Below are 63,515 nucleotides of genomic sequence, written 5' to 3'. Positions count from 1 at the left end.
ACACCGGGGAATCCACCAGCTCCCTGGGGAGGTTATTCCAATGGCTGGTTGTTCTCAATGTGAAAATCTTCCCTCTTGTGTCCAGTTGGAATCTCCCCAGGTGTAACTTGTGCCCATCACCCCTTGTCTTTTCCATGTGACTCCTTGTCAAAAGGGAGTCTCTGTCTTTTTTCTAGCCACCCTTTAAATACTGGAACATGGTGTTGAGGTCTCCCTTGAGCCTTCTTTTCTCTAGGCTTGACAAACCCAGCTCTCAGCCTTTCCTCATGCAGCTTCCCAAGCCTTGGATTTTATCTGTGGCCCTTCTCTGGACCCTCTCCAGCCTGTCCACATCTTTGTATCAAGGACCAAAACTGAACACAGTATTCAAGGTTTGGCCTGACCAGCATTGAGCATAGTGGGACAATGACATCTTAATCTCTGCTCCTGATGCCCTTGTTGGTGTCACCAGCACCCTGTTTGCTTTCTTTGTCACAGGTGCACACTGGTCACTTCTCAAGCTGGGTGTAAAAACACTCTAGGCAAGCGCTATGTAGTTACCTGCAGTGGATTTTACCCTGAGGCATCAAGTAGATGAGTCTGGCCAGCTCTGAACTAACCCAGTTCAGAACAAGACACATACCTGGTGATGCTGGCATGTGCTCACCAAACCATGCACTGCCACTGGAAATTATTTGTGCTTTGGTACAGGAGCCGCTTCCTTCAGCTGGAGAGATCTGAAATGATACAGCTGTAACAGTAATTGCTCAGTCTGTGCTATTTCCCAGCTGCTGCTGTTCTCCTGGCACCAAATCCTTTTTGTCCTATTTTAATTTTATCCTCACTCCGGGATAAAATGAAATGGAGTTCTGGTCATTTGCCTCTTTCTGAAGGGAGGTGTTGACTAAAGCTATGCCTGAGGACGTGAGCAAACACGTGTGTGGTTTAGTTAGGTACTCGTGTTCTGCAGGGTGCTTGCTACCTTGGGTGTCTAGAAGAGAAGCAAAGTTCCTGCTAATCTCTTCTATAGGTTCCTCTTTATCATCTTCCTCTTTGTAGATTCTTAACCAGGGTTTTTCTGTCCCTGTTCATTCCATGGTGCTGTCTGACAGCTCTGTCAAAGTCCCTGTGATTTCCCATCTCAGAGCAGCAGGTGTATTTCAGCCCCTTCTACCTGAGGGCTGTTTTATCAGCACAAGCAATAATTTGCCTTTGGAAAGCCTGTTCAGAGCCCTGAGGTATTTTCTCCTCCCGTCATTTTCTGCAAGAGCCGAGTCTGTGACACATAAGAGCAATTAACTGGCTGGTAACAAGTGAAGAGGCAGAAGGTCAGCTGGGTTAGGTAGTATTTAAGATTACTTCTCTAATGAGATGTTTCATTTCTGCTGCTTTCTCTTCTGCACTCCCTTTCTCTCTTGTCATCTGTGAATTCCTCAGGTCACAATAATAATCTTCTCGGAGCCAAATGTTTATTAATATGAACTAGAGCTTAATGCTAATAAGAGACACTGTTGATTTCAATCCCTGAAATGTGCAATTTTGACTGGGTGCTAATTGAGAGGAAAACTGTTGCACATTCGGAATTGTTCCTTATGCAGAAGCCAAATTGATTTCACAGTTTGATGCTTCAAAGAAAAAGAGGAATGTATTTTTCTCCAGTAAACAATGAAGTTGGATTCTGACATTTTCAACCAAATTCCCTTTTGCTAGTGCTGGATGCGAGAATCCACGTTCGGAGAAGTGGGGGGGGAAGCCTCCATAGACAGGAGCTGTCAAAAATCTCTGGGAAGTAATGGGCAAGTAAATTAATGGCAGTTGCCCAAATGTCAGCTCCTGTGAACCTTCGCAGCCCAAGGTGTAAGTGCGTCTCTGGTTTTTAACGGTGTGTATTACTTCAACTGTCAGTTGCCTTCAAAACTGTTTTGGAAATAGGATTTCAAACTTTTCCCCAGCCCACAGCAGCTCATGGGCAAAACGGAATGATTTATGACAGGCGTTTTACCAGAAAACTCATGCTGAGAGACTTTCTTCCGCAAGTGTCCGTGGTACCTTTTGCTTTCCGTAAGTGCTCATTTTCAGGTCAAGTCATTAAAACTTGCCATTGACTTCTGATAAATCAAGTTATAGAAGCAATTTTTTACACCTCATTTTTCAAAGCATAAATCAAATCTGAGTCAAATACTTTAACATCATGGTTTGAATGGAGTTTTGTAAATGTCTTCTATGCTAAGAAAACAGTGGAATTGTGTCAAGTATCCTTGCCATGGGTATCCTTGCCCATTGGTGTCAACCATGGCCCCACTCCCCAAAGCCAAGCAAGAGAAGCCAGCACCAGTGCCCATGGCCCAAAGGAAGAACACGTATTTTCAGAGCTCAGAGAAATTGGCTCTTGGTCTTCTGCTTCAATCCATCTACAAGAAAATATTTATTCACATCCTGATGTTCAGAAAATGGTGCTTCTAAATGCAGGCAGCAGAGAAAATGCACTGTTCTTCCAGACTCTCTATGTTTGGTGCCTGGATAGTACGTGCACAGGCCTGGATGCTCCCATAGCTCTGGAGGGTGTGAACTGGAACCTGCACTTGAATACTCTGTATTGGATCTGCACCACAGATATATTTCTTACCTGGAGAAGTTTCTTCCCAAGGCAGGTGGTTCCAGTTCACATGCCACACACCAGCAAGCTAAATCCTGCCGTGCATGTCCCAGTCAAGTATCCCCATCATTGCTACAGGTGGAGCTGCCAGCTGCTGTTGTCTTCTCTGCACCATCTTTATTCGGCTGAAAAGTTTCAACCAAAACATTTCTTGTTACAGGGCTTCCATGGAATATTGAGGACTGGGACTTCATAGAATCCCAGACTGGTTTGGGTTGGAAGAGACCTTGCAAGCTCACACAGTTCCAAACCACTGCCATGGGCAGGGACACTTTCCACTAGACCAGTTTGCTCCAAGCCCCATCCAACCTGGCCTTGAACACTGCCAGGGATGGGGCAGCCACAGCTTCTCTGGGCACCCTGTGCCAGCGCCTCAGCATCCTCACAGGGAATAATTATTTCCTAATGTCTAATGTAAATCTCCCTTCAGCTTAAAGCCATTTCCCCCTTGTCCTGTCACTACCCGCATTTGTCAAAATTCCTTTTCCAGCTACCTTGTATCCCCATTTAGATATTGAAGACTCTCATAAGTCTCCCTTGAGACTTCTGGAGGATTTCTTGCTCCATCTGGAATTGTACAAGGGTTCACTTCAAGTAAAGTAAATCCTACAGCTGTTGCAGGAATTCAGTGAGAGGCTGGTTTAGGACTGGTCTCTGCATTCAAACATGTTCTCTTAAGATAACTGGACAAACATTCTCAATAAATCTGTTTTAAAGCCACTAGCAGTTTGCTGAGTAGATTAAAGGAACAATTCGATGGCTTTGTTGGTTTAGGGACACCGCAGTGTGACACATCAGTGTCCAGGAGTATTGCTCAATCCACTAGCAGTAATTTAGATGCAGTACATTAAATTACAGCCTATTTATGGATTTGAGGGTGCCCATGTGATTAAATAGTAACTCTGACACAATGAACTTTGAGATCTGAACCCTGCAGTGAGTTAAAAACAACAGAGTTCCCACATTGCTTTGGCCAATTCAGATGAGTTCTGCTATGACACGTCTTGCACCGAGTGTTTTCTCAACAGACTGCGGTGTCTGAGAAGAAAAAATACTTCCCTAGCACAAGGCTGAAGGTGTAAAATCTAGTGGATAGCTATGTTGCATAGAATTACATGGAAAATTGTGGTTGGGAATGATGTACTTGGCTGTTGTAGGTTGTAAAGCCACTGTCTGTATAAGGCCAAGGACCTTCTGGCCGTGCCCTCAGCCTCCTTCCAGCTCTTTGGTCTCTGGGAGCTGCTGGGCAGAAAGCGGTGGGACAGAATACAGATCAGCACACACCTGAGCTGGGTGTGTAAATAACACTATGATGACTCACTGGCATTCCATAGATGTAAAATCACCCAGGGCTTGTCCCGTTTGACAGTCTCTGGGGACTTCTTTCTCATTCACAGTGGTGGTGTGTAGTCTAGTTTTGAATCGTTAAGTGGTGGTGGGCTTGTTCCTGTGCATTGCCGTGCCACTGTGAAACCAGGAATTATAACCAGTTACACTGTGATAAAGCCAGAACAGTGGGACTGGAGGGTTTAGGTGCTTTGTGTGAAATTTAGCCCCTAAATTTCCCCCACAAAAAGGAAGAGAGTACAAAATGGTAGGAAGAAAATGCTCTAAATATCCAACATTTATGTGAGCCTCTTTCAAAAGTTTCTGTTCAGTTACTGACAGCCCCATCAGAGTAAGTTTGGGGAAGTGAATTAGGCAGCAACAGTTTGGCAGCTCCTATATCACCAAGTATTTCAACATCATACCTCAATGAAACATGTTGGCAGCTGTGTGAACGTGACCTCTGGTTTTCCTTCAGCCAGAAAAGCTGGTGGCAGCCTGAATCATTGTTCTTTTTATTTAAAAAAATTCTTTCAACTGGAAGCCAAAAACATCCTTTTTGGGAAAGCTTTGAAAAATCATAAAAGAAGTCCAGCAGCTCACAAGAATTTTCCTTTGCCTGGCTCTTCACAAAGCAGAATAGTGATTTTTCTGTGTGTTTTGGGTAATCCGTAGCTCCTGAACATCGCACCTTGTCCTGTCAAATGGTTGTACAATTAATAATTCATTTTTATTGGTGATTTAAGACATTTATAGCCTTGGAGCCTCCTGGTTATTCTTTTTTTGTACAATATTCATACACCTCCAACCCCTCTTCATAAGGTACATCATTCTTGGTCTTTATTATTTCTACTGTCCATCATTCTTTCAAAAGTTTTTCAAATAACTTGAAACGTGGTACATGTTGTACAAACTCTTTTTGCCACATTGACATCAGGAATATGTATGTGCCTTCAGAAACCTCTCACCAGTTCAATCACATTTCTACCTTTTAATACAATGAAGTATTCAGAACCAGCGGTGTGGCTCCAGCTGTGGTCTGGCAATTTGATTGTGTCTGATTTGGGGATTGTCAGATGAGCAACTTCTCCTGGTATTGGCTAGCAAAGAGAAGGGCACTTTGATCCATACTGTCTTGGCATCTTTGTGGCATAGTATATTCTGAGCAGGACATAAGAGTAAACTCAGGTTGGAGAGAGCTTTGAGCAACCTGGTCTACTGGAAGGTGTCCCTCTCCCTGGCAGGGGACTGGAACTGGGTGAGCTTTAAGGTCGTTTCCAACCCAAACTATTGCATGATTCTATGACAAGGTAGGCTGAAACTAACTGTTATTTAATTAGCCAAAGATAGTAGTTTGGTGAGATCTTACAAGGATTTAGAAAAAATTCTCACTCATTTTTTGATCATTTCATTCATTCATTCTGTACCATCACACAGACCTGTATCATGAGATGGATCCTCAGGTCTGGACTGGACTCAGACATGTAGGTTCTTTGAAGATCAGGAGCACACTGTCTTGTATTTTTAAACCATGCAGTTGCAAAAGAATCTGGCCAACTGCTAATATCCCATATTTTTTTTTCTGTTGCCTCTCTGAAAGACAACTTTTTGACATCTTTTTTTTGCTTCTACAGATCTTTCCCAGCTTAAAATTTAGCTTAATTTTCCAGAAGTTCCTAAATTTCTTCATTAGTTCTTTTGAAATGCCCAGCTGGATCTCCCCTTAAGTTGAGGACACATATATATTTAGTTTGTTCAGATGTCTTCCCATCATCTTTTCATTCAGTCCTCGTTCTTCCAGCTGAGTCTAGTAATTTTCCTGAATTTTCCTCTAAAAGGTTCGTTGACGTCCTCATTTTCATTACTCATTTTATTGCACACTGAGCCAAACCTGTATTTAAAATCTTGGTATTTTGTGTAAGTGTGATGTAGTGTATTTTGTCTTAATGGAAATAGAGCTTCCAAAACTAATTCACATTTTTTGCTATGGTCTTGAATATTAATGAGACTTCTTTTACTCACAAACTAGAGCTGTTTGACAGTCTGGTATTATTTTTATCCATATTTTTCCAGGAAGTTGGCAACAGTCTATGCTGGGAGGCAGTTCTTCAGTATCTCTTTCACTGAAATTGGTGCCTCATCCACACCGTCTGTAATTTCTGTTTCACTTGCGCAGCAACAGAGTTCAGGATGAATTGCAAATAAAAGGAATCTCAACATTATGCAGTTTTTTGGCACATTGAGCTCAGTTAACTCTGCTCGGTTTTACAATGTTTTCCTGTGTTGTAGAGAACTATAAAGACTTTAGCCCCTTACCTAAGACTGACCACAAATTGTCTAGAGTTCCCTGTTCCAGTGTATTCAAACAAGAAGCCAACATAGCATTAAAACACTGTTACCAAAAGTGGTGTTTTTCAAGACAGGATTAAAATTATGCAGAATTACTGTATATTCCAAGATGGAAAGCATCTGAGATCATGCTCTGCCCCAGGTGAAGGCTGTAGGTCTGGTAAAAGGGGCAATATGGGTGGCTTCAAAATATGTGATTTGTCTATTCATGTTCCTCTCAATGGACCTGCATGGCTTAGAGGTAAGAAAGAAAGAGCTCAAACTTCTCATTTCAGGAGTCCCAAGGGCTGTTTCTATAGCCAAGAATAACTAGAGCATAGATAAGCTCTTTATGCCAGGAGCTATGACATGGCTAAAGGCCCCTGTTATTCTTGTTCTGTGCAATCTAGAGAATTTCTTTTGGCTGATTGTATTATCAAGGGAATAATTCCACTTATTATCCCTCCGTACATCACAGAATTCAAAGTATCTTACTTAATTCACAGTGCTGCACCAGAGTCACTGCGGCACATAATTTAACTATGCAAAACCAACCTGTATATTTTAGAATATGCTTAGAGTACCGTATTTTGTAATATAGTTGAGTTACAATATACCTAAATCCTAAAATTGTTGTCTTACTTGAAACCTTGGTGTTAAAAATACACGCTGTTGGCAATGGGCCTAATTATATTAAGCAGCTCGTTGCAGGTTTTAGTTCTAAGAAATTCATGGGTGGTTACTTGGTTTTATTTCCTTAATTGTGTGACTGGCTTAAGTGTGTCTGCTTTGCTGTAACCTGGCATATCTTTGGAGGGTATTTTCAGAGTGTCTTTGCAGTTCTTCAAGGTGCAAATTTAAACGTTCTTCAAACTCTCTTGTGTGTTTCTCTTCCTCTTGAAGGAACTTTTCTGCTGTTGCAAGGAAGGACATCTCTGGGGAGGACTGAGCAATGAATAGAAAATGATGGTTAGTAAAAAGCAAGTACTATGTGTTTGCATTATCAAATTTATACATTTGGAAACCATTTCAACCTAGAGCAGCTAATAATTCTAAAACACTTTATAGCTCTGCAAGAGAGCACGAATTTAGATGTATATTTTTAAAGGCATAATGCGAACACGATGTTTGAATACCTGTGATATCCACAGCATTAGGATGTAGACTTGACATTAAAAACTTAAAAATCCCATTAGGCAGAATTTAGCTGCTTCAGAATCTCTAGAATCTTTGAATCAGCTATAGGTTATGTTAGTCGCTTGTGTAATTTAGACCAGGACAGAGGACAATAATCTGTTTCTTGGAATTACAGCATTGGATATGGCTGATTGCCTCCTGTAATGTTAGCTCTCTCCTCCCGTGGTGTGCTGCTTTCTGAGGAAAGGAAGAAAACCTATGTTCATTTCAGTGCCATCAACTTCAGACCCTGACATTCTGGAGAGTGTGCTAAATTTTATTCTCTGCAAGTAGTTCACTGAAAAATCTTCTTTCCATTTAATGAGCATTTAGTAGACTGAGACATAAACCATACCGAAATTGGTCTTAAAATGGTTGTCACACGATGCAGAGTTGTATAAAGCAAAGGACATGAGTGAGTTTTTGATGGAACAAGTTCTAAATTTTTAAGCAGCAATTTTTCTTAGTTCTTTTGCTAATGCTTAAGATGCATTCATTGGAATGTGTTTATCAAAAGAAATGTGAAGCAATTTTTCTTTGCCTAAAGATATTATGCTTGTTTAAATAAACTCAGTGTTTGTTTGTATAGAGAAGTAGTTTTATGACATGAATTTTTAAGTTGATTGAGAAAAGAACTCAGTATAGGAGCTGTAATACTGAGTGAGAGAGATAATTTTCTATCTTTATATGACCACATATTGAGAAAGGTGTTTGACATTAATTAAACCATACGTAAAACAGTTTTAATAACTGACTGACTTATAAGTCTAGAATCTCTAGTTTCGTTTCTCCTAGAATTAAAAAAGGAGAGTTTCTCTGTTAGCACATCAAATAGGAAGGGCTTCAAATGGTTTATATATTCAAATGTTTTGCGGAAAGGCCAATTCTATGACATCTGTACATTTTTATTCTAAGCTGCAGTCCATCAGAATGGGCTATTCCCTATTTCCACAGCAACTAGAGGCAGATTTGATCTTTGCTTTCAGCCAGGTTTAAAACTGCCCTTTAGCAGTTTTTGCAGGCCGAAAGATACTAACTAGATAAATGCTTTAAAGCAATATTCTCTCCACACTCTTTGCAGCAGACCTTGAGATAAAATGTAGAGATTTCCTATAAGAAACCCCTTTTCTTTTCCAAGTAGAGCAAGTAAGTGATAGGTGGAAATAAATTCTGAATGAAGTACCATCCTTCTAGAGTGAAGCAGACTTTCTGATGTATAGGGCTCCTAAAATGAAATTCACAGATAAAGCAGAATCTTCCTTTTCTCAGTCCTTCCAAATATGTAACAGGACAGGGAAGAAAAAGTTATATAATCTGCCATGTATAAAGAACCCAAAGCTATTGGATCACTCTGTGCCTCAACACTCTTGTATCAATCCCTGAACTAGCAGTGATTAGAAAGAATGTTAATCTTCTAATGCTTGACAAACTCCAGAGGGTGATCATCTGCTTTCTGGTTTTCCTTATAGACACACGCATGATGTCCCAGCCATAAATCATTGATGTTTTCACATGAAGAATTGTTGCTGACAATTTGAATGCCATGGCTACATGAACATAGATTTTTTCATGGGCTAGATCACAAACTTATCCTTGCAACATTTGGATTCAAAGATAGAGGTGGCACTACTACTATGAAGTATTGAAGAAGGCTTTTGTATTATGAAGAAGACACTGGATTTGGAGGTTTTACTTAGAGAATCACCATGTGTTTCATTTACTGAATACCAGGTCTGAAATCACTGATTCAGCACTGTGCAAATAAAATACTTTCAGTGAGACAGGTGAGAAACTGGGAAAATGTAAATCTGAAATGCAAATTTAATAGGTACCATCTAGAGAAAAAAAAAGTTAAGTTGGGCTTTTCCATATGGACAGCAAATTTACATGAGTGTGAGTCTTCAGAAATGTTGCATCAAGTTATGAGAGATTCTCGGAGATTCATTATAACAGTGTTTACAATTGCTGACTTGTCATTAGAAACACATTGACCTGATAGCCAGCCTATCTTCCTAAAAAGCTGGTGTCCTTTGCTTTAACTGGCTCTTACTTTGATGTGTTTTTAGTTCAAATACACTGTAAACAACAAACCAGACATTTCTGAATTTCCTCAGAGATCAGAGAAGAATGTTCATCACTTAGAATAAGCAGATCATCATTCCCTACAGCTCCTTACCCAAGGGTCAGACATCACTGATTACCATTTCAGATAGGTCCCTAATGCACTGGGTTTTATGCATTTTGAGAGTAGGTTGTATCTAAACAGGTCTAAAAGGCAACATTTCTTGTTAGCAATTAAACTTTGCTTTCCAAGCCTCTGGTCTGTTCCTTCACTGTGTTCTTTATTGTCCTTACTTTTGATGCCTGAGGAATTAAAACTAAAGAAACTACTTTAATCCATGTCTCAGCTGAGATTTATGGTCCCTAGGTTTGAATTTCTTTTCCTCAGATAACACTTCTTTATGTCTTTTGGTTTTCTAACTGGAGCTGAATAGAAATGGGTTCATTGGTAAGCATTCACCCTAAATTGTTTGGGTAGTTAGGCAACAAGGACTCTATGTCTTCATTTCTACAGTCTCAGCTGATCCCATATTTCTTTGCTGTACACCAAGAATAGTAATCACCTTTTTGCCTCATGATTTGCTGGAAATGAAGGAGTGCACTTGACAGAGATGTGTATTTCCACATATGAAATATATGCTAAATATGTCTTCTCCTTAAGCAAGAACTACCCAGAGTGCCTATGAATTAACTCTGGATTGCTGGTGAGAGGCACTGCAGGAAGCTAGGTCTATTCTCTCTCACAGACTGCCTAATTAATTTGCTTAATCTCTTTCCCCATGAGTTGCTTCAGCATTCTTGGATGCACCTTCAGCAGGGGAGCAACAGAGCTTTAACATTTGGGATATTACAGAATTTAGTGGTCAAATCATGAGTGGTCAATCCCAGAGTGTTAAAGTCTCCTGATGTTTAGCCCCTTCTGCTTTCCAGGAAAGTTCTTGCAACACCAAGAGTAGAAATTGGTCTGGCTAATTTTAGTCTTGCTGTGACTACATTTGAGGGCTCTGGGGAGTAGTTTTCTCCAACCCTACACTGCAATACATCTTAGGTAGTAGGTACAGATGCCTGTCTTCAACATGTTCCTGCTCATATATGAAAATAAAAATTGAGATGCCTAGGAAATTGTCAAGAAACACAGGAAGGCTTTCAGAGGGCCTAGCAACCTCATCAGCTAAGTAATCACAATAGCTAAGAGTGGGGACACGGACCACAGCATGCCTCAGGGTAGGATCAAGACTGTCAAGATCAGTCCTAATAGTGTCCAGTGGCAGAATTTCCACAGCTTTCCATTGAAATCTATTTATTAAGCAGTTTTCCATACTTAATATTAGAAAGTTTCCTAATGTCTCATTTAATTTTTCCTTGCTACAGCTTAAGTCTTTCTTGTCTATCCGTGCCTCGGAAGCAAGAACGGACAATGTCTGTCCACCATATGAAGAGAAACATGAGAAAGTGCTTGTGACTAAAAGTTAAAGCTCTAGATTAAGAAACACAATGTATACAACTGCTTGCTGAAATTGAGAAATTGTGTAGAAACAGTATTCTGAAGCTGCAAATAATCTTTTTGGGTATCTATCTATCTCTCTCTCTATCTATCTATTTTCTGAAGCAGGACACTGGACTGTTCTATGAAATAGTCTTCCCAGAAACTGGGAATAGATCAGGCAACCATTTTCTCAAGTTGCTAATTTCAGATAGAGCATAGCCGAAAGTACTGTTCAGAGAAAAAGTATTTCCCTAGATTTGGAAAGCCTATAACCAAGAAGTATGGGGATTATGTGAATTCCCACTGAATCCCAGCTCAGCTTTCTAGTTTACTTTAAGGTAAGAGTGACTTTCTGTTACATATGTGACCTCTAAGTAAGAATGTGAAAGGACAGAGATTCCAGTGGAACATTCACTAAGGCTGTCTGAAGATTCCTTACTGGGAGGAGAGATGTTAGTCTCTGCGTAAAGCCCTAGAGACTATTTTCTCTCTTCCCTAGATACCAACAGAGTAATTTTGGTAGGTATCAGAACATCACCTGCAATGCTGATGTTTTCAGTTGGTGCTACAAATATTCTCCAGAAAAATGATCCCTTATAACATCTTTAGACATTTTGAACATACTGGAGATTTCACTTAGGTGAAACACCAGTCCTAAAAATTCCGTCAGAAAACTCTGTTTATAACATATTGTATGTTTTTTTTACTCTTTCTGCTTGATGCAATGGCTTTCCATTTGAACACAGAACTCCAGAGCAATAGACTTGAGTACTCTCTGCACTAGTGCTGTGGTATCCAGTGTCAGTCTGAGTAACGATTTCATTCTAAAGATCTTCTGGGCTTGTACCTGCTTCAATGTCACTGATTTGGACTTAGTACAAGAAATACACCTTGCTTAATAATTTCATTTTGTACTTTGCCCACACAGGAGCTGGAAAGTGTTTTCCTTTAAATCTAGTCTTGGCATCAACCCTGTCCTGAGTGCCAGATGGGAAATAGTTTCCCTGCAAGTTGCAGAAGTGTCTCGGAATGGATGTTTTACCTGGGCTGGCTGGAAATAGAAGCTCTGGGGTCTGTGGTCTGGAATCTCTGTCTGACACTTCTGACAGAAGAGAGAAGGAGACCTGGTATTTATCGAATTCTGCTGGAAAAGTCCAAATAATTATTATAATGATTAATAATTTAAAGAGAAAAACTCTCAAGCCATAAGGCTCAGCCACACACCTGCAGTTCAGGATCTACTGGGTACAAAGAGGCACCTATCACAGCTGGACAGAGAGATGGCTATGGTCTATTCCTACTAATCTGTTAGTTCCTTTATTTAATGATGGTGTGGTTGTATGGTTTGCCGTCTGGAAAATAAGGGCTAAATTTTCAAGTGGAAAACCACAGTGGAGGCCTCAAGAAGAATAGAAGATACTAAGGAAGAGGATAAAGCTCAAATTTAAAGATAGATCTAAAGTCAAAGAATTATGGAAAGTTTTTCCTAAGAAGTTGCCCCAGGTAAAGGGAGATTTATCCCACTTTTCATGGAATTTGGTAACCTTCAGCCTTTGAAGACTGAAAGGCAGAATGCTGCACTATTACTCTTTCATTTCAAAAAAAAGAAAGATTGCAGCAGTTATCATTTCTGTTCCTTTTCAAATACAATAGCTAACACATAGAAAATAGTTGCTGCAATTCCGCTAATTTCATCCATCAGTGGAATGCTGTAGAAACTTGATTTGTCAAACAGCACTTAAGACAGTAAGTTTGCAGGCATTATGGAAATGCACTTAGAGCAGAGTGCCCTTACAAAAGTCAGTATGAAGGAGTGCCCCAATATAGAAGACAATAATCTAGAATGTAGAAATCTCTTTCACAGTCACATAATGGCAGGTAATTATCACTATCATTATTAGAACAAAGGTATGGCCCAGCAGGGGATATTTAACTTCCAGAAAAAACTGTTTTATGTGTTAAGGTATTTCCATTTTTGCTGGGTTGGCATTGTATAAATACTAATGACAACAGGGGTGATCTAGTTTTTGGCTCCTCCAGGGCTGTGGTTGGTCCACAGACGGATTTGTGATACAGGAAAATAGTTACTTACCGATAATTTGATTTCTTCTGCATTGTAAGCAGGGCTCAGTAAACTGCCTCTTCTGCCCTCTTCAGGAAACGTCCCACTGAAGCCCAAAGGATACTTATCACTTTTTGAACCAGTGATACTGCCTTGGCCATATAAAGCAGGACTGTGGTTTCTGTGGTATCCTGTGAACGCAGCAGTCTGTTGACCTTCCATTTCCCATGCAACTTGCTTTTGGGAAGTTCTAAAAGAGAAAAACAAATCAAAGTGTGAAAACCAGTTGCAACTGAGCTATCACAGCAAAGCCAAGGATGATTTTACTTTTGTTTGCGCAGTTTTGATTACTTACCTGTGCAAACTGCTTCATGCAGATCAAAACCTACCAAGCTGCAGCAGTTTTGCAGCTTCCCAACTAAGGTGCTTTAAACATCTGAGTGTGCGTTTTCTGTCTGCCTCGGCTATGTCTTAAATCACACAAACTTAAACCTATTTGCTGGAGCTTAAATTGAATAACCTTGCCATATAATTATGGCAGGACAAGAGCTAAACCACAAACCTGCTTCAGATATTGAAAATACCAATATTCCTTAAGCGTTGTTGGCCATCCTTTGCCAAAAGATATCATGCTGTTAGTTTGTCAGTGGGAGAAGCTAAGTAAGCAGTCTTCAGCCAGGTCTTCACAACTTATAGTCTGATAGGAACTAGAGTGGATTTAGCCGACAAATAGAGGAAATTAAATATGAATGTGAGATGAGAAACAAAACCTGTTATTAGTGGTTAAATAATTGGTCAATTTTGATCTAATATAACTTCAAATGTTATGTTCAAATAGCTAGGATTTTGCTGAATAAAAAAATAATACAGGTATCTTTGATCCTGCATTTTTACTGCAATATTAATTTTGCCACTGATTTAATGATAACATACAGAACAAAAGAAAGCTATTTTCTTCCCATTCAAAATATCTCCTTTTCCTGATAGTTAACTGAACAATTCTGAAACCATATTGACAAGACTAGCTTGCCCACATGCTTGCTCAATTAGACTCATTTTCAGTTGCATCTTTACTTGTACTTATTATTAGGTATTTAGTTCAGCTGGGAGAAGAGAAGGCTGCATGAAGACCTCATAGCAGCCTTCCAGTATCTGAAGGGGGCCTGTAAGGGTGCTGGAGAGGGTGCATCAAGGACTCTAGCGATAGGACAAGAGGTAATGGGTTAAAACTTAAACAGCAAAGTTTAAATTAGATCTAAGGAAGAACTGTGAGGTGGGGAGGCACTGGAATGGGTTGCCCAAAGAAGTTGTGAATGCTCCATCCCTGGTGGTGTTCAAGGCCAGGCTGGACAGAGCTTTGGGTGATATGGTTTAGTGTGAGGTGTTAGGGCAGAGGTGTCCCTGCCCATGGCAGGGGGTTGGGACTAGATGATCTTAAGGTCCTTTCCAACTCTAACTATTCTATAATCCTATGATTATATAGCAAAACATGCAAAAAAATAGTTTTACATTTCTGTTACAATATTTCTGACTGAGGTAAAAATTTCCATTGTACTGAGGTCTGTGCTTATAATAAAATCGGAATTGTAGTCTTGGGAGGTAACAACTATACTTAAACATGATAGCTGTTTGAAAAGATTCTGTCAGTGCAATATCCTAAACCACTTCACTAATTTGAAATGCAGTTATAAAAGCTTTCAAAGACAAGTTCTCTGACACAAAAGTATAATTATTATAAATATTCAAGAGTATGCAGTGCTGCTCAGATCCAAGGAAAACAACTCTTTTTTTTAATAAAGGAGAATAATTTTCCAAGCACAGGGAAAGGAAAGCATTTCCTGCAGAAAGAGCACACCCTCATTTTCTAATCTTCATTTCAATATTTGGTGTCGGGAGAGGGTGGCTGTGCAGTCTTAATAAACCCTGCTTGTACTTAATCTCCTTGTGCTGGGTTTGGCTGGGGTAGAGTTAATTTTCTTCACAGTAGCAGGTATGGGAATGGTTTGGATTTGTGCTGGAAACAGTGTTGATAACACACAACTATTCTATGATTCTGTTTTAGTTACTGCTGAGGAGCTGAGGTCTTTTCTGCGCCTCACACCATCCCAACAGCGAGTGGGCTGGGGATGCTAACCCCAGCTGACCCAATGGATATTCCAGACTATATGGTGTCATCCTCAGTCTATAAACTAGGGGGAAAGCTGGCTGGAGGCCACTGCCTGGGAACTGGCTGGTTGGTGGGTGGTGAACAACTGCACTGTGCATCACCTGGTTTGTATATTCTGATTCTATTATTATTGTTGTTACTGTTGTTACTGTTGTTACTGTTATTATCACCATCATTATCATTGTCATCAGCCCTTCCTTTTCTGTACCATTAAACTCTATCTCCACCCACAAATTTTATTTTTTTTTTCCCCAGTTCTCTCCCCATCCCACTGCAGGAAGGGAAGGAGAGTAAGGAGAGGCTGTCTGGTGTTCAGCTGCCTGCCAGGTTAAACCCTGACAGCCATGAACATGAAACTGAGCACTCCAACGACAGATTGCAGAACAACTCAGAGAACTAATGAATCATAGAATAGTTAGGGTTGGGAAGGACCTTAAGATCATCTAGTTCCAACGCCCCTGACATGGCCAGGGACACCTCACACTAAACCATATCACCCAAGACTTCATCCAAACTTGTCTTGAACACTGCCAGGGATGGAGCATTCACAACCTCCCTGGGCAACCCATTCCAGTACCTCACCACCCTAACAGTAAAGAATTTCTTCCTTATATCCAGTCTAAACCTCTGCTGTTTAAGTTTCAACCCATTACCCCTTGTCCTATCACTACAGTCCCTAATGAAGAACGTATTTTTCTCTGGCTATAAAAGAGGTAGTGATTAAGATACTCTGAATGCCAGGGGAAAGCAAATTATAAGCATGATTCTGTAATATTATTATTATTGTATTATTATTATACATTCTAAAATAAAACTCTCTGAGAACATTCACCCAGCCTTCCAGTTTTCTAATCAGTTAAAATGTTTACTTTCATGGGGCAGTTTCCTCCTTTCATTCATTTTTTCTTTAAATAAACACACTCTGCTCTTTGGCCACAGATGTTTTTTTTCTGCCCCCCTCCCCCCCTTTGAAGTCAATTCCATCCATTGTTTGGATGAAGGGCACAGAAGATAGATGGTATGAATAATAAAATCACAAATATTTTTTTTCATCTTGTGTTCTGACCTTTTAGAAGTAATTTTCTCTATAAACCCACAGTAAAGTCTGTGATCTGTGTTCTTTTTTATTTCCCCCCATAACTGCTTCTCTGTGTACTTAATAACAGTTATTACTGTTATGCTATAGCTTGCTTCGCTAAAACCAGAATTTTCAGACTCAGGTGCCTACAGTTCTGGTGGCTTTTAGATAGCAAAATCAGATACCTCCCAAAAAAGGACTGACTTTTAAAGGAACTTCATTCCTACTGTAATCCATAGCATTGCTGGGGCTGTTTGCTATCTTGGAAAAACGTGACACCTACATTTACGTGCATTGATATGGATACTATGCCTTTACTTCAGACGGACTTCACAGTTGGGCTTTAAATATCTGCCAGTTTAGTGCAATATAATATGTAGGAACAGAGTTCTTCTTTGAATGCAAATGTAAAGGTAGGTAAATACCTGTAATTTTTCCAAACCTTCCATTTGTTAATACTGGCAATGCAAATACACTATAACTGCAGTTGAAAAACTTATGCTTTCAGTAGGTTTATTGTCAGAGAGTATTGAACATATCCACATACTTCACAAAAATAATATCACTGTGGACATGGTGACATATGGGACAAGAAGTGAAAGGATGATGTCTTCACAAAAGGAATTTATATAGACAGGATCGATTTTTCCAGACTCAGATATAAAATCAGCCTGGTCTTTATGTGATCAATGACTTCAGTGGTGCAAAACAAATTATTTACACAGCTTGTGCTGGTTGTCATACCTGGTCTTGAGAAAGAAAACAACAGATCTTTAGTGACCAGAATGTCTTCAGAATTTGTTGCTTTTACCTGGTGAGTGTAACTGTTGGCTTGGTTTGTAAAAATGGTTAAAAAGTATTTTCCTAAGAGGTTGTTTTCACTGATACCAGTATATCTACTGCAACACCTGATCCAGTGGTGAGCATGACAAAGAGTCCGTGAACTCCAAAAGGTGGTGAAAACCTCCTTGAGACACAGAGTTCACTGTCAAGACAGATCCTTTAAGTGATCCCCAGCTACCTTACTAGGCATTCAGTCCTAGCCTTTACCCCTCACTTTTGCCAAATGACGGAGGAGCACTTTGGCTTATCCTGTTACCTGTTTGGTGTGTATTTTTGTGGTGAATAAGTAGCCTTTCATTGGGAACTCACATGCATGTTTTAATTTTGGAACAAAGAGGCTAAATAAATCAGCTTCATCAGAGAAAACACTCTTCAACCATGCCAAACTTCAAGTCAACTGTATGTGGCTAAGGTCTAAATAAAGGGTTGGAATCTTGAGGGTGGGGAAAGCTTCTGTGAATGGCAATTAGAAGTAAGTCAACTACCATACATGAGAACAGTAGTTACTTAAAGTGGTTGTAGGTAGGCTGTGACTAAAGGCTTTTTTAGGTAATAGATGCCACTCCTGCATATCTTACTCTGTAATATTTAGAAATTCCTTGCATACTGAATAAAAGCAGAAATCGAGGCTCTTTCTAAACTGCCAATAGAACTTCCTGCAATTTCCTGCGTTTTCTCTAGAGGTCTCCTATCTAGCTAATGCCGGTGCCCATGCCTTGGATTCTAGTACTGGTTGGGAGACATGACTGAAAAACATTATAGAATACAGCTGGTTGAAGACTTTACTTATTGTAGTTGTGCAAACCTTTCTATGTTTCTGAATGGAAATAGGAGAATGAAAGTAAAGCTTCTGAAAATGGCTCTGTAAAGCACAAGCACCCCTCTTGCACAAAGACCGTGTTTTCTACTCCTTTTACTCTATAAAAAACAGTGGTTTTGTCCTTTCTTCAGTGCCATAATTACCATGGAAACAGAACTGCAAATTAAAACAGAAATAACATGGTTTATGCTCACAATAAAATAAAATATACCCTAGAGTTTGAGTCAATGAACATAAATTGCCTGAATTATCTGCACACATTTGATTCTTGAAAATTCAATTTTAGTTTTCTGAGAAAATCTTGAGGTAGTTCCTGTTTGGGAACAGAGAACTGACAGTACAGAGAGGGCTGAGTCTTAAAGAGACTGGCTGGCTGATGTGTATGTACACTACATGTGGAATTTGTGTATGTATTTATTTAGCTAAATAACTTTTCATTTAGCAAATCAATCACATGTTTCAGATACTGAAAACCAGGTTCAATAGATCTGTTTCACCAGATTCATTGGAATCATCATTCAAATTGTGTTCAGTTATGTGGTTGAGGTTTCTGTTGTTAGAAAGGTTCTTTCTCCCAGGTTTCTCTCTCCCAGTTTTGGTTTAATATTGATTTTCAATAGCTAAGTAATCAGAATCCTGCAAGTTACCTGCATAGTTCTATTGCCTCATGCACTTACATTCTCATGAATGAAATTTCACAGTTCCTCATGTACAGCAAGTTTAGTTCCTGCGAAAATCTGACTTTCTCTCTATTAAAGAGAGTGGAAGCATGAGCAAAAAACGCACTCACCGATTTTTGTTGAAATTATGAGACCTACAGGTGCAGAATACTCTGTAGCTTGGTTTGTAAATATTTGTTTCAGCAAAACCTTCAACATCAGGCTTCTCAGGGAGGTGGTGGAATCACCATTCCTGGGTGTGTTCAAGGTCCTCAGTGACATGATTTAGTGGTGGACTTTGCAGTCCTGGGGTAAAGGTTGAATTTGGTGATCTTAAAGGTCCTGTTGAACCTAGTTGATTCTATAATTCTATAATTTGAAACTTAGGAAAACAAACATATCTGCCATTTCCATATATATGTATATATATTATGTATATGCCTATATATGTACATGCACACATACAATATATATATATGTATTTGTATACACCTGAATACCACCTACAACACTAAATTATATATTTAACAAAATATTCCAAAGGAAGTTTTAACCAAGAATGTAGCTACATATAATGAGATGCCTTTCTATTTTGCAGCAAGAAAATGACTTCAAATTTTGCCAGTGACTGAATGTATGAGCTTGAAATAACCTGTGTAATTTTGGCTTCAACTGATCCACATTAGTGTTACCATGTAAGTTCTTTTTACAAATGATCAAAATATTTGGCTTCCTATTAATTTTACTCTCGTGTACTATGAAATATTGTTTAGCATGGGGTTTAATTTTCTTTTTATTACTGCAATGCCATGATTATAACATGTTTGAAGGTAATTCATTGCTTCACTGAATACAGGGAAATAAGAAGGAAGCCATCACTACAATGTTTTCTATAGCCTGAGTACTTTTGTCTCATTATTCTTCCCTAACAAGGAGTTTATTTAGTAATTATTTATTCAGGGCACCTGAAATTATGTTTCATTTAAAAATCAGGTCACCCAAGAACATCAAAACTAGACAAGGCATTAAAATACATCTTATGAAACTTCCAACAAATGAAACTGGTGGGACAGAGAGGTTTTCTGCAGGGGCTGTAGTTCAAACTGCTTATTAAGATAACCTCCTGTGGAGCAGTTTACCTCTCGTGTTGGTTTTTATATTCTTTCCTTGTCTTGTTTTTATTTGGCAGTAAAAATACATCCTGTCCTGTTTTGCAAAACCTGAAACTAAGAATAACTTATGCAGCACATTAAAAGTTTTTAAAGTCATTTCATGTGAAAAACATTTTAAAAATGATCAAACATATCTAGGACTTCATGTATTGCAAATTCAGTCAGCCACCTAGAAAAATGTAGGGAATTCTTACAAATGTACTAACTAGGTCTTATATTTATGTTGGTGGGAGTTCTGAATGAGCAGAAACAGCAGAAAAGCTTAATGGTTCAGCCCAGTTAGATGCTTTCAAAAAACTTACAGAGAGATTCATATATATGTACAATTTAAATATTACCTCTCTTCCTTTTCTTTCATCTTTGAGTGGGTTTGGTAGCTGTGCTCTGTTTCTCCATATGTACCCATGCGACCCAGCAGTGATGTTTCTGTATCATTTTGAAGTTTAACAAGACTACTTTGTAATCTTACATTCTCATGTTCCGGTTTGTGAATGGAAGATGTGAAATTTCCATGTTGTTTGTTACATAAATCTACACTCTGTGCAAGGAGATAAAGCCATCATTACATAGTTATCTTTTCCACAACAAATGGATGTTAGTATTTTTAACAAGCAAACACAAAACAATGTTCTATGCTAAAGAAAAACCTAGCTACTATATATAATCATGTAGCACTTAGAGCAAACCAAGAGAATTGCCTCCAGAAAAAAATCCACTGTAGATAAATGGAAAAGAATGGATAACAGCCTCTATAACACAATAAAACAAATTAAAGTTTCTCAACAAACATGAGTCTAAAATATTATTATTGTAAATTCATCACTTGCTTTGTAAAACTTATGACATAAAAGAAACCATAACAGCTATAGCTGCAGACCGTTCTGCTCCCTCCAGTAGCAATCCCACCAGAAATAATAAGAAAAAAATATAGAAGTTCATTACTTTACTAAACACAGGGTATGTCTACAGGCACAATTTAATATCTGTGTCAAGATACAGTCACCTTCAACTTCAGAAGCAGTAAAGTAAAGCCACATTAGCACAGTACTCTCTGTGTTACTAAACCCTGCTTCTCAGTCGGGTTAGTCCACATGGTATACAAGTCATAATACTAAAAGTGCAAGCAACATGTGCTCTGCAACTAGGGCTTAAAGAGGCCCATCCACTAAGGTATAAAGGGAAGACAGAGATTAGCTCTGGAAGTTGACTAGCCAGGATACTGCATTCCCGCCTAGACAAGTTCCTATGTGATGTACTCTAGGTTACCCTGCTCTTGCAGGGGGGTTGGACTAGATGATCTTTTGAGGTCTCTTCCAACCCTCGGGATTCTGTGATTCTGTGATTCATTTTTTGTCCTGTCACTTTTTCTATAAAGCCTATGGTGCACAAGAGAGCTAGCTAATTTGGAACTACTTCTCTGCAGAAGACTGCATTGCATTGTGTAAGTATATCTGCAATAGCAGTATAGTGTCATTAACAGAAAAGTCTCTAATGATTTCATAGAACCATAGAACAGTGTGGGTTGGAAAGGACCTTAAAGATCATCTATTCCAACATGTCTGCCACAGGCAGCAGGGACAACCTTCCACTAGACCAGGTTGCTCCAAGCCCCGTCCACCCTGGCCTTGAACACTGCCAGGGATGGGGCAGCCACAGCTTCTCTGGGCACCCTGTGCCAGTGTCTCACCATCTTCATAAAAAAAATCAACCAACCAAAACCCTTTCTTATGAACAATCTAAACCTCCCCTCTTTCAGTTTAATACCCTTGCCCCTTCTCCTGTTACAGAATCACAGAATCCCAGAATCCCGAGGGTTGGAAGTGACCTCAAAAGATCATCTAGTCCAACCCCCCTGCAAGAGCAGGGTAACCTAGAGTACATCACACAGGAACTTGTCCAGGCGGGCCTTGAATATCTCCAACGTAGGAGACTCCACAACCTCCCTGGGCAACAATAAGTGCTGTTACTACAAGCCCTGGTAAGAAGTCTTTCTCCATCTTTCTTATAAGCCCTGATTAAGTACTGAAAGGTTGCTCTCCATAGTAGAGGTGGTCGAGTCCTCTGATTATTCTCGTGGCCTCCTCTGGACTTGCTCCAACAGGTCCATGTCCAGATTATACACAAAATACTAAAACCCAAAACATTCTATTAAGTTTTGCGTTCATGTATTTCTAGATTTACCTTATTCTTTTGGAAGTTGGTAACTCCTGAGTATTAAGAATTCGGATCTAAGTGTACAGTCAGCACAACTGAAAGCTTGTCTATTCCTTGCACTATCTCGTCTAAGGTTCTCTCTTCCTGTAACCCTTGCCTCACTTAGCTAATTTTAGGGGAAATTTATGAGCCAAGCTGGCATGGAAGTGCCAGAAAGTAAAAGGAAATCTAGTATTTATTGCAAGGATGGCAGGCAGGGGCTCAGCTGTGTCTCTGAAGTGAAGCAGCAGAACAGAGGAAGGACAGCACTAAGTCACACTACCACTACTAGCTCTCAAGTCAGCAGTACAGTTATAATGGCATGAACCCCCAAGCTGAGCTGGCACAGCTACATTGCTTTTGAAATCTAAACAAGTAACCCTGCCTGGTGATGCATTACACTACACTGACTTAAGCTAGCATTAGTTTGAGGAGTCTGTGTAGTGCTCTGCTGTACTATGCAAACATATCTGTAAAAATCTCTCCAGTTCCTGCAATCTTAGCATGAAATACCTCACAGTCTTTAATGTTTAGATTTTCACAATACATTAGTAAAGTAGGAAAGACTTGTTAAGTCCATAAATGCATGGATATACGTAGTGACCTTGGTATATCTACTGACTGGATTTTACTGTTCAAATTTATCAGACATGGCATCTACAAGGATTCTTTTCAGACAGTTCTTCTCAATCTTCATGAAAAGTACCACCATAGAAAAGAGCTAGACATGTATACACACATCCATCTATGTTTCCACAAGAATGTCATACATACACATACATATATCCATAATAGTATACATGTATATACAGGTAATACATCAGTGATAGATGTATATACTATTTTAAGGGTGTAGAAAAATGTGGCATTCTTTCATACATTTGTCAGTCTACAGTAAGGCAATTAACAGGCTACAAATCCCCCAAAGATGTATTTACAGCAGTATTTGCAAGCAACATTGCAGTGTTTTTCCAGTGATAGATAAAATAACTGCAGATGTTCCACAAGCAGGAGACATTTTGAAGCTTTGTGTGGAAGGCAGCATATACAATATTTATTGTACCCATAAAAGCTACAGTACTACATGATATTATGGCACACTTTTTATGAATTAAACTTTAAAAATCCTCTGTTTGAAGAAAAATAAGTGCTGAGCTCCAGAAATAAGCTGGGTGGGGGCAAAATATGTCTGGTTTTTACACTGTTATTTAATTATCATATGAAGAAACTGGTAATATAGTAAAACCAGGACATATCTTCGTATCTGTGAGAATGATAACTGCTTAAAAATATATATTTTCTGAAATAAGTGATGTAACTGTTTATTGTCCAGACAGTTACTGAAAAATCTACCTTTTACTTTACTACAGTTAAGGTCAAAATTATTCCTAGCTATACCCATCTTCAAGCCGAGTTAAATCCACTTGGTGTTGATTATGCCTCACACCTTATTTCTATTAATTTATTTTACTTAGGTCAGAAATCTCTAAATCTGCCATGATCTCAATCTACATTTACAGTAAATGTAAGTAACTGTTCAGAGTATTGCATAGATTAAAAAAATACCGTGCAACTTTTACACACCTGGGTTTCCACCATCTCTTTTAGATGTGTGTTTTCAGAGCTCATAACTTTATATCTGGAATCCAAGAACTAGGAAAAGATTAAACTCTCTGTTAAATACAAGAATATTACTGTTAACTTTAAATAACACTCAGTATAGATATATATGTTTAATTTTACAAAACATACATAAAGAATTATGAAACTAAAGACAATGGTTTTTAAATACAGCAATACTAAAGCAGAAAGAACTCTTAAACCATCTATAAAAGACATACAAATGCAATGCTTCTGATTTTATTTACCTTTTTTCACTTAGGAAAATATGGGAGTTCACTTGCAGTTATGAGATACAAAGAGAGACAGATTTTGCAGGCCATTGAAACTGGATGAAATCATGGAGCCTAGAAATGATATCCACTCTTTTAGTTCTATGGTAGGGAATATAGGCTGGTAAAACCACACAATAGAAGATGCCTCATTTTCCCAAGCACTAACTTTCCTATTGTCAAAAGTGAAGTACTACATTAAATACAACTTTCAATATGCAGTGTCCTTCTCAGAAAACAGAGATCCCCAGAAAGCTCTAAATATGAAGGTTCTTTTTGTTTACAAAACTAAGTAATGGAGGTAACATTTGTTTTTAATACTAAAAATTGACATTAAAACACTGGTATCTCACAGTTTTCAGCTTTCAAATTATTAGAATTTTCTAAGCAGACACATAACGTTCTTCAAAAAGCTTTTGAAAAACAAAAAAAGTGTTCTAGATACTCTAACAAACAGTTCTAATGATAAAGTGCATATAATAACAATAAACTTGAAGTTTTCAAGATCTTTTCTATGATAAACTACAGTCAATAGTCCGAATGAATTGCAATTTAGATGTACAGTTGACATTTGCCAGTGCATTCTTGTTCCAGTATCAATTTGGCTGCTCTGGTAATACTTCACAGATATTACAGCACTGCTGATGAAAACTATAGCAAGAAATGTAATGTCTTTTTCCACAGATAATGTATGTCATTACCAGTAGTGTGGAGTAAAATGATCTACATTGGTTTTGCCTGTTTGCATACCTGTTGTTTTGCTAACAATTTGTCTTTATGTCCAACTCCATTTTTAACTGTCTTTCCAGAAGACTAGCTTTCTCCATGATAGTTGCTATAGTGATCTCCTGATGAAGCTCTTCTGTCAGGTCAGAGATTTCTGTCTTCATTCTTTCCTTCTCAGAGTGATGGGACTGCTCCTCTTGATAAACATGGTTTCCTATCTGGAGCAAAATGTTTCAAGAAGAAAAAACGTTATGCAGTACATATGATTGCATCACTTGCTACGTATCAGTGACTTTTTTGCTGTTGCTTCCACGGTATCAACTCTTCTAACTGAACCAGAGATTTTTGACATCAGGGCATACAGCTTTATTTATTTTTATGTTTTTTTTTTAACTCTTCTGTTGTGCTTTCATTTACCTATTCAGTATTAGAATTGAACAAAATACAAGACATTTAAGTTGACATTTAAAAAGGATGTACTAAAAATAATGCTAAAAATCGGTATTTATGGCAAAGACTATCCAAGGAAATATCCATTCAATATACCTAAGTCTGATTTAGTTATATTGCTCCTAAGTTAATTTAGGTTTCAAATAAGTTTAATGCAGCCTAAATTAACTTAGGGTAATATAAATAAATCAATCTAGAGACTCTTTGATGAGAAACTATGTTAGAAATAAGGAGCACATACAGTAAATCACGTTATGAGAATTTTTCCTACCTTTACATATAAAATTTAAGGTCAAACTTTCTGCACTGTATCCTGTGCACAGTCCTCCAAAGAATCAGCACAAAGGTTGTTCTCATATCTTTTACTATAACCAACAATTCAGTACTGATTGATAGATTTTTTTATTATGTAAGAAACAAAACTACATAACCCAGCAAACAACCTTTCAACCCTATTTTAATAATTCCTTGCAGGACTGTACACGACCAGTAACAGATGGCATTTCATTTTTATTTATGGAAACTACACAGAAATACCAGAATTGTAAACAAATAGATGGAGATGCAAAAAACCTTAAGAGTTAGATCATGCCTATCATGCCAAAATTGCTGCATCCGAGTCAGCTGCATGCAATTAGAGATATTCCTGCTTCGAGTGCTACTAAGCAAAACCACAACATGCCTGAAGAGGAGTTCTGAGCATCCTCTACTCCCAAAGTGTTTTGGCCTGCCAAGCCATGTGCCAGTCCACAGTGCTATGCCACGACTGATTACACACAGCACTTGAGAAATGTGCAATGCAATGCAATATATAGTTCAGACTAAAGAATGCTGCCCTAGATTGTGCAGCAGGTGACTAAGCTTGGCCTTGTGTAGCTACCTGTCCTACTGACTTGTAGCATTTGATCTGCTGACATATCTTATGTCTGAGACCACCTACAAACTACTACTTACCTCCTAAAGCCTATTAATTACTTTTAGCCTTAGAGGGTTTATTATTTGCATGGTATTACTCAAATCACAGTGATGATTGAGCATGGTCTCTTCCCTCACTTCAGTGAAGCAGCTAGCTCTGCACAGAATCAGAGTGTCAATATTACAGCTATGCATCTACCTCCCGAAATACAACCATATATGAACACTTTCTCATGTATGAAAACTTCACGCTCTTCTAAAACCACAATTTATCTCCTGCTCTCTTCTACATATAGTCATACCCAAGGTCAGTACTTTTCTCTCTTTCAAAAATCCTATATTGCAATTAAGACCTGGAAACAGTTAATGATATGAAATACCTCATTTAGCTCTTCTTGCTGGCGTTCTTGACTTTGTGCTAATAGTAACAACTTGGTGTTTTTATTTTCTAGTTGCTCAGTAAGTTGTACACAAAATGGCTGATGCCTTTAAATAAGAAATAAACAAAATCATGAAGCAAACAGAACATTCAATAACCTTTACCTTACAGCGTCCTCTCTACAGTGTAAAACTGTGGAAGAGCTGTATGCTGATGAAAAAATACAACAATCAAAGATTTGGCCTAAATCGGGTTGGATCTTGCGAGATTTCTAGAGATTAAGGACAATGAGAGGGCATGCAGAAAGAATCCTGAAATCTTTTGCAGACTGGTATTTCCTATAACCTCAAATAGCTGAAGTAGATTAGACAAGCCATAAAAAGATGAATGTTTTATTCAAGGGAGGTTAGGGAGAATCTTAATTACACTGTTTCCAAAGTGTCTTAATGCTGAGCAAATGGGAAAAGCTTGTAAACATATAAACAGAAATAGATTAAATGCATTGATTTGTAAAGATCTAGACAGCATTAAAGCCTTTTTACAGAGCCTGCATCTATTGCTTCCATTTTGTTGTATATAATTGCCAATGAAAATGTTTATTCTAATATTGTTTAGAATCCAACATTTGAATCCAGAGTATCTTAAACCAGCTTTAATTTATATCAAATGTAAAAATAAAAGTTATTAGCTCAGAAGTGCTTCTTAATTTAAATATCGTCTTCAACATACATTTCCTGCATATCTTTATACTCCCTGGTTTTCTGTAGTTCTGTATGCATCTGTTGGCATTCCAGTTGTATCTTTCTCCAGAGAGCATCCCGCGACTGCAGCTCATTCCTCATTTCTGAAAAGCCTGCCTCCATGTTCTAAACAAGCAATACATAAATAGTTACATAAATTTAGACAGCTCAAAAAAGTGTGTGTTAACACATTAGTTTCAATACCTGTATAACTTGGATGAAAGGACATACATGGTTTTATTAGAAGTTTCATTTCTGAAAAAGACACCGCTTTCATGTCAGTTCTCCAAAAATGTAATCTAAAAATCAGATGCTGAATATTCGTTAGCTCTTGCAATGTTCCCTTGCATCTGCCTCTGAAACCATCATAGGAAACATCATTCAGAAGTTCTTCATTGTACTAAATGCATCTAAAATACATAGTTTGCTTGTTTCAGCAGGTTCTCCACCCTAGAACACGCTTTACGTGCAAGAGTAGGTGCCACAAGTAGCTTCCATTTTCTATTTTCCTAACAGCATTTCCAAATTTATAAGCTTGAAAACTACAAGGCTATAGAAAGGCAGGATTATGCACATTTCTTTATTAAACATTGCCTGGAAGCTTGGAGCAGATCCACCTAGACATCTGTACTTAGCCAAGGTGTGTGCTCAGTCATCTTTAAAACTAGTTCTATTCTGCATGGAGTCAACTGCTTATTCAAGTGAATATCACAAAATTATTGAACTATCACAAAAAGATCCTTCTTAGGGACTCCACAAATCTTACCTCTATTTTGCCATTAGTTTCTGACTGATAATGTGATAGACAACCTGAAGATCTATGTTATATTCAGCATCACAAACTCTGAATTTCCACAAATATGCTGAAAACATACTCAAGAATTTGGAAATATAACCCACAAATAACACAAGTAGCAATAATAATCAGATTCTTGCAATAATAATATTCAGAGAATACTTATTTCCTCTCAACCAAGATCCAAAAGTATCTTCCAGATTAAAACAAAGGATTTTCCAAGGATGTTGATCCTTTGCCTTTAAAACCATTACACTAAACCTATTAGTATTTTTCATAGTTTCTTCATTTGATTTTAATACAGTTTTCATGTTTAAAAGCAAAAATAGTCTTTAAACTTTCATAAGACAACTGGAATCCAGAAATGACACTGCAAGCAAGCAACTTCAAAGGTTTGTTTTCCTTAGAGCCTTATATGAGAATGACCTTCCTTCCAAGAAGCCTGTGGTTTTCCTTTGGCTAAAAGGGCTGCTGCAGACAGATATGAAGTGCTTTTGTTGCATATATAGGTTCATTCATTTTATCCTTTGTTAATATAAGGCTGAGAGAGCTTTTTTAAACTCTCAAATGCAAGTCTGGGCATATTCACATGAAGTAAAGCCTAATGAACTGTTAAAATTCTCTGCAAGACTTTCTTATGATCATCTTTATGACTTCAACATTCAAGAAACAGCCACAATTATTTTATAATATATGAATTTGGGGGAGGGTTATCCCCCTGATTTCATTCTGGGGTGGATAAGAGGAATGAATGCTGAACAATTGTGTGGTAGAAGCCATATCTGACTGCAGTCATCATACAGATTTACATAAATTGTATTTTCTTCTGTGAATTGTAATAATAGCAGGAACAACAACAGCCACAGCAGCAGCCATGGTAATAATTGAAACAGAACTTCAGGTCAAGAGTTTCACACATCACTGCAAAAAAAATCATTTAGACATGTATCACTTATTATTTTTGGGGATATCTCTTGCATCTAGTTAAAACACCAAAAAGAAAAGTAATTTTGATCCAGAAAACTTTAGGTTTTGTTTAGAGAACCATAGAATCATAGAATAGTTAAGGTTGGAAAGGACCTTAAGATCATCTAGTTCCAATCCCCCTGCCAACCTCACACTAAACCATATCACCCAAGGCTTCATCCAACCTGGCCTTGAACACTGCCAGGGATTCACAACCTCCCTAGGCAACCCATTCCAGTCCCTCAGCACCCTAACAGTAAAGAATTTCTTCCTTATATCCAGTCTAAACCTCTGCTGTTTAAGTTTCAACCTGAAATACAAGTTTTTAAAGAGTCTGTTTCAATCTGAAAAAATTTCCAAATCCTCTCTTTTCTTCCCATGTTTGATATCAAAAGGAAGTATCAAAAATTTCATCATCAAGTCCTGTTCTAATACTACTCAAAGCTGTTTGTGGTGGATTGACCCTGGCTGGACTCCAGATGCCCAGCAAAGCTCTATCACTGCCCTCCTCAGCTGGACAGGGAAGAGAAAATATAATGAAAGGCTCTTGGGCCGAGATAAGGGCAGGGAGAGATCACTCAGCAATTGCTGACATGGGCAAAACAGATTCAACTCAGGGAAATAAGGGTAATAAGAAATAAAACCAAATCTTAGAACACCTTCCCCCCACCCCTCCCTTCTTTCTGTGCTCAGCTTCACTCCTGATTTCTCTACCACCTCCTCCAGAGCAGCATAGGGGGATGGGGAATGGGAGTTACGGTCAATTCATCACACACTGTCTCCGCTGCTCCTTCCTCTTCATGAGGATATATGGAAGATATATGAGGCAAAATACTAGGCTTGCTACCATTGCTATTAGCCTTCTCCCCACCTAGATCCCCATTTACCTCTCCCTTCTTTACGCACATCAGGTCCAGCTGTTTCTATCCTCCACCTAGCACTCCTTCCCATAAACCTGCTTACTTCTTCTGGCTCGAAACAGGCCTTGTGCTTTCCTAAAAATATATCTTCTCTGAGCTACACCTTTTCACCATACATTGAATTTACATCAGTGTTTTCCTTCTGCAGCTATTTGCAAATGTGGCTTTTCTAACAGCAGTATTCCACACTACCAGCACAGTTATTCTGCAACTTTCTGCCCTTTAGCTGACAATGTTATGTACATCTATCTCCACTGCTTCTTAAAATATCTTCAGTGCTTCCTACAGCTCCTGTATTTTATTCACATGATTCAAAAAAACCTCTTGCTTGAAGATTTTATTTAAGGCTACAGCACAATAACACCTACCTTCTCTGTTGTACAGTATCTATCCACCTGCTCCGATGCCATGATTTCTTCCACTTCATATTCTAATCCTACCACTTTTGATGGCAGACTTTTTAACAGGCCCCAAAACAGAGATTTTTGGTTGCATACTGATAACTTGTATACTAATGTGCAAATGAAATGTATAAACATCACATGAGCTAAACTTGGCTATTCAGACAACACCTGAAATTAACTTCCACCACATATATGTTAATTCACATGAAGTATATTGCGTATGCAGTTATAACTCTGCAACATTGTCTATAAACAGAAAGAGATTATCCTTGTCCAGAAAGAGTTGAAGTTACTATAGGCCACTCAATATTTTACTGGACCTTCAAGTGCTTCAATGAATAAGCAAAAGCACAATTTGTATTTGTTACCAGAAAAAAATGGCAACAAGAATCTCATTCCTGATCTATTTCAAACATAGCTAATAAAAAAGTCTGTAAAGATTTTGTATTATCTCGGGCTTGTCAGAACTCATATATCAAGACCAAAAGAAGAGGCACAAATGGCTGTCTTCAGACATCAGTGCTATGCTGAAAAACGGTAAACTAGGGATAAGATAAAAGCTGAGGGCTCTTTACATGGTTGGCAACTTAAAAATTCATTGACTGCAAAATCTTCCCTCAATAATAATAAAGTGTACCACACATGTTTCTATATACTTATTTACTAGCTATGTGGCAGGCACAGTGTACAACAAGGTGTAAATCAGATAAAGAGGTTTCATAGAAGTCATTAATGCACAAGAAACCAAGTGAACTAGGCTGAGTTTTTATAGATGCTATGGATATAGGAAAGTTACAAAACCCTTAGATAAACAGGCAAGAATAAAATATAGCACTACGTATCAAATATATTTCTGTTTTCTTTCTAAGTGCCACTAAAAAAATGTACTGTTCACAGCTCATTCTGTGTTCCTGTAAATCATATACTTCATGTACAGATCTTTTATAAAGGCAACTCAGTACAACTTTTTAAAGTACATTCCTAAGTAACTAATTAACCAACATTAATCCCACAGTCATCAGGGGAAAAAAGAAACCCCATCACTACCTGGCAATGGTTCTGGTACATTTTTAGATCCTCTCGGAGTTTCAGATTTTCCTCTTATAGTTTATTCTTGTTTATTGCTATTTCATTCACAGTTGCCTTCAGTTTTTCAATCATCAACTCATCCATTTCACTTTTGGGCTGGTCACAGGTAATTACCTCTTCTTGTTCATATTTCTTACTGCTTATTTGGAATTGATAATTCTGGGTCTGCTTCTACAGAGCAAGAAAATCTTTTAAATGAAATTCAGTAATTCTATGTAAATCGCTGGGACCAAACTATTCCTGTCTAAAACATAAAGCTATTTCCATCTTCACCAGGATCTGCTTAGAAAAGATGGCACAATTGAAACAGCTTCCATTACTTCTCTAAAGGAGTCTTTATTTAGACTCATGTTCCTTGTCCTCAGTTAAAAAAAATGTTTCGGAGACTTTGAAGGGCACAGAATTTTTTCAAGGATATTTCTCCTCTGCTGTGTATTTCCCTAGTACTTAATGTTAATTAGCCTCAAATGTGGAAAGGTGATTCTGGTGACCTACACACGGCAGTTACCTATAAAAAATAATCTGAGAGAAACGTCCTTCTTTGATTCATTGAACTCAGTGGGAGTTGTGTGTGTGTGCGCCTCAGGATAGATATTAACCTTCGACTAGAGGCTAGCATTACATAGTTCATGTATAAACAGCTCAGTTACTACAGGAACTGCACTTTGGTATCATTATCCTTAAACTTGGGGAAGATTCATCTGCACGTTCTGCAGAGTCCCACACTCCATTCAATTTCGTGTACTAATTAAAATCCTAAGACAAAACCTTCAGAAAACTGGTATTGCCAGGATTTGTGAACTCACAGGCCTCATGAAGAATCATAATTACTATGGTAACTGAGTTTGCTGTTTAAAAACTTATCCACATAGATCCCTCTACTGGGACATTAACAAGCAGCAGTAATTTTTCAGAAGACTGAGAATTCACCAAAAAAATGATAACAAAATACAACCTGGAAACCATATTTCATATGCAGAGATCAAGTGAGCAAGAAAATGTGTATTAAAAATAAATAGGGTTACAAATGCTGTATGCCATTGACAAGGACTGAAAAAAGACATGCTTTAGACAGTTTTTGATGTAATTGATTATGTTCCCATTATTTGTGTTGGCTGAACACCCAAGTAGAACTGACCACTGGCTGCATATCAAATGAAAGCCAAAAGAAATTTGTAGGTAAGTTTCACTTCCATAGTTGACAAATTAAGGTCCCCTTGACATCAAGATACAGAGTCTGACATACAAAATGTTAAAACATCCTGTGAAAAATATAAGGCACTCCAGCTGGAAATCAAAGACCTCAGAAAAGAGGAATTTCAGACAACAATACAGGACCAGTTAATGCTTTCAGAACAGTTAAGTGGTAACAGTCCATCAGGCTTCTGTTTAATAGTCAGTATTATGTTACAGTTGTGAAGAAAACTGTCTTCAAAGAAAATTCGCTGACATCAGTGAAAGCCTCAACAGAAAAATGTGAATGAGCACTGTGAGTGTACTTTGACTTGTCTACGTAAATAATCAACATGCATCCCTCTAGTTTGGTCTAGTCAAAGTCTTGCTCTTTTAACACATTTGCAAGGAAGTTAGAGATGCAATATAATGCTTTCAGCATCAAAACCGAAACCTTAACTGCTATCCTTGGAAACATTAAGATTCACTTAGGAATTGTTAAGAAAGTGTTTCACTAGATTAAGATCCAATGATCTTGGTAACAGTGGAAAAGAGGATTACCAGTCAGCAACGTAATTGGCTTCCCCTCAGTTAATTTTTGAGCTGTCTTGTGGCCCAGTTCACTTGTAAGTTATTTTCTAATATTATTTTAGAGCAGTATAGGTCATCAAGACATCATTAAATCAATTTTCTGTTCTGCATTGGAGTGGATTAAAAAACTAAAAATATGCTAGATCAATAAGCTGTCTAAAAAAAGTAATAGAAAATTGGCAAGTATAAACGAATCAGGAAGTCAGGCAAGAACTGAATGATAACTTCAAACTGAAGAGTATGATGAAAAAGAGGTAAGTGATCTAATAAACAACTCCAAGTTGTGATTTTGAAGTAGCATATAGAAACTATTTTTTGCATAAATGCATAAATGATATTATAGAATCATAGAATAGTTAGGATTGGAAAGGACCTCAATTAATACATAGTTATGACCCTAAAAAAAAGGGCTTTCTTGGATTTGAGGGAACTTTGTATTTGAGTCAAGCTAGCAATGGCATGCACTTCTTATTTGGTAAGATACTTTTCAATAACTTTTCATCACAATTAATTGCATATTAGTAAATAGCATAAAGGGTAAAATTATTCCCAAACTATATTTAAAAAGGAAAAATTAACATGCCTTACCTAAAGGCCTGACTTGGCTAAAGCAATGTATTCACTACCAGTATATCCATGTATTGTCAGATTCACTATAAGCTTAGTGGTGTTCAGATTTTTTTAGATTAACACAAAATAATCATAGCTGAGCTAACAGATCATTTTCTTCCTAAGGCAGGAAGATAAGAATTTTACCTGAAATAAATTACATTTCTTGGACAATAATTTTTGTTGAGCATCTAAATAATCAAGATAATTTTGGCAGATTGTCCCCATCTTATCCCATTCTCTTGATTTTGCCTTAAATTCCTGGAAGACAGCAAAACAAAGCTAATAAATACAGGGCGAAAATCTTGATCTAAATAACTTTGCAATTTGTATAGTTCTAAGAAAAATCCAGTTGTTTAATTAACACATAATCTTTCCATAATTTTGGAAAGGAATAAAAAAGAACAATTATATAAAGCAGCCATCCAGTCACCCCCACTAGAAAAAAAAACATCTTAAGGATTGTTAATGTGGAAAACAAAGGATGTTAGTAATTGTATAAAATCGATAAAATATTTTAAATGATTTCCAGTGCTGTAGATCTTGGAGTTATGACTATAATACACCCATTTTAGTGGAGGGCAGTTCCTGTGACTTTAAAACTATATCAGTGTCAAGTAGAGTAATCAGCAGGAACTCAAACTTTTAATGTACAGGGTTATTTTACCAAATTGGACAGCAGCTACTGTGAATAAGTTTTACTTCTTGATCTCTTTAAATCTGCTGCTTCTGGTTCCAAGTTCACCTAGCTTAAGCAAAAACTTGATAAAGAAATTCTATCATATCGGATCTATTTAGTACTGAGTTTGTATTTGCATTTATATCCCTATTAATAGTGTGTTTGAATTTGCTCTTAAATTGTACCAGATCCTATATGTTCACAAATAGACTCTAAAGGCAGTATCCTACAAAACCCATAGAACTCCAGTTACTAGAGTTGTTCTCTTATTTTGAAGAATTAACCAAATTAACACTATAGTGTTTTACACAGTGAAAACTGAAATACTTATAATCTGTTATAAGAACTTCCTTTTCCAAAATAGAAATGTTGATTCCAAAATGATAGATGATTTTTTACAATTGTACTATACTGGCGTATCTCCCAAATTAAGAAAATAAGATTTTATGTCCTAAATCGATTTGCTAGAGCAAAATTGATTGCTTTCCAACATACAGGGGACACCACCTGGAGTACTCAGTTCAACTCTGAAGACCCAACACAAGAGGGACATGGACCTGCTCAAGTGAGTCCAGAGGAAGCCACAAATTCTCTGAGGGCTGGAGCACCTCTGCTTTGGAGACAGGCTGAGAGTGGTGGCGTTGTTCAGCCTCAAGTAGAGAAGGCTCTGGGGGAGATCTTAGAGCAGCTCCCAGTGCCTAAGGGGACCTGTAGGAAATCTGTAGAGGGATTTTTTACAAGGGCATGTAGGGATAAGACAAGAATGGCTTTAATCTGAGAGAGGAAGAAATTCTTCACTACAAGGGTGGTGAGGCCCTGGCACAGGTTGCCTAGAGAAGCTGTGGCTGCCCCAACCCTGGCAGTGTTCAGGTCAAGTTGGATGGGGCTTGAAGCAATCTGATCTAGTGGACGGTGTCCCATGGCAGAGGGGTTGGAAACAGATGATTTTAAAGTCCCTTCCAACCCAAACCAACATATGGCTCTGTGATACATTAATACAAATCCTCTTTTATCTGCTTTGGCATTTTAAACCAATAAACATCATCCCTTTTTATAAGATGCAATACAAATGGAGTTTCAGACTCTTTAATAAGGACTGCTGGTTCAAGGCCCTACTAAAGCATGGCTGAGCTTAGTAGATTTTCAACGTGGTAATTACTAGAATTCGCTGAATATATTCCAAGCACACATTTTTCATACTGCATAATTAATCAAATTACAGCATTGTGTTACATTATTGTCACATCTTAATTTTGACGAAGGTTATTCTCAAATTAGCTGGATCAGAGAGCTTCACAGTAGTGATATATTTAGTTAATGATACATGTATAACCCATTTATTATTCTTATATTAGCAGATGTTGGCAGCAGCGCTGCAGTCCAAAGTGTAGTAGCACTTCTGATGGTAAGGACTCTTCCATGTGGAAGAGACAGCAACATTCTGTAAAGCTAGAATGTGTCTAGGATGTGTCCTGTTATGTAGGCAAAGTCACCTGAAGATTGCAGAGGTTAGTCCTGTATCTTATGGAATAACATAGAAGACAGGCAAGTATGCTCAAGTCCTTCTCTGGGGTACTCTCAATCCCTTCATCCCCCAGCCCGTATTGAGGTGTGTGTAACAAACAGTTTTCCAATCCTGTCTTATCTAGCCCTACATGGTTGAGGTTGTTCTGAGATCTATAAAATTTGAATTAATGGTAGGAATTACGTGACTGTATCCTGCATATGTAAAAGATCTCATGCCTCAAGAGCTTATATTATCCAGTACAGGATAATATAATCCAGGATAATATATCCAGTAACCAAGAAAAAATAAAATCAATTTATAATTACACTTATGAAGAAAATTATCTATATTAATTCATAGAACTATTAAAAAACCTAATAAAACTTTAATAAAAGAACAAAACCTGATTATTAATTATGCGCCTTTTCTTGACAGAGCAAGCAAATGATATAATTTTTGTACAATTATCAGGAAATTAAGTTTACAACTGTAAGCCACAAATTAGTTCTAAAAGCATATTAAGATTAGAATATAATAACAAAGTATTCTTACCTGAAGTTTCTTGTATAAATTGCTCAGTTCAGATGGTGTCTCTATCCTTCCCTCACATTTTTGTCTACTTTCAACCTTTTTTTGTTTTAACTGATGTAACCGTAGCTTTTCATAGCTATGTGTCAACTTTGAAAGCTAAAAATGAAAGCAGAGTTGAACATGCAGAATCTATCAAAAATGACCATGTAGCCAAAGTTTTCCTTAAACTATAATCCCCAACTGCAGCTTCAGCATTCTAAATATTTAATCAGTGTAACAAAGAGTCAATCAATAAAGTTTATTTATTAAAGATGAACAAGAGTAAGCTCTCATATGAATGTTAGCTAACTGTTCACATGGGTTAATCTGACAGTTACTTATTTCTTCTGAAGTCCTTTATGGCACTGTTACCCAGTGTCATTTCCTCCAATACGTCTATATGGAATGTTCCATACTTGTTTACTGCCATCTTGTGTTGACATTTTTAAAGGGTGCTTCACTGCCCAGAATGAAGGATTAGCATTAATGCATTTTAAACTTGAATGTTTTGTATCATGAACATAGTTGAAATGTTTTATGTGTGATGATTGCATTCTTCTGGAATCATTAAGTGCCAAAGAGTGTCTATGAGAATTAGACACTATGTTCTGCCTATGGATCTTATCATGGAAGCGAGGCTTGGGAGTCAGAGGCAAAGGAGTCAGAGGCAGAGAAGGAAGGGGACCAGTAGAAGTACCACTCTCTTCAGAAGGTACCAGCTTCTTCAGAAGAACAGCCAGTCTCATCAACAGTGAGCTATACTGCACAAGCAAAGGGACTGTGGCCATTAACAGGCTTGACACAGCAAACTGACATTTACTGGTAGAGATGTGTACATCTGGGTTTGAAATCAAAAAACAGGAAAATCAAGGGTATTGACAAAGGAAGCACTAAAGGTACGGTCTTGATGGATGTTGAGTGAAACAACTTTGTGAAGAATGTTGAGTTCTTTTCAAAGCTGACGACTATGAACACCGATCATGTTGTTATGTTCTTTTACATTCAGGTATATATGACTTAAAAATTCTGACTCTAACATACAGTTATTTGACTAAGCAAATAAAATCCATAACATCTCATGGTTTTGTTAACTGCTCAAGTGAACTACTGTCTGGAAAAGAAATCACTTCCAAGGAAGGAATTGGAAATTGAATTGAATCCTATTAAACAGACCAGGAATGAGCAGTTGAGATCTCTGCAGATAATAAAGATGGCCAGGGTAGTCCAGAGAAGATACAGAACAGAAACTGGAGTTTAAAAATCATCTGGAAACTTCCTAGAGACATTTGAGATGATTTTGGGAACTCATACTATGGAACAACAAAAAAGAATTGAAAAGATGACCAGAAGATAGATTGCCCTAGACTACAAAGTTTCATGAAATAGAGAGGCTGGGATGGAGTTAATTTTCTTCCTAGTAGCTGGTACAGTGCTGTGTTTTGGATTTAGTCTGAGAATAATGCTGATAACACACCGATGTTTTAGTTGTTACTAGGTAGTACTTAACTCTAAATCAAGAACTTTTCAGTCTCTCATGCTCTGCCAGTGAGGAGGAGCACAAAAAGCCAGTGAGGAGAGGCACAAGAAGGCAGGAGGGAACAGAGACAGGACACCTGACCCAAACTAATGAAAGCACGTCATACTGAGTATATAAACTAGGGGGGAGTTACCCGGAAGGGACTGATCGCTGCTCGGATCAGGCTGGGTATCAGTCAGTGGGTAGTGAGCAATTGTGTTGTGCATCTCTTGGGTTTCCTGAATTGTATTCCTCTTCCTTGCTTTCTTCCTTGCTTTCTCCTATTATTATTATTATTTCTATTATTATTATATATTAATTTATTTCAATATTAAACTGTTCTTATATCAACCTGTGGATTTTATCCTCTTCCATTTGTCTTCCCTATCCCTCTGGTGTGTGGGGTGGGGAGGAATGAGTGAGCAGCTGCATGGTGCTGAGTTACCAGCTGGGTTTAATCCATGATACCACAACAGGAGGTCCAGGGACAGATTTGCCCAACTTTGAATTTCTGAATGTAAATCCAGTAACAAGTACTTACAGAGTTGAGATACCATCTTCAAAACAGTATCAAAAGTCTTGCAGAGAAGCTGCCTATATTTGAATTTGACCTTGCCAGAGAACACAGTTGAAATAAAATGTTTAAAATGGGTCAGAGTATCCAGGTTTAAGCAACATGGAACTCATTACCTTTGGAATAAATATATCCTTTTTCAAATAACAGGAGTTTTGCTCTTGAATATTATGGAATATGTGAAGTGCCTGGGAAGAGCAAACACACATGAAGTTATTAGACTTTATGTGAAAAGGTAAGGAAATACAGGATCCAGCACTTCAGCAAACCAGTCCAAAAGGGAACAGAATATCCAAAATCAGAATATATCATTATTTTAATATTGAATTAAAGAAAGTAGGATACTTCACACATTATTGTCTGAATGTTATAATGACCAGTAATTAGACTAAAACCCAAGAATCCTTCAATTTAATGCTAGATATTTGATTTAAAAATTACATCCAAGTTGTTCTTTTTGCATAGAGCACGAGTGAGTTTTGGCATTTTAGTGAGCTTTGGGGTAGAAGACTTTATCTACGTTTAGTAGTCATCCAAAGCCTGAGTTACCCTGCATTAGAAAAGCTGCCTTCAAAAGCTTAGTCATTTCAGTTATCTGAAATTCTTGTCATAAACTGACATGAATTATATTCTAGGGGTGTCTATTTCCTTGATACTAAAGGAAGCCTGAGCTAGCTCAGATGTAGCCATCTAGCTTTTAAATGTCTAAGTGAGGCAATTAGTTGCCAAAGTGCATAGAGCAAGAATGGATTCTTATTCTTTTGCTGAAGGATTTCTGTCATTTTCAAAAGTGGAATAGCTAACAAAGATATCAAAGATAACAAAGATATCAAAGATAACTATCAAAGATTAATATTGAAAAAAATATGGAGAAAAGTAATGAAGATAAACCCCTAAAGTTTTTGCTATTTAATTATGAAAGTGTTGTATATTTGAATGAGTGCAGCAGTGAGCCCTAAGAACTTCAGGTTAGATACCAGGAATTATCTCCCCAATACAAGAAAAACACCGTTTTTAGTTCATTCAAGAGACACACAATCAATTCAGTGGGAATGTTGGTTATTAAACAGCTGCTTTTAAGACGAGCAAGGTTGAAAAGCACAGAGGACCACAGAAGCAAGAGTGTAACAGAGAAAATTGTTCTGAATAGACTAGCATTCTGAGAGTGAGAAAAAGAGATTCTATTTCTACCAAAATTAGGAAGGAATGAAAATTGGGAAGGATTTTAAGAATACATCTGCAGAGAAAAATACAATGTTACTGGTAGATAGTAACACATCCATTTGCGCAAAACCAGCTTTTGAGATTATACAGCAGAGAAGGAGGTCTAACTTTCAAGTGAGGGTAAGAACCAAAAGAGACAAAGGAAATTTAGTATTGTCAGGGAAGCTTGAGACTTTAGGTATGAGTTTGTGCAGCTCAGAGTCGGGGAAACTGAAGTTATTCTTTTGTAGATACCACAGCACTGTAATTTTAAAAAGAAACTGAATGAGGAGATGTGGCAAAAGCTGGAGGAGCAGAGCAGAATAGACCTACTGTCTGTCACAGGAATTTTTCTGGAACGAATTGGAATTGTTTTGACAGGCAAGTTTTCCGTTCATCACGTAGAGAATCTAGGCAGGCCCCCTAACTTAGGCACTTTTCTGGATGGATATTTCATGAAGAAATACGATATGGTGAAAGGAGACGAATGGGAATTGGAAAAAGAAATGCAAATGGCATCAGTGCAGGAACCTTTGGTAAAATAAACAGAATGACTGATAGAAAGGAAATGTTTGGACACATAGATTGGGAAAGTGTTGCGTATACTTAAGAGCTAGAAATACAAAGTTGTTGCATAACAATAAAAGAAGAAGCAATCAGGAAATTTGAAGAAAGGTTAGGTGGTCTGAGTGGTGAGTAAAATGAAGAAGCCTGGCAAGAAGTATAACTAGGTTTACAGAGAGAAGCTTGTGAGCTAGGAGGTATAAGATTGTTCACAGAGAAAACAGATTGTACTGACCCAAGGTAAAAAAAAACACAGAGAAAACAGATTGTACTGACCCAAGGAAAGGACTTACAGGGAATGAACAACTTCACAATCAACATTTTGAAAGTTTTAGTTTCAAAACGTTCCCTTTCAGTGAAGTTCTGAGCAATAACAGGTAACATAAACCCATTTTTAGCTTATGATAAATAAAACTTGAATGAAAAATATTTCAGCAAATGTGAAAAAGGATGAGAAAAGAGATCTGCTGCATTTTGGAGGATAGTTCTGCTTTGCTAAGAGTACTTTACAACTGCCATGTAAAAAGTCACCGTTTTTCATTGCATGGTGTTTATCTTCTCAGTGATCATGTTAAGATATTGTTTCTTTTCCTGTAATTTGTGTCAATTATAAAATAGCTTTTATTTCTAGGTACTTTGCAAAATAATTTAAAGTGTTAATTATATAACAACCAAAGCATTTACGGTTTACACACAGAGCTGTTTGCCAAACCAATTTCCATATATAAAAAAAAATAAAGAGAACATGCACTTAAAAGTAAGCTATACATTTATTCATTTTATGGATTTGGGTGGTAAGTGTTATCACCTCTAAATGAATATAATTATATCCAATTTATGCAATCCAATGATTCCATGGTAAGTTTGATGACTGGGAATTTTTAATTTTAACTCTAAATCCCTGGTAGGAGAATCTAGTGAAGGAAACAGCAGAATAGCAGGAAAAACAAAACAAAAAAAAATGCAGAATTGTGTATGTTAGTAGACTGAAGTTTGCTAAGAAATCTGCAAAAAGGTCTTCCCAGAGCCTTCTCTTCTCCAGGCTAAACAGCCCCAACTCTCTCAGCCTTTCATCATAGGAGAGATGCTCCAGTCCCCTGATCATCTCTGTGGCCCTCCTCTGGACCTTCTCTCACAGGTCCGTGTCTTTCCTGTGCTAAGCACACCAGAGCTAAACAAAACACTCCAGGTGGGGTCTCATAAGCATGGAATACAGGGGGAGATCCATCTCCCTTGACCTGCTGGCCATGTATCTTTTGATGCAGCTCAGAATATGGTTACCTTTCTGGGCTTCAAGTGCACTCTGAAATAAATAAGGCCAAACCAAATTCCCAGCATTAATAATCCAAGTTACTCTAGTTTTGATACTGTGTTCCCTTATGGAGAGCTATCAGACCACATCAATAATCCCTGTAAATCAGGCAAACTAAACCCAGAAAAACTTGTGGCAAAGACATGATGAGAGCAGTTTAAATCTAAATATTCCTAATGTGCGTCAGAATCTTACTGACCTGAATCTAATTAAATTTTATTCATTCACCAAGGTTTTGGTTTATTGGTCAGGACATCAAGTACCTGTCTTTATAACAGATGTTGCAATCACATCAAAATCCATCAAAAGAATTTGGATGTGTCACTACAGAAACGATACTGGAGCCTAGTAAGAAGCTGAATGCATTATCATTTATATGACATGATTCATCTTTCCCAAATCCATAAAGGTACATCTATACCATTAGGCATTAGGTTCTGTATAGCGCAATCATAAAATCATGAAATTGACAGTTTTCTTACCTCAGATCTCAGTGCTTGAAGCTGAATTTCATAATTCTGAGCCATTTCATATTTAGTTTTCTGTAAGTCTTCCAGTTTCTGTTGAAGGATTCTCACCTACAGTTAAAATAAGTATTCAAACTTACCTTTTCTGAAGTGTTCCAAAGTATGTAATTTTTGGATTAGTAATTTGAAACTTTGAAAGCAGGCATATGCTTAAAAGATAGATGCTAAAAATACATACTCATTCAGTAACTTAATAATAAAACTGGATACCACGAACCCAGGTTGTGTCAAAATCAAGTTAGGGATTTTATAGTAAAAAGTCTCAGCTTATGCTTAATGATAATACTGTATGAGTCTGTCATGAAAGACCATTTAATGCGGTTTTTCTGACCCAACTTTATGAAGGAACTGCTGTGCTCCATTAAGCAAGTTTTGCTTGAATGGCTTATACAACCCTATTAATGACTTTCAACTAGTTATGTCCAAATTATTGGGAGATACTGTAGTCTCATTTCAGCTCCCTAAGTACAGCGCCATTTGAGATATCTTGAATTACCTGAGTTGCACAGAGATCTGAGAAATATGACAAAGAGCATACATGACATCTGTATTTTTCAGGTGAGAGTAGCTGGAAGATAGGTAGAATATGCAAAAATATTTCAGGTAACATCTCCATACAGGCAAATAAATTGATGCTTTAAGGACTGGATTAGCTGAATTATTCTCTTGGCTTCTTTGGCTGCAGTGACTAAGGGCAAGTTCCTAATTGCTCATTAGGGAGAATTATTTCATTTTCAAAACTCCTTCTGGCAGTTCAGACACTTAGTTCACAGGATGATGCTCAACTGTAAACACCTAACTTCAGATGTCTTGAACTAGAACTGAATGTTGTGCTAGGATTTACTGATGCTTCTGAATGAATATTCAGCAGACAAAACTGTGAAGTATGGACAACATCAGGTACACTGGGGCTGTCAGTTTGATAAGCAAGTCTAAGTGGTGATACAATTTGAATCTTCACTATTAATAATAAAATTATCATACAAAGACAGTATATCATGTAAAATAATAAAAATCAGGTATAAACAGGAAATACAAAGATGTAATTTTCTGAAACTTTTTGAACTGTACATTTCTATTTAAAACTTTTGACGAAACTAGAAGTGTTGGCATTTAGAAAAAACATCACATTATCATTTTACAGGTAAACTGAGGATATTCAATTTAGTCTTTAGGGAAACAGAAGGAATATGAGACTTTCAGTGACATTTTTACAATCACTTTTTGGAACAGAAGCACACTTTAAGGCATAACACTAAGGATAATTAGTGACCTTTAGAGGGTGTTTGGTATTTTTACATGCTAGAACAAACACCTCTTCTTATAGAGCATTTAGAGCATGCTATTAACTAACCACCAGAATAAATACTTTCTTTATAGAATATGATATTCTCAAATACCTCTTGACCTTTTTGATCCAGTTCGCTTTGGGCACTTGCTAATTCTTGATTCTGGATATCCATCTTTGCTTCTAAAGCTTTCATCTTCCTTTCCCATTCCACTTTCTTGCTGTTTACCACAATATCAATTTGATGCACTAGTTCCGGAAGTTCAGTTTCACATGCAGAAGTTCTAATAATGTAAAAAAAAATATATTTATTTTTTCAAATAAAGAATAAGGGAGAAAAGCATTTTTTTAGTTACATTTCTAATATTTTATTTTAATTCTAATGGAAATAACTATTTTTCAATATCAGAAAGAAAGAAATGGAAACATTAAATGATGCCTTCAAATGCAGGTAGAATCTCACTTCATCCATCTTAAGTTTGCCTGAAGTCAAAATCAGAATATTTAGCATATTCTGAACTATTTGTTTAGCTTAAATGTTGTTTGATATCCTTTTACTCCTTCAGGGATGAACTGTGAAGTAAGCGTAAATTGAGTTGAAAGTATCCAGGCCCAAACCTCAATGGACAAGGGCAGGAGAAGCTGAATATTAAGTTACTACTGGGCACAGGACTTCCCAGTAAAAGTACATAAGGATGAAAGCAATTTGTTATTAAACAGCCAACTTTAAAGTGAAACACAATTCTTAATTGCTAGGCCAACTTTCCACTCTTTTCCCATTTGTGTGTGGAAAATCAACTTACATAACAAGGTGATTTGTATAATAATAATAAGGTTTTATTCCACTACAAAGCACAGAAGTGCATTTTGAAAAAGAACTTCTCTTTGGGGGACTGTGTGGTGGATTTCATAGAGATTTGTATAATATCTGCAACATATACATTTTATTTTTTTCCAAAGTTCTGAGGTTAAATTTGGAATACATCCCCTGCATTACAACTTCATTATCAATAATAGGCAATGTCTTACTCTGTTGCTTTTGGAATATGATGTGTCCTAAGTAGCAGAATAATGATGTATGGTGAATTTATGCTGTATTAGAAACTGCCTTTATCTGGACAGTGTGAAGCAATGTTTAAATCAGCTGAGTATACCATTTAGCCCATATATACAAAGTATCTGAACTTTAGCATGGAAATTTCTTTATTCTAAATCCATTTGATACCAACTTTGCATTTGATGATGAATAGAAATTTAAAAATTGAAATAAGAAAGATACACACTATGGAAAATTTGGTTCTGGATGCTTCTTTCTACTCTCTAGAACATTTTATTTGCAGAAAATGACAATTTCACATCAAAATGATACAGTCTTTCTGCGGTATATGACATTTCTTTACTGAAGTTTATTGCCCAATTAAGCTCAATTGTTTTATGAGCTGGTAGCTTCTCTCAACCTGTAGATTTACAGCTGGCATTTTACATTTGAAATTATTTATTTAAAAGTCAGGCTCTTTCTAGAACCCATGGATCTGTTCATCTTCCTGGGAAAAATTCCAGTTTGATTTTTTTATTTTTATGTCATAATTAAAAATGTTTACTGAAATGATCCTGGACATTTTATTTTTCTGATTTACTGCTTCTTATTGAATTAACCTGGAATTCTAGATTTTGGGAAAAATGATATATGAGACAATGTACACTCTTGCCTAATTCCTCCCCATGAAATAAAGAAGGGGAATTTTATTCTATTAACATTCAGAGGTGCTTTTGGACTGCTGCAAAGAATGCTTAGCTATTGAACGAATTGCTTCACTACATATAGCAGCCCATAAATTTTCCATAAAACTTTATATCCATCTAGTCATTTTGAAAAAAAAAATCAAGTTCATTTTGTATCACTGTGATTAATTGCACATCACCAAACCCAATCTGTTATTTCTCAGTCACTGAAGAGTTTAATTTAATCTCAGTTTACTTAAATTGAGATACTAATTCTATATCAGAATTAGTTCAGACAATGTTTCTGATAACAGTCTTTAGCAGACTTACTACTGTATCACTTGCTTTATGTCATTTATCAACTTAATTTGGTTTTAGAAAAGTCATACACAGAGCGTTGGCTGTAGGTAATTTTATGCCAAGCACGTATCTCACTGGAGCAAAAGAAAACCTTTCCCTGACTGTTTTTAACCAGTGGATTAATGTCTTGAGTTTTATACTTTCGAGGGGTAGCATATCTTTCATTTCACTTTCTGTAAACACTTAGTTTCGACACAACTGTTTTACAATCCTTACCTGCACATCCTGTTCTAATGAGTTAACTGGTGCTAAACTTTTCAACTTCTTTCTCATTTCTTTTTTAGAGCTTTTCTAATAACTTTGTCCTTACCTGTTCTAGTTTTAATTGCTTTACTATTTTTTTCTAAATAAGAGATTCTATTTATGTTACGTTAATATACAGCTTTATTAATTTTTGTAGAAGACATACATTTATCTTTGTCACATGTTCTTTAGTCATTGCAACCACATCTTGGCCATGAAAAAGAATATTCCCCTTTAAAATCTTAAAATTACTCTTATCAATGGTATGATGTGATTTTTGTGCAAATTTCTGCATATTCCCCTTTGCAGCTATTTAGAGGTTAGTGTATCCAATTACTGCCATATCTAAATAAAGGTACAAATATAATCAGTGTTGTTTCCCCACTGTCAACTCTTTCACCCTTATCTCAACCACTTACACTGTTAGTACACTGACAGTGGTACATCCGCTTTATCTTCACTTTTTGCATTTGTCATCGTGTATTCACAGAATCATAGGGTCATTAGGGTTGAAAGGGAACTTTGGAGATCATACAGTCCAACCCCTCTGCCAAGGCAGGGCCACCTAGAGCAGGTTACACAACATTCATTGTACTACTGAAGTTTAATCTACATATCTATTTCCTCATACTGTTGCATAATTTTCAAGTCTCTTCTTACTTTTTGATTTTAATTAGAAGCCTATACTGAATTCCCCATTGATAAAGCCAACAATCGTATTCTTTCATAAATGTATTAACTATCCCTCCTGATAGCTAAACTGATGCAAAAAAAATGTATTGTAACCTATTACTTTTCATGATAATAAATTTAGCCTTCTGTAAAATGAGTTTCTTCACTTAAAATAGTCTCAGGATGCTGTGACATCATTTTGAGTTATGACATGCTCATTTTCCTTTTAATAATATTACTTATCTCACTGGCATTTTCCCCCAAGGTAAAAGTGATGGCCACTGGTTATAATTGAATTGGTTCTTACATTTATAAAAACTTAAATGCTATGTATTCTCTTGGCTGCTGATGGTACACACCTCTGTGCACCTCTGTGTGCACATAAAGCACCTTTCTGATTGCTAATCAGTTTGCAGCCATTCTAATATCTCTATGGCACAATGGTTCATTAAAATGAGCATAGCTATTTCCTTAAAATGAGCATAGCTATTATTTTATGAAATAATTGCCATAGAGACAGTCACACAGAGACAAAAGACCATGCAGCATATGAATAATGAAGCAGAAACCTAGGAAAGGGTTAATGATAAAAAGCACAGCAGTGTGCCTGTATCTGCTCCATCCTAGGAAGTGTTGGAGAGGCTTTCAGTACCCCAAATTAGCACAGAATGTCATTTTGTGTCACGAACATTGCAATCTCGCATATGTTTTTGGGGGACAAAAGAGAATGTGCCAAGCAATTAGGAGCACTACTTTAGCAGAACTGCACTTAACCAAACACAGAGCCATGTGTTCAGAGGCAATATCCCTCTTGTCAGTGAGCCTTCAACTGCTGAGTAGGCTGCCAGCACAGTGCTGAGGAACATGTAAGCCAGCTAACGCGCTCCTCACTTTAAGTGACTGTGCAAACCAAGACTTCATGTACGCAGGTGCTTTTACTCCTGGTAGTTGATGCCACCATCTTATATAAATGCTAGCATGAAAATGCTTCCTTTCTTTTCTGGTAATGTTTCATATTGCAGCAGTGAAGCCAGCTCTCCAAATATCTGTCTTTCTCGTGCCCATGCTGAAATCCTGTCTGTAGGCTATGCTCTGGGTCAAGCACTGGTCTCACACACGTTGTGTTCATACCCTGCATGCTCAACTTCTGACTGCACTACACTAAAAAAAGAGTTCCTTAGCACAGATAGGTGTCTAATGAATATATTTTTTGTTCTTAAGTGGTTCATGTTGCTTGTTTTGATAATTGCTACAGGAAAATGGAGCAAATCTGATAGATTTACAATATTATAATTAAAACTCAACATGATTTTCTATCGTAAAATTCTTTAAAACTTTTTTTATCAACAAAGCCTTAAAACTTCACCATTATGCTAAGCTTGGAAAGGCTTTTTAAATGCAAATATAAATCTTAATATCTTTTTAATGTTAAAACTGTTAGCGATGCCATCTTAAAAACTTAATATGAGTCACAGAATAATAATAACCAAAGTGCAAGCAAGTATTACACTGTGATGTACAGATCACAAAACAAAAATGCCCCGCCTTCAAGGCCCTGAAACTCATTTCAAAATAGCATTAATGATATAGTAAGCTTTGATTCCCTCTGGGTGGAATATAAAATGGGATTTTGAAAACAGAAATGGCAATGCATCAAGACTACCTTTTCTTTGATACTGCTCTAAGGATGTGCCCTTCCTGCCTCATGCAATGTCAGGTGGCAATACTTTGGTGAACCACTAGCAATGACTCAGCTATCTGATTTTAGCCTTCAGAAACAGGCACCTTAGTACATGTCACATGGATCACCTAAAGATTATTATGCAAGTGCAAATGCAACTCCTAGCGTGGATCATCGGGTTACCCTTTCAGATAAACCTTTCAGATGTCGTGGCTGACATCTTTCCCTCTTCAGTTTCACCTGTCTCCTTCAGACCATCCTGAAGAAAGCAAGTCCTGCAGCTGTGGCTAGAAAATTTTCTCTCAACAGCTCTTGCATGCTTCCTAAACATAGAACCACCAACATATAAAAGGGAGCATTGAAGAAAAAATCCTTTCCAAAATAACGTCTTGGTCTATCTTCACCTTGTCTCTCTAATTCCTTACTTAGATCCTGTAGGTACAGCTGCAGCTGAAAAAGGAAAGCTGTACCCGAAGCTGTCAATTACTGCTGCTGTTCTAATACCAGAACTACTCTGTATTGTGGTTGTAGTATTACAAACAGATCTGCATAAGGATGTCTTTGATAGTTATCCTCACCTACTAGCATAGAGATACTACTAGCTGCTGTAATTATTAATTACAGGGAGGGGGGTTGGAACTAGGTGATCTTAAGGTCCCTTCCAGCCCAAACCATTCTATGATTCTATGATCACTGGATGTGGAAAGTGTAAAATATGGAAAACTGATACATTCTGTTTAATACATCATCAGGTAAACAAACACACAAAGGAACAAGTATTCCCATAAAGTGAAGAAGTATGCTTATGGTCTTTTGCTCATATACATTCAGCATTCCCACTTCGCTGAAGGCATAAAACAAATGGATTCTTCATACATGGAAGTAATGACATGTACTTAAGCAACTGGCAGCTCTTTTTTGCTTAGCTGCATTTACTTTGAAAGAGCTCAAAACACTTAAAGATATCTTCATTTTAAAGTGACGTAGGCAAGCTATTAGACTTCTTTTATTCTCTCTCCATACTGGTGAAAATAGAAATTATTCATATTCTGCTGTCATTAATGACTGCTTATCTTAATGTAAAATCTAAATGCTTCCAAATTTAGACAACCCAAAATCCAGATAACAAGTTTTGCCATCTCTGAGCCTTTACCACAAATGATTTTGCACTAGTTAGGCCTTTCTAGCTCTATTTATCTGTCCTTTTATTTGGAGTTCTGCACAGATCTGTATTTTTCTGACTGTTTCTCAATAGACATAGAAAGATTATTACTGTCCATACACTTTAGAATAAAGTTGTAATTTATAAACTGACATTTTAAGAAATGTTTGGTTCATGCTGTCAGTCTTTCTTTCATGCCTTCCTCCCTTATTACTTGGGTTTGCTGACAAATAGGAAAATATGTATGGTCATCTTTAGGCTAAACAAACAAAACTTATGCAGAACAATGCTAGCAAAGATTTCCATCTTACATAGTTCATTCACTTGCTTTTGATCCTTAACCCAGCTTCTAGACCAATATTGATTCATTTTATCTTCTTAACCCTACTTTAAAAATAGTAAATACATGAAGCTCTTGTGATACAATAGTCCTTTAAAATCTTCTATCCCAAAATTCCATTACATGAATTAAACCAAATTTATTTAATAATTTTCAGCCATACAGAATCACACACAGCTGTGGGTGGATAATTTGTGACTTATGAGTTCTTGCAGCTGGGATGTAATTGTCATGATTTCCACCAGCATTATTCAACCACCTTCCCAAATTGTAAAGCTATCTGCATTATCTCTGGAATACTCTCAGCATAGACTGAAATGAATATCTCCTGCCATTAGATGTGTATTTCAAACTACTCTTCCAGGTTCATTTTGCAGTTCATGGAAATAAATAGCTACTGAGAATAGTTGGTTTATGATGGGACAAATCACTTTCTAGATTCATCTGCAATAACCTGAAATTTCCCATGTGTCAATTACAACAAAGGCAAGGCAGAATCTGAACTCCTGAAACTGGCTTCTGATGTGTTAAAATAGTACCCAAAGAACACTGATTTTTTGATTATTTTTTAAATTCAAGTTTTTATATGACTGTATTTACCAATCATATCACTAACAAAAAGAATGCCCCTTAGAGCCATAAAAAGGGACACATTGTTCAGCTTATAATATTTTACTGCAGCAATATTTTCCCATCAGGAGAAGTGCACACATTGTTCTTCAGTACAACAGAGCACACTTTCAAATCATATTAAAACTTTCTTGGTCCAGAATAATGTGATAGAACATGTATTTCTGCTATTTTATGAAATACTTTACACTTAATATGTGTCATATTACCTTGGACTGCTTCTTGGTAATAATGATAGATTAAACTATTGTATATGAAAAATGGGTAATAAATTTATTTACAAATTATAATAAATTATAATAGGTAAATATTTTATTTATATGGAGAAGTACTTTTTATATTGTTGTGTTCCTTGATCAGTCTGGATGGAATGAGGTCCTATATCAAATCTCACCCATTTTTATACTTCTTTAGAAAGATCTTGTGCTGTACTAATGTTTTTTTAGATAGCACTAAAATAAGTAAACTTGGATTATGTCAAAAGCGATGATCATGGTGTGATGAAAAATGCACTTAATAATTAGGAAGAACTTCTGTGGTTCTCACCTGTGCAATATAAGCAATCAATAGCCTTAGTTTTAAGATTTTTGAATGTCTTAAGAGCTGCTGTAGCCCAGCAACTTCAACTATTTTTTAAAACAGTTTCAAATGACATTTCTTAACATCTTAATAAAACCCCACGTAACTTTCATTTTCCCCCTTTTGTTCAGCTATGAATATATAAAAGAAATAAATAACTAACAGTCAATAGATTACTGCCTAAAGCAATAAGGTTTGCTGTCTTAATTATCACTAATCTCTCTAGTTTGCATAGAAAGCAGCAGAAGAAATTGAAAAATAATCATGTTTGCTTCCAAAATCAGTAATATTTTATGTTTCACATTTTTTAATAAACCCTCATAACTCAATCTCATTGTATATTCAACTCCCAGACACTAAGTCATTACTTACTTAGTGACAGCTTGTTCCTGAAACACTTCTAAGTCCTGCTCCATGTTACTCTTCATTGTTTTAACCTGTTCAAATAACAAAACTTATGTAATTCAGATTCTTAAATGCACGCTTTTACATGGCCAAGTAGTGCATATTGGATAGCTCTATGCTTTCCTTTCAATTTCTGTCATTCTTCCACTGCACACAACAGGGGAATGTAGCTCTAATTACAGGCTGGAATGCGCAAGATGGAAACTTCTGAAGTTAGCTCAGCTCAGTGTCAGCAGCTCTTGCACTCTGCAGCACTGAGATACTAGAGGTGGTGTTAGCTTGAGGATAACCCTGGATTTCCATCCAGGGAAGTCTGTGTTGGGTCATCCTTGGTTGTGTTATGTCAGTGATTCGCCAAGACACATTGCAATACATAAATGTAAATATGTCATAGACCTATGGCTGCATTCATCAACACACCCCGATTAACATATACCCAGGCTATACTTGCTCTCCAACACAATTTTTGACTCCTATTGATGATTCACTCCCTTACTCAGCAGACAGAACACTGAGATACACAAGTACCTTGGCAGAAAGATCAGAACAAGGCTGTTGCTGGGGCCACTCCAGTTATGTGGCTCCAGCTGTACACAAGGACATGGGGCAAGCCTGGCATGCAAGAACAGGAACCAGACACATTAAAACCCTAATTCCTTGTGGTGGTTAGCAGAGGGGCTCCTAAAGACATGGATACCAGTACAGATGGGTGTGTGGACTCTGCCACATGGCACGGCAGCCTTGGCTCCACAGGGCACCAGCACTGGAGGTGACACTGCCACAGGGCAGCCATGGCTCTAACAGAGACCAGCATCTGAGCTGACACCACCACAGGGACAGTCATGGCTCTAACAGGGACCAGCATCTGAGCTGACACTGCCACAGGGCAGCCATGGCTCTAACAGGCACCCAGCACTGGAGGTGACACTGCCACAGGGCAGTCATGGCTCTAACAGGGACCAGCATCTGAGGTGACACCGCCACAGGGCAGCCATGGATCTAATAGGGACCAGCACCGGAGGTGACACCGCCACAGGGCAGTCATGGATCTAACAGGGCACCCAGCACCGGAGGTGACACCACCACAGGGCAGCCATGGCTCTAACAGGGCACCCAGCACCTGAGGTGACACTGCCACAGGGCAGTCATGGCTCTAACAGTGCACCCGGCACCTGAGGTGACACCACCACAGCACCACCACCCTCGGCTCCACAGAGCGCAGGAACCGGAGCAGCCCTGGCTGTGCCGGGCACCAGAGGAGACCGGGTGGCTCACGGCACGTCCCGGCCCCGCGGCTGCCCCTCCCCTCCCGTTACCTGCCGTGCTGCCCCCGTCGCTCTTTTCGCCCTCGATGTCGCTACGGCCGCGGGACGGGCTCCGCAGCCCGGTCTCCACCGCTGCCCCCTCCCGCCCCGGCTCCCGCCCATGGCCTCCCCGGCCCGCCGCTCCCAGCGGCAGTTGTGGACGGTGCCGGGAGGCTTAGCCTGTCGCCGCGGTAACGCGAAGGGCGGCAGGGTGAGGCGGGACGGGCACGGCGCAAGGCAGGCGTCGGGGCAGGGTCGGTCACCGGCTCCGGATGGGTGCTGGAAGGGCGGCGGGTGTGGGGCAGGGCCCGGCAGGATCGGGAGGGATGGGACGGTGACTGCTTGCTGCGGAGGGAAGGAGGGTGCGAGAGGACCCTGCGGGGTCGCAGGGAGCTGCCGCAGGCACCCCCGTGTCACACGTGTCCTCTGCAGGGCCCAGCGTCCGTCCAGTACCCAGGCACCCATGGATTAGAAGGAAGCTGGAGTGAATTTCAGCTCAGGAAGTAGCACCCAGGGTAAAGAACATGTAATTTGCTTTAACGTTAAGTGAGCATTTGCTTTAGCATTAAGCAAGGGCTGCCCAAGAAAACTGTGAATGCCCCATCCCTGGTGGTGTTCAAGGCTGGGTTGGACAGAGCCTTGGGTGATATGGTTTAGTGTGAGGTGTCCCTGCCTGTGGCAGGGGGGTTGGAACTGGATGATCTTAAGGTCCTTTCGAACCCTAACTATTTTATGATTCTAAGTCCAGAAGAGGCCACGAGGACGACCAGGGAGCTGGAGCACCTCCCATATGAAGACAGGCTGAGAAAGTTGGGGCTGTTCAGCCTGGAGAAGAGAAGGCTGCATGGAGACCTCATAGCAGCCTTCCAGTATCTGAAGGGGGCCTATAAGGATGCTGGTGAGGGACTATTCATTAGGGACTGCAGTGACAGGACAAGGGGTAACGGGTTGAAACTTAACCAGGGGAGGTTTAGATTGGATATAAGGAAGAAATTCTTTACTGTTAGGGTGGTGAGGCACTGGAATGGGCTGCCCAGGGAGGTTGTGAATGCCCCATCCCTGGAGGTGTTCAAGGCCAGGTTGGATGAAGCCTTGGGTGACATGTCCCACGTGTGAGGTGTCCCTGGCCATGGCAGGGGGCTTGGAACTGGATGATCTTAAGGTCCTTTCCTACCCTAACTATTCTATGATTCTATACCATCATTCAAGAACTCAGTAGGCAGGGTGTTTTGGTGTTGTTTCTTTTTTTTTTTTTTTTTTTGGTGGGTTGTAGAATTTTTCCTATTTGTTTTCTTTTAAAATGCTATTATTACTAGAAAGGGCTCAACTCAACCTTTTCTTCCTGCATGACCAGCTATACTGCTGTACAATGGCTTCAAATATTTTCCAGATTATTGTGCAAACGACCTAGGTTTGAATGACTCTTCTCTTTACACTTTTGTTGGCTTCAGTCTCTCTTAGTCAACAATAGAACCCTTGTAAGTGTATTTCAACTCTTATACAGTAATAATTTGTGCTTCCAAACTTAGGGTTTATAGATGTCTTCAAACTTCAGGGATTTTTTTCTGCCAGGACAGTACCATTCACTTTGTATTTATTGTCCTAAAATTGCATGTGGCATTTTTGGGAGCTGCTAATCTATTTATGCACACTAAACTTTGTGCTTTTGGTTTGTTTTGCTTGGACCGTTTACTTATATTAGCCAAGTGAACTGCATTTTTAATACCAGTTCTAAGGCATAATCTATATCATTTGGTTCCTACCTGCTGTGCTGAGGCAGATGGTTTTCCTGTCAGCAGAAATCCTGTTTCAAGCTATGAATTATGAAAAAAATATATTTTTTTAAATGAAAGAATAAAATAAAATTACATGCAGAGTTTCAGGAAAGCTCCTGGTAAAGTTTGCTTACTGTAGAAAATAATTGACAAGTTTCCCTTGTTGTTTTCTTAAAGATCACTAAAATTGGTTTTATTTTTGCTTTACACTTTGTTTTCATGGCTTTATTTCATTTCAGAAATATCCTAGGGATGCTTTAGATCTTTCGTTGTCAGGAGCAGCTGCAGGTGAGGGCAGGCGAGCCCTGATCTGATGGTAATGGTGAGGTGTAGGGTAGTGCTCTCACCAGCACAGTGCAGTCCCACAGCACCCAGTCAGAGACAGGAGTGGTGACCAGTGTCTACCACAGCTGGTGGTGGTGAGCAGGTCTGAGGTGACTCTGGAAGGCAAGCCAGCAAAAGTAGAGAGTGAGGTGCAGTGCTGAACACAGGCATAGCTACAGCATTGCTCAGATGGGGACCAGGGGAATGGCCCCGAGCTGAAATGCTGCTCCTGACCTGAGGGTATCTCACACACAGCATCTTGCTGCTCTTCCTCATAGCAGGATTGACCCCAAGGTATGGCTACACCATGTCAGAGCTGATCTTGAAGCTATTAGGGAAGAGGGAAGGAAGTTGCGGGACCTGTTTGCTGCCTTCAGAGCCCTGACAACATTTTTGGCATTACATTTCTTTAATTACACTTTTCTTCATTATTTACTTACTATAATAGAAATAATGTTAAGAAATCTCACTGAAACATTTGATTTTTGATAACCTGAAATGTTCCAAGTAAAATTTCTTTTACTCTACTGTTTTAAACTACTAAAAAATTAAAGAAATTTGGGTTGTATTATCTTAAATACTTTAATTTATGTTGATTTGAAGTATTATGCACTAGAGATAATTTTTAATGTAACTGCCAGCAGATTTCCATTTGCTCATCTGCAGCAACTGAGGTGAACTTTTCAGCCATATTCCCAGTGCATATATTTTAATTTCTTCCCTGTCTCATCATCTCTCAGTGGTAATCAGTTATTCAGAAATGCAACTTCCATCTGTCAGGCCAAAATGGAAATGGGGGAGGTGGGCAACTTAAAAAAATACAGAAAAAAATGCATACCAACATTTCCAACTCTTTTTAGAAGGACATATCCACTGTCATTAGCCTGAGGTGTGCTTCTAATGCCCTGATGTGTCTTTAAATACCTCATTAACTCCATTAAAGAAAATCCCATATCAAACCATTGACATTTGCTATTTGCTTTTGCGCATCCACATCATCTCTTGACTAGAGCTTGTCTTATGAGATGCAAAACCTTTCTTTGTTGGCCTTAAAGAACATGCTTTACAAATTGTGATAGCCAGCAAAATCACGGGAAAATACTGTAAAATCAGCTTATATATCAAAATTAATGGAAAATAATAAGCACATTTCTGCAGAAAAAAGGAGCTATATCAGGGCAGAGACACAACAAAGTACGATCAAATGTCAAATGAGACAAGGTGCAACATTGATATTTGTATAAAAACAAGAGGAATTAGTTAGGAAGATGCCTTGCAGAGGAATCTAGATAGATTGAAGCATTGGGCTATAACGAATGGGATGAAATTTAAGAAGTTGAAATGCTGGATTCTGCACCTAGGATGGACTAACAGTGAGCATGAGCATAAACTGAGGGAGAAGTGGCTGGAGAGCAGCCCTGCAGAAAGGGATCTGGGGGTGCTGATTGACAGCAGGTTCAGTGAGAGTCAGCAATGTGCCCTGGCAACAAAGAGGGCAAAATGCATCCTGGGGTGCATCAAACACAGCATAGCCAGCCAGTCAAAATTGATGATTATCTGAAGCCTTCCAGATGTGTTATTTGTGTAGTGTAAAATGTAATGGTAGGTAAAAGTTAAGTGCACTTGTGTATTTAAATACAGTTTTTATTTAGAGGATATGTTCATACCTTACCTTGCAATCTTGGATGACTGATTTGATTGAATATTTTGTTGAAGTAAGCTCAGTGTAGCTCTCATAAGAAATACAATCATTCTTTCAGCATAGAAATCACATGGGTTTAATGGTATTTATGTGATGGATTCGTAGAAGCTTTACATTAATTTAATAATTGCATTCTGTGTGTTAGTTTGGATGTTTATGAACATAGCAACTTAATTTACAGAAGCTCTGTTGGAAGTGACAGACAGAAAGGAAAGGGAATAGCTCAGCATAAACCATCCATCAACAAATATGCATAAGTCACTGAGAGACAATAAAGCCTACAAAAAAATCCCTAAGAAATAAGCAATAAGAGAAGAATGACATTTCAAAAAGAACCTTTGCAAGAGGGATTTCTGTTTCTGAAAATTAGGCATGCATAAAATCTGCCTGAGGATTCTGAAGGTGCCTAACTAATTTACTGGCAGGAGGTGATAAATCCTGACATAATACAGACATAGAGGCAGAGAGATGTTTCTAAATGTTTTGTTTCTAGTTTAAAATGAAAACTACTCTTTTCATAAGCAGCTTATGAAATCACTGAAGGGAAGAAGAGAAAGAGCTTGGATTTAATTGGATTTGCCAGGTAAACCGATTGGTAAGTCATACTGTAGGCTGGGACCTTACCTAAAAGTAGAGAATTGTAAAAATTTGTCCTGTGATAGGAGACATGAAAATTAAGGGTATTGCTCTGAGAGAATGCAGAAAGGGGATAAAAGTGTCATTAGGTCTGTTTCTATGACAATTACAAGTTAATCTTTCTGTGTCAGTCTTTAATGGTGCCAAAAATGAATTATAGAATCATAGGATCATTTAGGTTGGGAAAGACTTTTAAGATTGTTGTGTCTAACTAATGCTGCCAAGTCCACCACTAAACCACATCCCTAAGTGCCACATCTACATGTTTTTTAAATACTTCTAGGGATGGTGACTCATGTCTCTGGGCAGCCTGTTCCAATGCTTGACAACCCTTAAGGTGAAGACATTTTTCCTAGTACCCAACATAGAACTCCCCTCATACAACTTGAGGCCATTTCCTCTCATTCTATCGCTTGTCACTTGGGAGAAGAGACCAGCACCCACCTCACTACAGCCTCCTGTCAGGTAGCTGTAGAGAGCGATAAGATCCCCCCTGAGCCTTTTCTTCTCCAGACTAAGCACCCTCGGTTCCCTCAGCTGCTCCTCATCACACTTGTGCTCCAGGCCCTTCACCAGCTCCACTGTCCTCTGGACCCGTTCTTTCACCTCAATGTCTCTCTTGTAGTGAGGGGCCCAGACCTGAACACAGGATTTGAGGTGCAGCCTCACCAGTGCCCAGTACAGGGGAACAATCACTGCCCTGGTCCTGCTGGCCACACTAGTGATGATACAAACCAGGATGCCATTGGCCTTCTTGGCTGCCTGAGCACAAGCTGCTCGTGTTCAGCTCTGTCAATCAGCACACCCAGGTCCTTTTCCACTGAGCGGCTTTCCAGCCAATTCTTCTCCCAAGCCAGCAGCATTGCATGGGGTTGTGACCCAGGTGCAGGACCCAGCACTGAGTCTTGTCGAATCTCATCTAGATAATATATGCTCAAAAGAAAAAAATCTCTTTTTTTTAAAGCATTCTGCTGACATTTTCTGGAAACTCGTAATAATGCTTAGCATTATAAAACATCTTTTAGAATGACATAGTCTTTCCTTTGTAGTTATTGCTACTGCAGCATAAAAAATCTGCTTTATGGTTTAGCAGTATGGGAATGGTTTCTAGTGCTAGGCAATATTTCTTGGTTATCTTGTTTTTACTTATAAAATGAAGTAGCTGCTTTTCTGTGATCTTGCCTGCAATTAAAAAGAAAAAACTGTTACACTTCATATTGTGCATTTCATCTGTTGCTGTATATCAGGCCACAAGTTGCTTTACTTGCTGTGTTGTACCACACTGACATAAGGATTTATTAAAAATCATTCTAGTTAAAAATAGGCAAGAGAGAGAAACATATAAGCTCTCTAAAGCATATATTTGAGTTTGTACTGTCTGAAGGGGTGACAGGAAACAAATTGTGCATTTTGTTTCATGTTAAATTTTAATTAGTTTACATCTCTATCATTTTAGTTTTCAATGGCATTTCAAATGCGATAATGATTGTGGAAGCTGCTTTTGGCCACATTTGAGTCTGACAGCTGAAAGGTGGATAATTGGAACTTTTGTGATCTTGCATAGATTCAAGATTTACTTCTTTGACTCAAGCACATTAAGTGAATATTCTGTTGAAATAACTTGTAGAGAAATAATTAACAGTGCTGACATTTAAGTTGTCATTCAGGGTTTCAGAGTTAGCACTTGGGGGGACGACGTGGGAGTTCACATTACTCGCTTGCATAAGAATGTATTCATATAGAATGCAACACTATATTGGTTATATTTAGATGGTATTTTCAGGTTATGCTTTGATGATCATGTACTCTGCCATAATTAATTTTATTCATTTTATGTTTGGGTTCGTCATTTAGTTTTCTAATGATCTGAATATTGTTATTTTTAGAATTGGGGTACAGTGGTAGAACAATTAAAATGTATTGCTATGGTGCTTTCTACCGAAGTTTATTTAGAGGCCTGAGCTATCTGACTTGTCTGGCAAGGAGAAGCCCCTGTTTGACTTGATTGTAGGAGGGTATTTGGTCAGTTGCATTAGGGACTCAGAGATGGGCAGACTGGATATTGGCTATGCCACTCTCTTGCTTTTCTCTAGAAACAGAAAATTGCTTTTGAACAATCCCACATCTAAACTCAACCTCCTGACCTCAAGAGTCCTCATTCTATTTAGAGTGCAAATAACAGTAACACAACATTTGCTTACTTACTTTGCCCTCTGCAGGCTCTTCATTATTTACATGCTCAAGACTGAGTTTGGGCTTAGCAAATACTGCACCTACTTGAACCTCAAGTTTGCGTAACAATTGTTAATACACAGTGATGAAACTTTGGCTAGTATGAATACTTCAGATAGAGAACAGCAATAGCAGCAATGAAAACTGCTTCAACTTACTGAGAAAAGCAGCAATCAAGGCTTTCCTATAAAATCTGAGATAACAGGAATACAGTACATTTTCTAAAAGCTGGAAATGAGGGTTGGAGTGCTCTCCCACACTTCAGCAGAGGAACCAGGAGCATGTTCTGGTTTTGGCTGGGATAGAGTTAAGTTTCTTTCTAGAAGATCCTTAATCCTTGGCTTTCCCTCCCAACCTGGACAACACTACCTCATGAGACCACATTACAACTTTATACAAAGCATCACTAATTATTACATGGTGAGCATTATGCTGTTGCCCAAAAGACCAACTGGTCAGATATAAGCCACAGTCAATTTAGCTTTTATTGAGAGCAGCTGGTCAAATTAAGAGGGAAAAATGTCTAGGACCTATGGGGAAACATGCAGACACCCACGTGTGCCAATATACACAAACACAAATGTGCACTCTGAACCTTACACTTGCTCTGGGTGACTGGCCAAGACAAAAGATTCTTGGAGAGGTATGGCTCTAGAAACATCCGATCTCCCAGCTCAGCTGGTGTGGCAAGAAAAGTGCTGCAGCTGACTGACCTCTGCCTTTTCATAGCTTCGGGGTTGCTTGGCTAAGTTGCTGCTGGATGTTTCTGGGGCATAGGGCAGAGTTCTCCTCAAAGCAGCTGCTCTGGCCGACCTCCCTCCCTGAACTTGGCTGAGCCCTCTTGGTTTGGGGGCTGTGTTTTTCCTCACTAGTACATTCAAGCCTGCTGGCTCCAGCCTGACCTTGACCAGGTCCCAGGGCAAAGCAATGAAGATGCCAACAGAAAAGACTGTGTATCCAGGGAATGGTTTTCTGATGCTACTGGTAGCAAAGGCTGATTTTACCTGGATGTTGTCAAATTTTATGTTTTTCTTGTGAATAACTGGCCATAGTTTGAGCAAGTTTTTCAGTAGCATGAGAAGGAGCATCACTGTTGAATTTCAAGAACTCCAACCTCTGATTAGTCACCTTTTCCATTGCCCTTCCGATGAAACAGCATTCATATAAGTTTTTCTTTTGTGTGCATACCATAGGAACTGATACAATTACTGTAAAGTGGTGACAAGAAAGCAGGAAAGAAATCAGCCCTGGTTTTATTTGTATCTCTGGCCTTTGAGCAGAGGGATTTATTTTCTGCTTCCTTCTTTGTATCTGAAACACAAGGCTTGAGAAAAAAGATGGTCCTGTAGCAGCCCTCACAGACATCAGCTTGATGTGTCAAAAACACCGGGAAGGACTAGGTAGATGAAAGAATAAGGGGAATGGGAGCAGATGGTGGATACAGAGCATACATGTGAAAGGGAGGTGAGAGAACAGGAGTTTGCTGTCAAGTAATATGAATGCCCATATATACCAAAATCACCTTTGTATATTTGGGGCTGTTTGGGATGCTGGTTGCTAGCTATAAACACTGGTGCTGGGCACAGGAGCATTCAAAGGATGAATTTTATCCATAATACAACATTTATGGAATTTGGTCCAGTTCCATGATGTACCTGTATTGTGTAATTGTCGAGTCCATTGTGCATACAAGCACACTGCCTTTCATGGCTCCATTGCTGCTGGAGCAGTGAAGGAGTACAGGTCAGATGAAACAGGACTGAACAAATATCAGATGGAGAATCAATCTTCCTTTCAAACTTTTGCAACAGGTGTGAAAGAGAAAGTCTGAATGGTGAATATAGCTTTATTTCCAGAACTTCATTAGCTACTGTTGTAACATTCCATTGAAACCAGATGTACAGTGGACATAGGTCTGCAGAGAAGATCTTAGTTCAGTAAGAACTTAAGTGGTTCCTAAATAACTAAATAACATTGTTATTTAGTAACATGAAAGCTACCATGGAATTGTTTTATAGTGATTGTTTCACAATCTTGCATATTCTTTCTCTGCCCTACAACAATTCTAGTTCTATATCAATATATTCCATATCAATTCTTCACAACAATTTCACACATTCTTCTTTCAGGACATTCAGATAAAAAATTGGCTTGACTAGAAATGCTGTATTCCTCTACCATCTTCTACCATCCCAGGAAAGGCTCCACGTTTGTTCCCTTTCTGGTGCCACTTACTTTTCAAATCCAGTTGTAGGGTAATTAAGTTATTGACTTTCAGGGTTGCCTATACATACACTGTAAACACAGGGGTTTGCATATGACACCAGTGTCCTTGTATAATCTTTTGTTCTAACAAGTTTTGTATTCCTGACTAATATCTGATTGCTGTAATCTATAATTGAGTGAATATACTTTTCCTTGTGAATAGCTGTTTGATGGCCAAAGATCCTTTGGGACAAAGGCGGCTACATACATATAAGGTGATATTATTATTTTCCATCTTATCAGAAAAAATCCACAGCTGGGGAGATATTAAAGCAATATTTTCAGCTCTCCACGTTTCCAGTAGTTTAAATTGAAAACCCAAATACAAAATTGATTACTAAAAATAGCTTTCTCGCCTCAATTCCTATTATTATGAAGAACATCCTGCATTACTTTTCTCAAGGCCATAATGATCTTTAAAGGCCAATTCTAATGATATTCATATCCAGGCTAGATTTTATTGACTGAAACAGTGGCTGTCTTCTGGAGATTTTCTTTGACAGGCAGATAGAGCTTACTGGGTAAGTATTTTTTGGGTCTTTGTCCAAGATTTTCTTTTACTTAGTTTCACTTCTCCCACCCAAAAACTTCGTTTTGCTACATAATGTATAGATCAGTGAGATGGGATCAGCTACACCTATTTTTCTGCAATTTTCCTGAAGCATTTTGTGCTTCATGCCAAAACCATGCACTTAAGTCAACGGAACTTAATTCAGTAGGATAACTGATTACTCAAAGTGTCAGAAGATGCTTAAAAGCAGTCGGTCTGTGTGGAGTTTAGGAGTTCTTACATATGGTTACTGCAGAAAAAGAAACTATGATGGCCAAATGTATAGAGTCATGACCTTTAGCAAATAGAGAAGGAGGGTGATTCTATGAACTCATGAGCTCTGGACTTAACTCTGAACTTTGTCATAGGCTTCATATGTTTTTCAGCAAACTATTTGGATTAATTTCCAGATACAGAAAACAGATGTGATTAATTATATTCTCATTTGTCTATCTATCCTTTATCTTTGACTGTTGCAGCAATGACCATTCCCTATTTATTGTACATGCAATATTTAGGAAACAGAGCCTTGGCTTGGTTAGCAAGGTCCCATTACATCCAATAATTTTCTTGGCTGGGATTCAGTAACTCAGTGGCCATGACATTAATTATTCATGTACATTCTTCATTCACAGATTGTTCTTCTTACTCACTTCAGCAAAATTAGTTTAATGAAATTTCATCTTGCATGATAAAGAAAGATAAATCTAAGCCAAACTAACATTTCTGTTAATAGGCTGTAATGAAAAGGCATTCTGCATTCTCATCCTGTTTTCCAGTGCAGTTCAATGCATATCATTGATCATTTTACAAAATGACTGTTAGAGGTGTTTTGGAACCAGAAGGTTTGCATTCAGATTAGCAGAATCAGTGGGACACTGGAATTTCTTATATGCCTTTTAAACATTTCCATATCTAGAAATTAGGTTTTTAATATGCTTTTCAATTTATCTATTTAAGTAACAGTTTATTTGCTTAGAAACATTGAGACTGTCTTCGTTGCAGTTTAGCATCTTTGTGCTAAAAAAGCAGAGAGTTTTGACCATATAAGATTAAGCTGCTTTGATGGTTCTTGTTATACAGTGTAAAGGGTTTTTCCCACAGAGTTTTCTGCTGGATAAAATCCACAGATCAAAGCATCAACTGACATGCTGATAAAGACTTTTTTGTGTTCTCTTTGCAGTCTTTCAAACCTTGGCAAAGAAGCTTTCTTTCTTTTGAGGCATTGAATTCTTTATCAGTGCATAGAGAGTAACTATATTTGCAAGTTTACAGAGTGCTTTCCAAAAGGATTCACTTCATTGCTCTCCTTTCCTTAAGTTTTGGGAAGTGAATGCGACTCCCAAGCCACATGGTTAGTCATCTGTTACTGCCACATGGAGCCAAATCTGCAGACATTTCTATTCCTGCCTCCTGTATCTTTTCAGGTTCTAGTAGGTTATTTTTAAATTGTTATAAAACTTGACATGTGTTGTTGTACAAATGGTGGACTTGGAGATATCTTCTATCACTTTTAGTGTGTACTCAAGCTTAGAAT

The 63,515-nt window shown here is 38.1% G+C and overlaps 1 protein-coding gene across 1 annotated transcript; it reads right to left on the bottom strand.

The window, feature by feature from the left end:
* Positions 1–7,063: 7,063 nt before the first annotated feature.
* On the bottom strand, positions 7,064–51,201 carry DEUP1 (deuterosome assembly protein 1). Its single transcript, XM_034060055.1, is given in 14 exon segments — positions 7,064–7,234; positions 13,105–13,324; positions 20,152–20,351; positions 23,573–23,659; positions 24,649–24,677; positions 24,680–24,842; positions 26,370–26,475; positions 27,098–27,234; positions 31,242–31,454; positions 33,804–33,917; positions 36,395–36,529; positions 42,064–42,159; positions 43,509–43,680; positions 51,158–51,201. Coding segments are annotated over 14 exon segments (1,887 nt in total).
* Positions 51,202–63,515: the final 12,314 nt, after the last annotated feature.

The sequence above is a fragment of the Melopsittacus undulatus genome, chromosome 2, assembly GCF_012275295.1.
Source record: "Melopsittacus undulatus isolate bMelUnd1 chromosome 2, bMelUnd1.mat.Z, whole genome shotgun sequence".
In the NCBI taxonomy this organism is placed as follows: Eukaryota; Metazoa; Chordata; class Aves; order Psittaciformes; family Psittaculidae; genus Melopsittacus; species Melopsittacus undulatus.
This window is presented reverse-complemented; position numbering and strand designations above follow the sequence as displayed.